This window comes from Aquila chrysaetos, chromosome 6 (assembly GCF_900496995.4).
Source record: "Aquila chrysaetos chrysaetos chromosome 6, bAquChr1.4, whole genome shotgun sequence".
NCBI classification, from domain to species: Eukaryota; Metazoa; Chordata; class Aves; order Accipitriformes; family Accipitridae; genus Aquila; species Aquila chrysaetos.
This window is the reverse complement of record NC_044009.1, coordinates 36,685,391-36,757,479: the sequence shown is the minus strand read 5'-3', so window position 1 is coordinate 36,757,479 and position 72,089 is coordinate 36,685,391.

The window sequence follows — 72,089 nt, the reverse complement described above, 5'->3', positions numbered from 1 at the left end:
TGGTAGTCTCTATCCTGAGATCTCATAAATTAATGCCTTGAGATTTGGAGCACTCACAGTGCTTTCAGTCTGACCATTGCCTAATCACAGCTCCCACTCTCTGTAAGGTCTTTGTCCTATGGACTGATCTAATCCCTCCAGAGAGTCCAACAGAGCAGTGCAAACTGGTAAGGATTAAGCACCTGGGATAACATGCCCTTACTGTGGGGTAAGGCTCTTAAATGGGCTGCTGCTGGGTTACAGATCTTAAAATTCAAGTAATCCTCCTGAGCATGAGCTCTCCATTCTGCTTTGAAATTCTGCTTTAATAGCCAGACTCATCCTATCTAATTTAAGTACTCAAAACGCTGCCTCTCTAGTCTACAAATAGAATCATAGAATCATAGAATCATTTAGGTTGGAAAAGACCTTTCAGATCATCAAGTTCAACCGTAAACCTAACACTGTGATGTCCACCACGAAACCATGTCCCTAAGCACCACATCTACAGGTCTTCTAAATACTTCCAAGGATGGTGACTCAACCACTTCCCTGGACAGCCTGTTCCAATGCTTGATAACCCTTTTGGTAAAGAAATTTTTCCTAATATCAAATCTAAACCTCCCCTGGTGCAACTTTAGACCGTTTCCTCTCATCCTATCGCTTGTTACTTGGGAGAAGAGACTGACACCCACCTCGCTACAACCTCCTTTCAGGTAGTTGTAGAGAGTGATAAGGTCTCCCCTCAGCCTCCTTTTCTCCAGGCTCAACAACCCCAGTTCCCTTAGCCGCTCCTCATAAGACTTGTGCTCTAGACCCATCACCAGCTTCATTGCTCTTCTTTGGACATGCTCCAGCACCTCGATGTCTTTGTTGTAGTGAGGGCCCCAAAACTGAACACAGTATTCAAGGTGCAGCCTCACCAGTCCCGAGTACGGGGAGATGATCATTTCCCTAGTCCTGCTGGCCACACTGTAAAGGCAAGGTCCCTCAGAGAGTGCTTCAGGTCTTAGCTGTGATGAACCTTCCTCAGCTGACTACGGAGGGAGACTCAAAAGGCTTTCTCCCTAATTTTGCACCTTTGTTAGGAGCCTGGAGATAGGTGGGAGGAACAGAAGCATGTGTGCCTCCTCAAGAGTCCACTTTGGGTGTATAGGTGTCAGCTGGCTGAGAGGCAGTGAAGGATAGCTAATGTGTATTTTCTCAGCAGTATAATAAAACCCCCAAACACATGGTAAAAAGCCAGTAACGTATTACATGTATCTTTAAACACTGAACCTGCATCAAACTCATTCACATTGTAGTTGTCAAATTATGGCCATACATGTTTGTTGACAACAAGATAGGATTGCATCTTCCCCCACGGAAAGCAAGACAGTAATGCCATAGCTTTCAGACAGACTCCCCTAACAGCTGTACCATAATCTGCTGAGGCAAAACCTGGGGAAAAATCCGCAGTAGTTATTCAGGCAAATAGTGTGTTTGCACTGTATTGCCTTTTCCCACTCTTAGTACATTGCCAACCATGGAATATGAACTTTTGGCAAAGTGATGAGAGGGTCATATCTTTCAACAATGTGGAGATCACCTAACACATCCTGTGTACTAGCACAGTATAAATAACAAATATTAGCAATAATCTCATTGTTCCAGTACCTGGTGTTCCCAGGGGTGCTGGGCAGCTAACTAGTCCTTGTCTGGCACCATAATACTGCAGGATCTGTGTGAAGTGAACATTGGCCCTGTTTTGGAAGATGCTGTTTGCATGTCTGTACTTTCATTTCATTTGTAGCTGACCTTTTATTTTATGAGCTAAGCACTAGTAAGCAAGAGGTTAAGGTACAGCTGGTGGTGTGAGTAGTTTCAAGCAGATACCTTCTTTGATATAGCAATGAATTTGCTTGAGGTGAGTTGTAGGGGACAGAGCAGGTAACACAGCCAGACTGATGACATGTTCATAATATCTAATGACCACAAAACAGAGATTTCCATGAGATCATAGTTAGTCTCACACATATTCATTACAAGGAAGAATTTGGGCAGGAGATCACTTTTTTTTTTTTCTTTCTCCTCTGGCACTGATCCTGAACCAAGGCAGGGAGAGTACAAAACATTGTGTGTGTCCACTGTGAACTTGACACTGATTTTGAGAGAGTCCAAAATATCATATCCTACCACTGCAAAGGGATTCATGCACATCTATCCAGCAGGAGACACCTTTCACCTCTGGACATTCCTTTTTTGGTCAAATATGCAATGATTTTGGTAGGATCTCAGATCAGTTCCCAGTGAAATAAATAGATGATGATTACCTGTAAAGTGGAACTGCTCCTGAATGCAGCATGGTCAAGACCTTAAAATGCCCAGAGTATTTGGAGTGAATGAATCTTCATGAATCTTGTGGTTCAGTCAAATCTGTTCCCCTTGTGGAACAAATATTAACAAATACTTGCAAACAAACAAACAAAAAACCAAAACCCCACAAATATTTAAAAATACTGAATGTTTCCAGTCCTACAGATGCTATTGTCAGAACACATTCATCTGCCTAACTGGATCCCACTGTTTGTTCTATGTAGGACAGGCAGAAACCAAATTCATCACTGTAAAATAATGTCAAATCCAAGGAAATCATGAAGTTGCTTTTCCAAGTTGATCTGTTACTCTTATTAGCAGGGTATCCTGTTCCAAATCACCAGAAAAGAGGAATGCTTTCTAACAACTGTCAAGATTTCTTCTCACAGTATCATGGCTGAGGTTTCTTTCCCTAGAGGACAAGATTTGCCTTCCTGAGCAAATCAGATCTAGGCTTTTACCTAGCAGGGAAGAGGAGTGTTGTTCCTAACTCCTGTAAGTGATACAGTTATATCCTGACACAGGAGAAAGTAAAGTTCATAACAAGTGTCAAACTGGAGGGAAAGTATTAGGATGTGTTCACAGATCCTCATGGATTATCTCCACCACAGAGAAGAGAAATAACCTGAATATAGGAAATATTATACAATGAAACCCCCTGTTTCTTTAGCCACGAGTGAGGCAGTAAGCCTTTGATGCAGAGCTGTTGAAAAGAGGGTTTTTTTTATGGAGTCAGAGATTACTTTTCTAACTAAACCCAGATTATGACCCTCTGACAATACAACTTCTTTTTTAGGTTTGTTTGCCATGTCACAAAGAACCTGACCTCCCTAAATGAACTTTAGAGCTACTGCATAACTAGTAGTTCTAATTATGCAGACCATAAGAATTTAATTAAAAAATCCAGTTGTATTACTTGCCCCAAAGAGCTTTCTTCAACCCAGAGGATGCAAATTCTCCATCCCATTGTTTTCCCCTCCCTAGCACCCATTAGGCAAGAGAAACACAGTGGGGCTGTCCCCTCAGTGACACCATGTTACCTGGGGTGGTGTTGGCTGAGGTCTCTTTACTTTTTAATAATCTTGTGGAAAATTGACAGAGAATATGCTCTAAGATTAATTCTTCAAGGGTTCCAAGATGAAGTTTGGTTGTCTTAATCTACCCATCTTCTGTAATTAGCTCTCTCACACATTTGACCTAGAAGACGCTTGTTTAAGAGAAGCTAGAGAAGAAAGAACGGAGGAGTGGGGAGCAAAAGGATTTTCACATCAATTTTTGGTATCTATTTATCTGGTTGCTAACTTTGATTCTTTTTACAGCCAATTGGTCCAAACTGAGCTCCCGCAAAGGGCAACTAGGAACAGGGCTGTCACTTAGATGACCATTTCTCTGCATTAAACTCAGAGGTATTTGATTATATTGAGAAGCCAAAGTTGGGTGAGTTACCAACTGTCACAGTGCCATCCCTTTCTTTAACATGGACCTGCATTAGGACAAGTGTGACTTTCTACAAGGGCATCCAACTTAATTCATTAGTGAGGAGACACATATTAATGAGGGCAGAAATGTAAATGATACCCAGCCCAGGGCCTTTCTCACATGATATTTTGTGAAAACCAACATGTTCCCTGCTGACTTTCATTCTGTGGTTAGGAACAAGTGTGTGAGCTGCTCTAAAGAAGATTCTGGGGAAGTAGCCATCATTACTGGATTTAGATGATTGGAAGCTGACTGATGTTGCGGTCACTTTGGTATCACTTGAGGAATTGTTTTATGCAGAGATGAGTCATGTTATTGGTGGAGCAGAACCTGACCCTAGGGCCTGCAAGCAGTGGGAAGAACAACCGTTGCACCACCCTCTAATAACACACAGACCCAGGCAAGAGCGCTGGCCAGCCAAAATAAATTAATTGCATCATCTAGTGGATATTGTGTTATATCAAAGCCTCCTTCTCCCTTTAATAAGGGTAGTAAAAATGTCTCCATTAATTGCTTTCACTTCAACTAGCCAGCTTGCGCCTTCCAAGCCTGCTGAGGACAAGAGCTGGTGTGGGGAGAAAGCTCATTCCAGAAGCACTAGCAGAATGAATTTCTTGCTTTTTGAAGTCACAGGAATTTTGTGTTTACCAGAGATGGCTAAAGCGCACCCAAGATTTTCTAAGCTTTTAATGATTTGCTTTCTTTATCTCTGTCATTCTACCTGCTGCTGTTCAGTAGCAGAAGAACCATGAGGCTATGATGGAGAATTAGACATGATAGAAATCCCTCTCCACTTCCATCACCAGTATGTTCCAGATCTGAGAGTCCACAGCATTGTTTCATCTCTCAAGGAGAGAAAAGAAACATAAAAAAGGAGTCCCTGGAATTTAGGGCATTTGGCCCTCAACCAGACAGATTTGAGCAAATGAATAAAGGGAGAGAGCCTGGCTAGAGTGAACTGAGAAACCAGCACTAAGCCATCCTGGCATTGATAGGAGCATGCATCAAGGCAAGAGGCTAGAAGGCTAGAAGCACAAGTAGGCAAAAGGCTGCAAAATAAGGTGAAGATGGAGGTTCTGGCACAGGGACAAATGTAGAGCTCTCAAAAAGTACAGAGGTAAAGGAGCAGGGAAGACAAACTTCTGTTGGGAAATCTGTCTCTTCCTCCACCACAAAACCTTCAGAATATGGCTGAATCCCATCACAGCTCATGGTATTCACCCTCCAAATTTCTTTTATTCCTCTCATAAATCCTTGTTTGGACTTTGATCCACCCAGCAACTTTTTCCATTTTGACTTCATCACCCCTTTCCTAGCTGCCCTCCACCCCACCCAGTCTACTGGCTTGTCTTCCAGCTTCCACACTCCCCTGTACTTTACTCTCAAGGCTCTGTGTCTGCCTTGAACTAAGATCCCTGATCCTTCCTTTCCAGTCCTGAGACCCAGCCTATTCTACTGATGTCTCTGGTGGCTTCTTTCTTATTTACATGTTCAAAGTCAGAAGTTCCCAAAGTTTTGCTCTTAACAGAAATGAGACCTTAGGGTGTGAGATGAACAAAGCTAAATTCATATTTAAGACAATATTTTTATGTTCAGTAGAGATAACATGATATTGCTAAACATGTATAATGGTATCATAGGCAGAACTAGACAGCACATCTGAAATTCATACTGGACTGGGACTGGCACAGCTGGAGAACTATAGTACCTATGACTTGAAGATCAGCTAATTCTGTCAGTGTTTGTTACAGTTAAAAAAGTCCCTTGCTTTGGGAAACCCAGGCTGAGGGACCAAGATACATGCTTTCTGTTGAATCACTGTTTTGTGTGTAGCTAAACTGTCTTGATGTCTCAGCATATTGGTATCCTCCTCCCAGACTAATTTCTCTTTCTCTGTAAGTCTTGGAATAATGTTCTCCCAATCTATTCTGCCAAATAAGATCCTCCTGCAACTTCCTTCTGCAAGACCTTTCAGCAGTTGGTTATTTTAGATCCCTGTGCAATCTCAGCTGGGATGCCTGTTGAGTACAATAGGATGGACCAGGTGCATACATTCAGTTTCCATTAACATAATGCCAGTAGCAAGTCTCTTCTTGCATGGTTCCAGTGGGAAACAAATGTAAGATGAACTGCAGAAGAATCCTACAGTGATGGAATCAGCTAGGCCAGACACCCAAGACAATACCATCTGCCTCAGTCAGAGATCAACAGTTGTGGGCATCTGCATGTGAATCCCTGGGAGCACAAAAGAGCAGATACTTCAAACCCTTTGAGGTTGACCCATTGCTGAGCAACGTTTCTAGCGTTTGGCTCTGCCTCAAGACAAGCCTTGAGTTTCATGCATTTATAAGGGCAGAAGTCAGCTCTGATAGAATCAGAATGGGTCGCCTGAAATGAAAGCTCAGCATTGGGTGTGTAGCAAAAAACATGCCAGATGTCCAACTGGGCAAAACATGAAAGAGGTTTGAGTGGGTAAGAGGCAGAAAACAAGCCTTTCCTCCTTGCTTGCTACACAGCTGGTTAAAATGTGTCAATACAGGTATTTCAGGGATTTTGCAACTCTCCTCTTATCCTGGTAGGGGCCTTGAGTTTTGGACATACCTGATTCCCATTCAGACATATATGTGTTAACCCACATTGGAGCTGGAACCATATGGTGTGTGATAGAAATTAGATTGTCTCAAAACTTGGAAGAATACTTCTTGCTGCAGAAGCAAAGGGAAGAGGCCCCTGATCATGGCTGTGTGTAGACACAGAGTTCATGGCAGACCCAAAGTTTCCCATTCCCCTCTGTGACCAGGATAAGGGTGAGCAGGCTTTTTGCAAGTAGAACATGAATGATACAGCACACTAGCAGATATAGGCAAGTAAATGAGGCTTTATATAACTGATTCCCATGTCTCATGAAATGATAGTGTCATACCAAAGGGGTGAGAGTCTTCCAAGTGGAAGGTATGCTCACAGAAGCTGGTGAAACCAGAGACCAAACCTGATATACAGACCTGGGCAGGGTATATTCAACAGGAGCTATTTGCCTTGTTTGTCTTCTCAGAGCAGTCAGGTGGGGTTCAGCAGGACAGAGATGTTAAAATTGGACTGGAAGAACAGGCCCAACAATCCTCCTTCCCCCCCCCTCCCCCAAAAGAAGCCTTCCTCTCCATGATGCACTCATACACGTGTACAGAGCCTTTTCCTCAAATGGACAGAGACTCCACGACGCCAGAATAAATGAATTGCATCATTTGACGGATTTTATCTTCAATCAAAGTGCACCTCTCCCTTTAGTAGAAAAGCTGTAAAAATGTCTTGATTAAACATAGAAGCTCCAAGGTGATTCTTCTGAGTAGTGAAATGGCTGGGAAGTGACCTACAGGTTAACTCCTTTTAGGGTCCTGGCCCTGAGCTGATAAAAGAATACCCTGTGAGAGCAGAGCATTGTCTTTTGAAACCCAGTAAAAAGGAAGATAAACACAGATGCTTTCAGTTGTCAGGAGGGAGGTGACAGGTCAGATGGAGAATGCATGCGTGATTTTTGGGGGGGGGGGGGTGGGGGGGGGTTAGTCCTAGGCTCTTGGTTTGGCATTTTCTTATCAGCAAACAAAGGACATGAGAAATACAATCCAAGAGGGTTTTCCCCTAGGTGTTTTAACAGTCAAACCACTGCCTTGGTTTACTCACCACAGCTGGTGCTCTTGATACAGCAGGCCTTGCAACATGTACTGAGCAGACTTTGCCCGGCAGGCTGAGTCAAACCCGAGCACATGAATGAGGCCAGGAGAATAAACTCTGCCTATCTGACACTCATTTTAAGAACATCCAGGTGCTCCTTGTGCCTTGGAGAGGTCCTAGACCTCTGGCACACTTTAATGGGTCAGAGAGAGGAATCACAGTCACTTTACAACCTTGTGGGCTTGTTCTGAGAGTAAGCAGAGAGGCTTATTCTCTAGGGCCGTGAGGTGAACAGTTTTAAAATTCATAAGAATGCACTGTATTTAGCAGAAGAACGCTACAGAAGCTCTTTGCTGAGCTGGACTGGGATCTGTTGGCTTTGACGGCATAGCCAAGCCAGGGAAGTCTTCCCCCAGGGTGGTGGCACTCAGGTACATCAAATGGGCCAACTATGGCTAGCAGAACACATGGTGGCACAAAGTGCCCTGATGTACTGCCCCAGCTCGTCCTTCCTTTCTGCACGGCATTTGCTGGCACCTGAACTGCCTTGTCATCAGCCAGCAGAAGTGTGGCCAGCTGAGGGAGTTACCCAAGCTGGAAAAGTTACCAGTCATCCTCCACACCCAGCTGACCATGTAAATGCTCCTCGTTTGCCCTACTTGTAAAACAGTCACTCCAGTTGCCTTCTTGTGAGAGATGTGAGAAGCGGGCAGCCTCCAGACCAGCCAGCGGCCTGCTGAAATGGCTGGGTAAACCTTTGTGTTTGTCTTTTCTCCTCCTACCCTTTTGTCTGGCTTGTATCTGTAAACCATAACTCCTCAGTGTGGGAAGTCTCTCCTGCTAAACACAGATCCCAACACAACAGAGCAAAGTGCAGCCCACAGGTATGACTCGAATGGTAATGCTAGTGGTAAAAGCCCAATGACCCCTTTTGAAAAAGTCCAAATATTACATCTTTCATCCTAACTGAATTCTAGTCATGCAGTTATTACTTCAAATTACTCTGTAATTTCAGATGATGGCCTTCTACCCTTTTGGCCTTAAACTATGAGAATTATGTTGTCAGTTGGTATTTACAGGGTGACCCCCTCCTGCAGATGGACAGACAAATGACCAAGAGCAGCTCCATGTGGATGAAAGGTTAGGTCCACCGACAGCTGTCCAGGGAGTGATGCAAGGAAGGCTGCGTGCACACCTGTAGTCTTTACACTGCAGGGAGGTCATCTTCTCTGGAGACCAGCTAAGCTGGAGGTCCAGGTACAGATACTAAAAGCTGCTACCTGCCACATGCAGGGGAGGGTCTAACCTTGACAGCCATCTCTTTGGGGTTTTCAACCATAACCCTCCCTCATCAGGCTATTGCTCATCACAACTGGTAGAGCCGAGTTTAAACACAAAGCTTAATCCTGATGAAAAAAACCAACTCCCCCACCTTAAAGAGGGGAAAAAAAAAGCATGGCAAGGGTCTGCCCACATGTATGCACAGTTTCCATAGAGCACACAATGTCTTTCCCATTTCCAGCTGTTGATGGGATGTGGCATTCTTTCTCTGGCATCCCTAGCTGTCAGTATCCAGACAAACAGACCTAGCCCCTTGCTTCACTCCCCCTCTTCCTCAATGAAGAGGCAGCAACACTATCGGACATAAAATCCCGGAAAGACGAAAGAAATAGCTGAATTCTGCCTCTCCCAGGCTGTGGTTGAGGGGGCGAGACAGGTAAAATGCATCAGGCCACAACATCTGTGAGATCAAGTTCTAGCTCTCATCTGTCTTAGAAGGGCTGACCCTGACAATTTATCTCTGTGCCGGGCTGTGTGTGTGTGTATATTTTATTTGACCACACTTTGTTTTATTTTATTTTATTTTACTCTACTCTCCCTCCCTTGTTTGCGAATATTCACAATGAATTTAAGACAGCTCTCCAGCTCAGATTTACAGCTGCATGGAAAGCAAGATTGTTACTATTTATAGTCATCTCAAGTTTCTTTCATCTGCCTACACAATCAATTAACTTCAGCTCCAGCTAATTTTGCAATCAGACCAAGAAAAAAGTCTCTGGAATAATAGCTTGTTTTCTCCTTCTTCTCCCTGGAGCTATAAAAAACTCAGTTCCCCTTCCTTATCCAAGTCCTACACCTGAGTACAGCACTAACCGGACTCATCCCCCATGTCTTTTGCCTCTTAGCAGCTTCTTCCTGGCTGACTTGACAGAAGAGGATTTACTTTGCATGATGGAGACCTTTTTTCCCCTCTCCAATGGAGGTCTGGAAAGAATAGTCCATCTTTTATTTTTCCATCAGCTAATTGCAAATATTGAAAGCGTCTAGACAGGGGGAAAATAGCTTTATAAATCATCAGCAAAAGGAATTTCAATGTTATCTTAAATCCCACACAAATACTTTTTAAAGATGTTCAGTAAATATGTATTTGTATATAGAAAAATTATGCTAACCTGGAAATAAGGTTGAGTGCACATCAGGAATTTAAATGTGCAGAGGAGGGAATCACAGAACAAGGATGTTGTAACCATCCCACAAACAAACAATAAAACACAGTAGATTAAAACTGAAGGTGTAGTGAAAAACAATGCTGAAGATAGTTGTTTGAGGCAACTCTTCAGGTCCTCATTACTGAAGTCTTGGACTTCAGCAAAGCCTTGTTGATCCCATCTGAGCTAGGCCAGGGACCTAAGACTAAAAGGGCAGCGTAAACTCACTCGAGTCCCACTGCATCTATGAACTTACCAACAATCATACAGTAAAGAAAGTAAAGGCAAGGGAAAGGAAGGACAGGGAAGACTCCACACCCTTCCAACTCACCAGTGTTACAAACTGGTAGTTCACAAGTGGTTCAAGTGGTACAACCTGTGGAGAATCATTAGGTGTCTTTGAGCAGCAACTGAAATCTGTGTTGATCCTGGCATCAGAGCTCCTATCAGAGTCACAAAGTGGAGGGATGTCTCCTCAAGCCCCAGTGGTGACAAGATACTGTGAAGGCAAGCTTGCAATGCTACCTACTACTTAATGCTGATATAACAGGTAGGGCTCACAAGGTGTCCTCTAGTCCACCTTCTCCCATATGGTAGGACCAGAAATGCTTAAATCAGTCCTGATAGGTGCTGCAAAAATATGTACGTTAAAACCTCCAGTTGTGAAGGTATTGCTCCCTCTTCTCCTGAGCACTAAAACATACCCTGTTGTTACAGAGCTAAGTTGAGTTGTAAGTCCAGGACTTTGCACACTTGCTTCTGTAAGTTAGCTTCCAGAGGGTCATGGACTGAAAGCATTGCCCTTTGGGAGTCCAGTCAAAGGATATCTCAGCTCAGACATGAGATTCCTGTGGTTTTTCAGTAATTCTACATGCCCATGACAACTTATTTAGAGAAACAAAAATATTGTTTGTCCTTGTGGGATAAACTATTTACTCAGCTCCTTTAAAACTGTCACATCTCTTTCAAAATGCTAGAGGTTTGTTTTGGTTTGGTTATGTTTTTTTTTAGTTTCTTGCTTAGCAGAAGAGAGCGTGTCTTGAGGAGAAAGAAAGGCATGTGTTATACACTCACTGAGGATGGAGGGAGAGGGTTTTTCCCTTAGAGGGGCAACAGCCTCAGGATAACCTCTTTCCCTTTGGGTTACTGTTCAAGTTTGGGCAGAATTGAGGGCAAAATATGTAGATAAGGATGGAGGAGAGGCTCTGAGAGCGTGGAGTATAGGGAACAGAAGAGGGATGTGTGTTAACAGCATACAAGAAAAGGTTTAAAACAATAAAACCTTTCACTGATGGTCTAAAGCAGTCCCCACTAACCCATCCATGATGCACCCCTGCCTGTTTTGGCATCTTATCTCTCCCTTCAGTTCCTGTCATCCTTGAACTGTGGTCCACATGTGGCTGAAGACACACAAGGCCATTGTGAATGATATTTTTCCTTTAATGTTTGATAAGGTACATCACAGCCTGCAAATGTTTTAGGAATTATTTACTTTGTCTAATAACATATTTGGCTTTCCTTTCCCTGGCAACAATGCTCTGATTCTTTATGGAACTGGGGATCTGTTCGGCTTCCCTGGAATCAGAATCACATCCTTACCATATCCTGCAAAGCTCTGCCTTTACTATGTACCAGTGCTAAATAATGCTGTAGGAGCTATGACCTTCTTCTTCTTCTTCTTGGTAATGGTAAGCAGAAGCAACCACATTTTATTCCCCAGTTCTGCAGGCTCCCAGGAGCAGCCATCATTCATCAGACATCCGCAACAGCTGTCCTCCCTGCTGGGCTCTATTCCAAGACGTGACAACTAAGCCCTTAAAACCTTTGAATTTCAGGGGAAGTTGATACTAACCTCTATACCTATAATGAGCCAGATGGGACTTTCTAACCCTTAAGAAAAGCCAGATTATGATGCAGGTTATATCTGAAGACATGGCTGTAGCTCATCTTTTACTCTTGGGATATTTTCTGTCTGTGTGGAGAGAGAGAGAGAGAGATGTTCTGAGATCTGAGGATCTGAGATCACTCCTACACCAACTTGTGCTGCTGCTAGATTTGGAAGTTAAGTCAACACATGAATGGAAGATATCATGTAAGCTGAAGGAAGCAACAGGAGTCAGTAGGGACTTTGTGGCATTCTTGGAGGAGGACAAGAGGTGTTGGCTGCTGCTTCCCTGACAGTGAGCTGGTAATTTGGTTGCTGGCCTCACTTCTGTGACATTGTGTTTACAGAGGTTGCTATAAGAGTACAGCAAGCTCCTTTGAGCTACAATTGCTTCAGATCTGCCACTAACACATTAAAAAGGCTGTGGTAGATAGACTCCCTGGCTGACATCTGTGGAGGATGGAAGAAGTCAGAAACAGCATTTTCTGTTTTGCATCTCAAAGTTGTTTCCAAGCACCATTCCACTAAAGCTGGGAGTTCCCCACCCCCTCACTCTCAGCTGTTCACTCCCCTCATCCTTCTCCACGATAGGAGAGAAATATGCCCTAAACAGCAACACAAAGGGCTCAGAGCATGGACCTCACCACCAGTGGTGATATGACATGGAGTGAGCAATGTGTTGTTGTTCAGAGGCTGGAATGAGCAGCCAAGGCTGCATGGTGCCACAGGAACTCTTACAGCTGGTGTACCCAATACCGTCTGTCTTATCAAACTGCAGACTTAGCTGCTGATAGCCTCTGAACCCTGTTTTTCCTCTACCTCACACTTTATCTTGTCCTTTGCAGTTGGATAAAAAATATTAAAACCAGCTATAAAAGCTGGGGAGAGATGTAGAACTCATATTTCATTATCCCAGAATAACTGACTTGCTCAGAGCCATGAGAGCTTTTCTTATCCATTTATATGGCCATGGGCATTGCTCCATTGGCTTTACCCAAAAGACCAATCTGGTTAAACATCTTCATAATCCACAAGGCCAAATGAAGTTATTCCTGGCCTGGTGGTAGAAGAAGTTGATGAAAGGGCTCTCCATGACTGCGTACATAATCCTTGCTGGTTTGCATTAAAAATCTTTGATGTTGATTTTCCTTGATCTTTCCCCAAGTTCAGTCCAGCTCAGAGAAATTTGCCATCTCTGGACACCTACCTTCTGAGACAACCCCAAATTCTGGTTTTGGTAAGTTAGAAAACCTACAGAGCAGATTTGTGAGGCTGTATTATTTCAAAGTCTGTTGTTTGGCTTTCTACTGTCTAAACCAGTCAGTCACTTTCTTTCAACAGGAGGAGGGAAAGAAGGTCAGATTAAGTGATGTTAACAAGTCACCTGAGACAAAGACTTCTTTGGCTGATGAGCATTAACCGACTTCAGCTTGCATATGTCTAACAACCTTGTAGATTAAGCCAGGATGAGCTTGCTTAACTCTTGAATGAAAGGCTTCTGAGAAGAACTATGCTGAGGTTTCTGAACTATCTTGGTGTTTTGTGCAGCACACCTTGAAATATATTAGGAAACTAATGCACACTTTTCACAAGGGCTGAAGAGGTACTTCAAAGCCCTGGCTAGTTTGCTAATGTGGTAACTTCTATTTCCTTCAATTTCCCATATAGTTTGATTTTGATACAACATTCTGCTTGACTTCCTGCTCTGGAGTATGATGAGCATTTACCTCTGCTGTACAGGAGCTGCTGCTTCCCACTCTAAAGATAGCTGCATGATCCTGACAGATAATATGTTTCAGGATGAAATGCAGCTACCTCCACAGGACTGCATATCTGCCTATCTTCATCCATATCCAGGACACCTGAGACATGGAACAATGTGGCTTAAAAGAGAATAAGAGTGCTTTGGTGGAAATGTTGCAAAGGCTCATGGCTAATTCCTGTTCCACTCCCGCAGGCTGCTGGTTTTGGTTGTGTGGATGCCTTGTAGAAACTCTGCTTTTAGGTGAGATACTGGCCTCTGCTAGCAGGGTTTTGTTCTTGGCATTTCCATATTTCCTCCCATTTCAAATGCCACCATAACCTCCTTGAAACACCCACCTCATGAGAGAAATTTCCACTGGAAGGTGATCCACAAAGGAAGACAGCAGTCAGTCACACCTCTCCCATGGTGCTCACCAAGGCAGGTGGATCAGCACATTCATGTGCCTGAAGAAGACCATGTGACAGAATTTAAATAATAATAATAAAAATTAAAAAATTCACTGGCTACTACAGCCTGTGACAGGGAGGAGAAAAACTTTACACAAAGGCCTCAAGGCCATCAGGGATTTAGTCAGCTCTACTACAACAGGCTGAGCAGGAAGGAGGGATAAAGAGCTCAGTTTTCCCAGGAGGGATTTGTTACATACCTCTATCATTTCTTTCAAAGCTTTCTTTGCTCTACCTGGTGCAGGCACTGGATATGGGCCAGGTGCCCTTTGTGCCCCTGGATGTGAATCAGCCAGAAGCTGGGGGAAGCCGAAACTGCAATACAAGCAGAACTGCCAATGCACTAAGCTGAGCCGCCAGTGTCAGCCCTGAGGACGAAGGTTATTCTTCTAGTGTTTGATGCCAACTGGCACAGCCTCCCTCTTCTTCCTTCACATAAGTGTTGCCTGCTTCCCCCTCCCTCTCCACGGTATTTTGCCTTTGAAGTCACTTCATCAAGAAATTCTTCATCTGTCAGAATTAATCTTCCACCTGTCAGGCCATGAATAGCCACCTTTTTATGTGTCTGCAGCACATTGCCAAAGAAAGGGAGCAGAAAGGAGTGGGTAAGCCTGGCAGAGGTAAATGGTGCAAAGGATCACCAAGAAATCCCACTGATACCTTTAACCCTAAAGCAACACAAGGTACTTGCTCCTCCAAAGCCCAGTCCCACACAGGGTTTTCTCTAACCTGGTTAGATTTCAGAAAGGTCTCTAAGCCATAATCCTATGTGGCCAGATGCCTACAGAGGAATTCTCCCCTGACTAAATCCATGGCGAGAGCAAATATCCAGGTTCCTGACACTTAAAGGAACCTGAATACACATTTCCTAGAAATAGAAACATGCCTGAACCAGGACCTTGGCTGTCCCAGGGGATGTCTTTCTCAGTCCTTCACATGGAAGCTCATCTATGGTTCCTAGACATCTCTGATATTCATTGGGGTTCAGACTAGTGGCTATTGGCTTGGCAAATCTGTTCCCATGAAGCTGAATTCTTTCCTATAAAGCTGAACCATCTGAGTATGAATTTTGAGAAATATCTGGATCATCTGGATATCTGATTGCCCTACAACCATGTAGGAGATATCTCTAAGAAACACTTGGAGTCATAGGGCAGCCCAGCCCTTAGCTGGAGACCTTGACAAATGCAAACCAGACTGAGTTAAAATCTAATGATATGGAGCATCTCCGAGGACATGTGGATCCAAGATGCTTTGTAAGAAGTAGGAGTTGAACTAATACTTTTGATTCTTTCAGTGAGTATCCTAGAGAAAAGACTATTGATTTTTGTGCAAATAAGCTACCATGGCTCCTAGCACAAAGAGTTTTTCATAGCTGCATATCCCAAGTAGGACAAGACATTTTCTTGGTACCTGGTCAGATGTCAAATTTCCTCCAACAGGTCAGATCAAGCAGCTGTATAAAACATTTCAAAGGTGAACTTGTGTAGAGGAAAGCAGGAATAGGATGCTCAGCAATCCTGAATCAGGCTTACTAAGGTGGATACATAAGAAATTTCAAGATCAAGGCACTTTTGCCCTGGATGCACTGGCGTCTTGACTCTTGCTCTCCCTTAGGTGTAGACAGCAGTGAGGTGTCTTCTAAAAGTCAGAAGGAGATTTCTCATCACAAAGCAATACTCTGGTCATTGGAACATGGGGCTGGGATGCAGGGTAACTAGCTCCTATTCCTATTCAAACTGAGAGTTTTGACTCTGAAAATCTGATACTGCTTTCATTTCCCGTTTTCACCCTTTGCCCTCCTCATCCCTTGAGACAGCTGGAAGAAAGACTGTGTCTTCATATACATGTGACCACTGGACTAGGAGAACTGAACAATTTTTACGGGGTTTGTTTGTTGTTGGTTTTTTTCAGAAACCTCTCAAGGTTCTCAAGGTTCTTTTAATTGACTCCTGTCTCTTAGTAACCCTTACCTTTGAGGAGCAAGGGAAGCTCAAAGCACCCCCAAGCAGAGGAGATAATAGAGCATTAGACACCAAAATGTCAGACTGAATCTCTTTCCCCCTTTCTCTCCCACAACTCCTACGTGAAGCCAAACTGCTTCACAGGAAACACTACCCTGGAAATCTGCCTCCTGTTCCATTTTATATTCCTGCAGCTCAAAATACAGCCAAACCAATTTCATTGTATTGTTAAAAAGGATCTAATTCTAATGCTGTTCCTCTGTGGTATAAACATAAAGACTCGTGCCTCCACTTTTTCTATTTCTTTGAGACACAATAAGGACTCTTTCTAATGGTATTCTGCTGGTGCAAAATCAGGGTGGAGTAAAGGTTTGAATCACATCTGTGTGTACTCCCCAGGCTTCAGACTGGAGCAGGGCAGGAGCTGAGGACTCATATGGCAAGTTGAACTGAGAAGCAGGTTTTTATGGCTGAGTAATAAACTCATGAAAATTGGGGGTTTATTAACGAAAATGTTGACAGACCTTTAACTTTAGTGGTGCTACTGGGCACCACTATATGTAAAAAAGAAACCTTTCTGCACTTAAAAAATTTATTAGCTGTAATTTTATTTTACTTTTTTGCTTTCCACATATAGAATTTGTGCTAGGGAAACAAGAGCACTTTATGCCCTGTGAAACCAGAGCTCTTTTTTTTTTTTTTCCTAGAGGATTTAAGTGTATTCTTTTTTAATACATGCTTTGTTTCTCAAGCTCTGGCATGTCTGAAAGTCCAATCCACTCCTGCAAAGTTCAGTGGGATTGTTGGCTAATTTCAGTGCAGCCCTACAGCCAGTGTGGAAAGTCACTTGCTGACGAAAGGCACACACCAGAACAAGTGGCTCAGATGGAAGGGGAGAGCCTTGTTTCGTGCTCTGAAACACAGCGTACTCCATCCCTCCCATCAGCTTGTGTGTTTTCCCAAATTAGATCAAATCTTGCCATCAGAAATGACAGAGGAGATCGACTGACTTTTACCCAATTACGAACCAAGAAGTTTGCCTTGGGGTCTCGGAAACAAGCTGTTCCCCAAGACTGACTCCCTAATCTTTCCTGTTGTTTCTGCAAACCCTCGTCTGCCTCCGTGGCTTTCCCAGTGTCCCATGACACTTGCCAGTGGTTTGGAGCAGAGACCTAGCCGCTTGCTCCTGCCCCAGGAGGTAACACCACCCTCTCCAACAGCTTTGTCCCACAAACACATGTTTACTTTGCTAATCACTCTGGAGTAGGAAGTTCCCCGAGTGAATTACTATCATCTTTTGGATAGAGGCATCATCCTCTCCTCACTGCCCCCTCAACCCTCAGAAGTTGACAGCCCTTGTCAGCTAGCAGTTTTCCCTTGACAATGATGTTCTCTTTGCAGGGAAGGAAGAAAGCACTGGGAGTTGTTTCTGCATGCTAGCTGCTCACCAGTAGCTTCTTGGCCACTGTTGGTTGTAGCCAGCAAATGATAATGCCTGGGAAAACGAATGCCACCTCTCTGAGACCTCTTCTCAGCACAAACCAGGCTGAACTTTTCTCTCCTTCCCTGGCTGTGACCATGAAGGGGCTGAGGGGTGCAGGGCAGCCTGCCCAGGGTTGGGAAAGCCAACTTTGTCTCTCGCCAGTAGTAACAAGCACCACAGGAGAGGGGAATAGCTCCCCATGCTATGAACAGGACCCCATGCACAGCATTTTACCCCGATCACCAAGAAACCTTTTGATTTGCAGGCAGGACCCCACAGCACAGCCAGGAGGTCATCACCAGCTTGGTCAGAGCAACTTCTTTGCTTCAGACTCCAAGAAGAGCCTGAAACACAGTGAGGCACATGCCTCGAGTCTTGCAGGCTCGCTCAGGTCACTGTATGGAACAAATCAGCCTGAAAGTAACACAGACCACATTGAAGATCTGCAAGCGATTACATCTAGTGATTATTCAGAAAAGGAGCTGGCATCAAAACCCTCTTCCCTCTCCTCCAGTCTAAATCACTCCCCCCCCCCCCCCTTTTTCTTTCACTCTCTGGTGCTTTCAAGCAACAAAGAGTATCTGAGGATTGTTTCCCTCCTGTTGTGAGTCACCAGAAATTAGCTCAGGAGCAAGGCATAGTGGAGGCACAAGGAAAGGCTAGCAGGAAGCAGGGAGAAGAGAGAACTGGTCCCATTCAACTGTGCCCATCCTCCTCCTCGTGGAAGCATGCACATGGTTGGGATGGGAAAGCATGGAGGCAAAACACATGGGGAGACAGGGACCATGCAGGCATCTCTGTTCTGCCTTGCTGACACAACCAAGAGGGAGGGTGAGCACTCCCAAGGGTAAAAACACTTCCCTTCACCCAAGAAAGCAATGAATGGTGTAATGTCCAAGGTCTTGCAATTACCTTCTGGTTTGAAAACATCTTAGAACCCTCCCTCTTCTTTCCCCAGGTGGGAAGTATTCACTTGGTCTCACACACCCCCACACATAGCCCTACCCCCTCGCCCCCCAGTCATTCCTTGCATTTGCAATAGCAAATATATTCCTTTTCTTTACCGTTAAAGCAAGAACGTGGATGAATGCAGTTGGAAACCTTTGCTTCTCCTATTGTAGTACCATACACACAAAGATATGCAAGAATAAAAGCAGCACAAAGCCTAGGGGAGCAGAAACTTTGGCTGGGGGTGATGCAGAGTACAGAAAAGCCTGCAGAAATGTTTGACTGTACCTTTGACTGAGAGAATGAAGAACTCTTCTCTGGGGCTTGTTAGAACTGTAACTGTCTAATTTAGAAGAGCAGGATAGGGTGAATATTTTATGAGGGTTTTTCCACAGGGCTGTTAACATTTAGCAAACAAAAGACATCCGTGATTCATTTTCCTTCTCACAGGGGGCAAACGAATTAACAGAAGTAACAAGGGAATTAAAAAGGGATGCTCCAAGCACTGAGAACAGCTGTTGCCTTTAACAGGTACTTGGAAAACTGGGAGCACTGAGGTTCATGCAGCACCTATAGGATGAGGTGGGTCTCGGGTAGAGCTTGCAAACTGATTCAAACTTGTTTTCTGCTCCAGGGTCCCTGGGTAATTGCTGCTGGTCCCAGTCCTAAGGCTGAGGTGTCTAAACACCTTTGACAATCTATGGCTATGCTCCCTTTCTCTAAAAAGGTGAAGGAAATCTGCCATCCATCTCCTGATCTAGTTAGACGGTAACTCCTGGGCTGTGGTCAGCATGGCCCAGCTAGTCATGACCTGACTCCAGGTACTTCCCCAGGTGCTCATCCTACAGAGGAGGCATGAGACTGTGTTCCAGGGAGGGCTCTGACCACACCAGGAGAGCGAGCAGACAGCCCTGTCCACAACAGCTGCAATCTCTGCAGGGTTGTGGGGCAGGGGATTAGCAGCAGTGGGGATGCAAAGAGGTGCTGCCTCTCCTGTCTCCTGCTGCGGTGAATCGGCCCCTCTGCAGCACATCCCATCATCCCTGTGGTAAGTCACTTGGGCAAAGAAATGCTTCCTTCCCACAGGGAGGTGTGTTGCTCCAGAGCAGGTGGCCTTGGGCACCTTGCCCCATCCTGCCGACTCCACCAGCCTATGTAGGTGTCCTGAAATTAGCCCAAATCTTTGAAAAGGTTGGTCCACCCTGGGCCTGGGCCTGCTGCATTGTTCATGAGTGACTGAGCATGGCATGCTCTGTCTCGCTCCTGGCTGCTCAGCTGCCTTGCACAGAGCCTGCAGACAGCCTGCTTAGGCATTTTTTTGTAATGTATGCTCCAGAGGATGCTCTCCACCGGCCTCTGTCATGGATGAGTGTCCAGCTTCAGTTTACAATGTACAGATTACAAAAAATCCGGCTACACATACCCCTAGAGATCGTTTCTTTTACATACGTGCAAGCACCACCACCACCCGCCCTGCACTTATGTAGTCACATAGATGTGCATATAATAGAACACAGTGCCATAAAAATAATACTAACACTCCAGGTGAGGCACATCGCCAGCTCTATCCCTGGACTGGTGATAAGCATTTCAAGCCTTGCCTTTTCTAAGCCATGTCATGCAAGGTCTGTCTCCAGGAGAATGTGCCCATTACTGTAGTGCCCAGATATTTACAAAACTAAATGGGAGCCAGTTGCACTAAAGACCTCTAAGACACTGAATGTTGTTTTTTTCCTAGTCCTTCCTCCACATTTTGCCTCCTTGTTCAGAAGTTCATGTCTAGCAAGAGCTGCAAAACCTGTTCTTGCAGTCTTCTCCAGAGAACCACATCAAAGCAGAACAGCGAGATGATGACCAGATATACTGGTGCAACCCTAATCCTTTCCAATCTCTAGGCTTCCCCTCCCTCCCACTAAATTTGACCACAGCTCTCTGCTGTGGGGCCAATACTGCTTAGCCCTATTTTAATCCTATTTTGAAAATCTTTTACTACTGGTTCTAAAACGTACATTGGGGACTAAACACAGATCACAGGCAGGATGGAGCTTTTTGAATTGGTAGCAGGAAACAGACATGATGCAGAGTCCAAGTCTAAAGCAAGGCAAGTCCCTCTTTTGATTGCACTCTTTGTCCCTGGAGTGCACTTCATATTTCAGCAGGGCTCACACACCTGTCTGTGCTGGCCTCTGCTTTGTTTTTGTCCTGAAGAAAGCGGAATATTCAGGCTCAGTCCATGTTCTGACATGATTCTCTGCAGTGATTTTCTGCAGGCAGCTCTCTTCTGATGCTGGAGGTCCAAGGCTGGGCTCCTTCCATGCCTGAGGACCTAAAATCATGGCAGAAATGTCATTATATCATGTCATAACACCAGTGTCTGCCAACTGCCACCTGCTTTGACCAATCTCCCTGGTGCCTGTGAAAGCCACAATAATGCCAGCTTGCCAGTTAACTGTCCCAAACTTGCTTGGAGCTCTCTTACTTCTTCAGAGAGCAAAATTATACTGGACTTGCCCTCACCTACAGCCACCACCTTGTGGCACTTTCTGTGTCCAGCCTGGACAGAAACAGATTTTAGTTATGTTCTGGAATATGATGGTGAGAGAGCCCAGGCCCACATCATCCCTTACGTTGGTCCCAACCATGGTTCTACCTATGCATGATTTTATCTACCCCCTTGCAACTTTAGGAAACAAAAAACAGGTGGGAAAGTCTTCTTGGCTCCTTTCTAAGGAAATCTGATATCACCTGGAGCGGAGTAGAAGAGGATACGCAGGCAAAGGACTACCAGAAGTCATGCTGACGGTGATCTGTTCACACAAAGCACAGATGAAGAGCATGCCACATGTCAGCCAGCTGCCTGGCACACACTCCCACGGAAAATACAGAGGTAGCCTCCAAGTCTTTGTGCTTGGATTGCACTGGTGGAAGGCATGCAGCCTGCTTCTACATCCTGTGAAAGCAAAATATGGGAAAACACCACGAGTCTCAGGTTCAGACTCTCTCAAATATTTATTAGGCTAGTGATTGAGGGGCAAAGGGGAAGAGGACCCAATGCGCACCATAGAAACCCACAAAGAAAGTATCTGGGCAGTTGATTCATTTTGTGGGTTTGAAACAAATACAAATCTCTTTGTTTCTCAACTGACCCATCTGTGAAGGGGGAATAAAAATGCTAAGACCGATGATTTTATTTAGTGGAAAAAGCAACTACATGTGGCATGGAAAGGCATTGTTTCTACTAATATTTGCAATGATATTCGTACTGATAGTAGAATGTATTATTATGTGCTACTTGTCAGGAAGCTGGATGGCATGTGTTGGAATGAATTAGGAGGCTTAGGAAGGAGTGTTTCAACAAGACCTAACACAAAAGGCTAAATGACAAACAAATAGCAATGTACTGAAGACAAAGGTGAGTGGTTCTGTTTGGGTTGGAATGCATTCAGCCTTTTCCCGGAGCTGCACCAAGAATGAAATTGCTACCATATTTCAGCTTCTGTTCCAGTCCTTTTCATAGGGTGATATCCTTTTATTATTTGGCCTTGGGATGTCATCATTATTGAAAACATTATTGCATGATGCTCGTGAAAATGAGAGAGCATCATGATTTGTAAGGACAGGCCTAACGGAGTGCTGTGCACTTCTTCCTAAAGCCAGTTCTGCTGAAGCAACTCACTTCTGACTCACAAAATGTATCATACACCAGTGATAACTCACCCTCAGCTTCAGGTTTCCCTGTCATGGTTTACCGCTCTCCCTAGTATTCTGTGGTTGAGTTTTCAAGGCCACTGATGCATAAACAGCTTCTTCAGCCCTGAACTTCCCTGGAGTACAGTCTGCTGTTTACTTAGATATACAAAGAGATATAGATATATATGTGTTTATATTCATGTATAAGTGTATGTATAAATATGTATATATGCAGCATGTACTTTTCCAAAGCTCTCACACATTAGTTAATTAACTGTATGGCACAATTAATTAATTCATTGTTTGGAAATTCCAGTAGCATTAGATGAATGATTCCAACAGGAACTTAGCCAGACGGATGATTTCAGAAACTTCTCTCCATGGCTTTGTCATTCTGGGGAATGGGTTTTTTTGCAAAAAACCTTTACAGAACAGATGGCTCGTGAAATACTTGAAATTCCACCAAATCAAGGCTGATAAAAACAGCTTCACTGAACCTGGTGGGTGCTAGGTAACCTTCAGGGGAAATAAATTGTGTGTGAGGCTGACACTGCTAGTGGTTATTGTTTTGGCTTTTTGCTGTGTGCCTTGTTTGAATGTTTTGCTTTTTAATTAAGCTTAGGTATTTGCACTATACTGCACTGTGCTGGATACAAGATAGAGCACACGAGTCTTTCTACTTCACTGCACTAACACAAACCTCACTAACCATCACAAGCTTCCTTATCTGTTCTGTGATCAAACAGCACAAGGTGACACTCACTGCAAGCAGTTTTGTAAAAGGGGATGCCCTACCAGTTTCTGCAACTGAAAAAGGGAGCAGAGCATGACATATTCCTCTGAAACTGGGACTGTGCAGGATTTAGGAAAGAAGAAGGGAGGAATTTTCTTTAAGGAGCTTCTCTCTGTGAAAAAAAAAAAGATGAGTCTGGGTCAAGACTGACATTTTATTGACTTTCTCTTAACTAGCATATTTCTGGGAAATTTTAACAGTCTAGTCTCTATATTTTCAGTCTGAAATAAACTTTTAGAATTTCTGAGGCCAAAATGGAGGGAAAATGTTTCCATTTCTTTCAAAACAACAATTTCAAACTGTCTAAAAAACTACAGTTTATGAAGAGAAAAAAAAAGAGAGAAAGAAAATCAGAACTTTTGTTTCTGTGTTAAACTGGTATGAAGCTGTGAGATTTTCTTTTTGTTTTGAGTTCCAAATTTGAAATGAATTTAGAAGTCATGTTCCTGTCACACTCCTCTTTTTATATTCAGTTCATTCACCCATGCTGGACTGGTATCAACAACGAGAACAGATACATTATAGGTGGAGAATCAATGTGATCAGCTTTTACTTTGGTGTAGAGTTCAAGAAGTAGTTCTGCTTTTAGGGAACATTTGTCATCAAGCAGCCGACAAGCAGCAAACTGTCCTAGACTAGGAAATCAGTGTCAGACCAATGATACTTTTTGCCTGAATTGCACGTGTTAACTTCTGATCTTTGATCTAGTAAACGTAAATCCTATCAGTAGGGGTACCTTAAATACCTGTAGGTACAAACACTTGTAGGGACCTACATATAGACTTTAAGTGTCAATGTCCAAACATGCAAACTGGTCTCTCTGAAGGAGAAAATTCAGAATGACAACCAAAGGTTTGTTGATGGATCTTTCTCTAGGCTATCTTTAATGCTATCAAATGTATCACATATTTCATGTGTGCATTTCCTCTCCCTTAGTACCTCCATCAGTCTACATGGACCTCCCTTCAGAGTTCCTCCATAAAGTCCTGTTTACGCCTATACTGTAGACGGAGTCCTGAAGGACAGGACTCACATCCTCACAAAGGAGGAAGCTGAGCCTGTGACCCAGCTGTCACCAAGTAACTTCTGAATAACCCGGAGGTGAGTTCTCTTGGGAAAAGGATACCCACTTAGATAAATCCCTTCTAGAGGGATTCAGTATGGAAATGCTCTGATCTGCCCGGTTGCTAAGGGAATTAATGAGGAAATGGGCAGAGGCAGGTTCTGCAATTGTGCCATGCTGCAGGAACATAACATTTCCTTCAGCTCTGAAAAATAATATAAATGGGATAGCCAGGGAGCTTTCCTAGCCAGGATTTTACTCAACAAAATGTTTCCAAATGGAAAACAAACACATCCACTGGGTAGCTGTAGGTATCATGAAGGTTTCCACTGCTAGTCCCTTGCCAAAACCACATGAAATGTCCTTTGCCTCAGTAGAGGGTAGCACGTGGACAACTCTTCAGTGACTTTGAATTGCACAAAGTATGCTAGAATTTCCTTTCCCCCTGGCACAGCAGGAAGGAAGGCACTAGATGGGTAAAGGGCTTCACGAATGCTTCTCGAAGACATCTTCAGGACAGCAAGGATATTTTTTTGCCATTTTACCAGGGATGAGGATTAGGAATAACTAGGTCGGGGGATTTTGCTGTTGCCAAAGAGCCTGGCCAGAGGAGCTGGGAAATACACCAATTTAGTGATGGATCTAGGGGCTGTCAGAGGGTAAGTACAGAAAACATTAATACTGTTCAAGGCCTCCTCTTTATAGGAGACTTGAGCTAGCAAAATCAGCTGCCAAGGTCCTGACTGAGCAGATGAGTCTGCTGCTGGGCACATAAGTTGAGTGGAGGTTGCTGGGATACTCTGCACCAAATTCCATGATTTGTGTTTTCATGGTGAGAATTGTCCTTGTATTGTTAAGACGTCTGCCAGTTCCAGAAGGATCTGTAAAAAATTGTAGTTCTCCTCCTTGACTACTCATGGACTATGTCTACAGAGCAGTTCTTCAATGGTTCTGCAGGAGGACACCTTACTTCTTCTGGGTCATATGTATATGATTCGGTCCACTTTCCTTGTACTCCTTTCTTAGGGAGTGACCCTCGATGAATTCCAGATTAATACATTGTTTTGTTTTGTTTTGTTTTGTTTTACCCAAGTGGTCTCCAAAAGCCAAGAAGCTTTGAAGCCAAGCTGGTAGATTTTTCTTTGTATTATCAACCTTTGGAATGTCTCTCTCGTTGTTTCAGCTTTCCTCCTTCATATTCAGCAGTGAAATGTGTAAATTGCAAATTCTTTTAAAACTGTTTTAACCCTTTCACATCATGCAAGACGTCAGAGAAAAAGGAAAGAATGCCCCACTCTCCCCTGCTTTAATTACTTACAAGTTTTAGTATGAATTACTACTGTGTTAGGCTCCATACAGAGAGATAGCAGGATGCAGCCTTTGTCTTTTATAGCCATTTCCAGTTGAAGAGTAGGAAACAGAAATTTAGAGCAGCTACAGGTTGAAAAACCGAGACCTCGAGACCTCGGACATCACCCTCCTGACTGCAGTGCTAAGAAGCCATGTGTTCCGTTCATATCTAAATTGAAGAGCAATTTAGAAAATTAAAGCTCTGAACTCTTCTGTGCCAATATCTGTTTCACAGAGGAAGCTTGCAACTATTACACACCTGATTTAGACATTTCAGTTTGATATGTAATGTTTAATAGCTTGAACCCTGGCCTATGGGTCTGAGAGTTGGGTGCTTTAAGTATCTGCAGGGTTTTTTTACTTCACTTGGGTATGTAGGTGCCTCTCACTTCTCAAAACCAAATTCTTAGTGGTTTCTTCCACTGAGTTTCTGTAAGGAAAAGGAATTTAATTCAGAGCTCATTAGTCCAGCCTGGAGATGTTTGGCCATCTGGGTCATAGGCTTGGGAGTTTCTCCTCTGAACACATGCATCTGTCTACACTCACACTAGGGAGAATAACTGTGCTTCCCAGAACAGGACTTGCCTCTGCTAGTTCCAACCAAAGAGGGGAATGAAAGTGCTGGCTTTTTAAAACATAATTAATACTAATGGAAAATAAATAGATTCGTATGTTCCCTGTGGCCCGTGATGGCCTTTTCTGAGAACGCTTGTTCATACTTAACTGCGACAAGCAGTGGGTGGTTTTCCAATGAGCAATCACCTCAAGCTGGAAGTTGGGAAGGAAAGGAGAGAAGCCAGATGTCCTGAGCAGAGGGCTGAGCACCAGCAAGATCAGAGACCATCCTTGGTAAAGCCTATAATACAAGGGACCTCTCAGCACAGTCCCATACATCCTAGGCCCTGTCCAACCATCTGCATCTTAATTCAAAAGTTTGCATGGAGCAGACTCTACCCCTGCCACCCATCTGAGCTGAACTGGAACTGGGCCACCAGCAGGGTCTGCTTTTGATTAACCTTCTCATTCATGCAGCGTCAACCAGCTTAATTTTTTTATTATTGCTGTGAGAGAGAAAAATTAAAGAAGGAGTTGCCTGGCATGGTGCAGCCTGCAGCTGTTTCATCTGAATTTCAGAGAGCGAGAGTGGAAGTATGGAGAGACTTGGCTAAAATGGAAAATGTTAAGGGGGATCGGGTACATAAAACACAGCTGCTACTGGGCAAGGGTCTGACTCTTGGGCCAGAAATCTGGATTGCAATACCCTCTCAGAAGCTTGGAAATAACATCTGTATTGATTGATGTTTGTCCTTTTTCTTTTAGCCAAACCCTGTTTCCAGCTGCTTGGATGTTTTGACAGAGCCTGAAATTCGGCTTTTCTTCCTATCCTCTCTTCCCCACCCCCATTTTCAGTCTACTTTCTTCTTGACACAAGAAAAACCCACTAACAACACAACACAATCACAGCCTCTTGATCCTCTTGTACTGAGGCCTTGCACATGGGAGCAAAACAACTCTGTTCTGCACAGTATTTCTCCCTGCACTGAAAAGGACCGACTCTCATTTAGATCACCTTGGGCTTGACGTTGCCTTACTGTAAGGAGTTGAATGTTTAAAGTCATTGTAAAATGAGGGTCATTTATGTGTCTTCTGGTTTATGCTGATACCCGTCTAGCTTGTAGCAGCCAGTTGTGCCCACTACACAAAGCACTTTTGCAAGAAAGGCTGATGCAGCTCCTCAGAAGACTCTTCGTGATGTCGACTGAGCTGGCCCCAGAGCCCAGGCTTGGTGAGTGATGTAATCTTTCACCTCCAAGTTCAACCTGGAAAATTGCTTTCAGGGCTATTACTTTGGCATCTTTTATGTGCTTGAAATTCCAGAATGATGAAAAGAAGGAAAAGAAATAAACAGAAATATATGTTAAAAGAAAAAAAAGGTTTTTAAAAAAAAGAGACAGAAAAAGAGAGAGAAAAAATTGGACAAAAAAAGCAACATTAAGATTCTTGCATTGAGACTTGTTTCCTAAGTAATTGCAAGAAATGAAAAAAGGCCAGTTTCCCAGGTGAATGCTGCAGAAGTGTACATGGACTTTATTAGTTTCCCAGAGGTTTAAACAGAGCTTGACATTTCACATTTCACTGAACATTACACTCATACAATGGGTTGGGTAGTATATTTTTGAGCCAAAATTTCTCAAACAAGGGCGTCTAACTCTCTGAAGCCAAATCCCTGTTTGGGCACCTAAAATTTCTGAACACCCACAGCTTTTTCTGATTTTGATTAGATTTGTTTGTGCTCAGCACTTCCGAAAATTCCCTCCCATTTTATTTAGGTGCCTGTTGGCAGGGATGTCTACACTTCAAAGAAAAAAAAAAATGGAGAGAGGAAGAAAATGGAAAATAAGCAGTATTCTTAACTTGAGATGACTTATAACAGAGGTTCAAATTCAACTTTAGGATCCTTTATTGGCCTAACCCAAACCATTCTGTATTGTTTTGGCTCCACTAGTGCTCTAAACGATGTTGTCTAACTTAGGCTAGCTATGCCAAATTAAGAACATTTCTAAAATGTATTTTTTGCATAGATTTACTCTGTTGATTTCTGTATGTTACCTTAAGGACCACAGCTGGAACGTTTTGCCCCAGGACCTTACTCATTGTACTCCAAGCAGAAATATGACCAGGAATGGGAAACATTGTTCTCTCAAATCATTTCTCCTGCCAGTACCCAAGACCAATTTCCAGCACAGTCTGCATACAGGACAGCAGGTAGCAGGCAGAACCAGAAACCCCTTACAGAAGGGCTCATGCCCTGCCTTTTGGTACCTGCATGAAGATCAACAGGCAACAAAATTGATTTAGTGTGGGTCCAAGGATTATATCCAAAAGCAGCTCTATGGAAGAGAGGCCAGATCAAGATAAGAAAAACAGCAGGAAATTATCCAGTGCCCAGCAAGGGGTGTCCCAAAGAGCAAAGCTGCTGGGACAGGTCATCATGGGTCATGAACGAGGTAAGAGATCCTTCCTCCTTCCAATTTCTATGTCTCATTTCCTCATAACTCCTGCCTTTTTCACTCAATCCCTAGTCTTCCTTCGGGCAAATTTCCGTTGGTTTTGCCAGAGGAAGTACAGAGTAACAGCTGAGTCAGGTTCTGAAGACTTGAACGTGTGATCTTATACACGACACACTGCAGAAATATGCTTCACTGAGTGATGGGTTTGGGAGCAAGGGAAAGGAAAACCCCAGCTGCAGGTGCACCCCCTTTACCCCAAAACCAAAGGAATAAAGAACTTTTAAATCTCTCATAATATTTAGTTTAATTCTTTTCAAGGGGGAGGGGGAAACCTGAGCATCAGATTATGTAACTTTAAAAAATGTGTTTCTACTTAAAAGCTAATCAGCATCTCCTACATCAGACAGTAAACGTGGTGGTGTTGAGCAGGATTATTCCTGATCTCTGCTTTGTCTCAGCTGTGGATTAAAAAGTGTAATGTTATCCTGTTTAATATTTTAACCGTATGGGCTGCAATTTCATGGGCAATTATATGACAAGGGAAGTGCTCAGCAAGCCATTCACAAACCAAAAGATCGTTATTTCCCTAAAAGCTACACTGAAATCTTTGCCAACAGTAACAGGGGTCACCTCTGTCTTCCACAAATCTCTTTTTTTTTTTTTCTATTTCTTTACACCTTTAGTAAGTCACTTTTTTCTCCAGTAGTGCAGGGAAGACTAGAACTGGGACTTGTACCCACAGAGTGGGTGCTCAGCACCAGATGCACACAGCTGCACATACAAAGCCATTCTCAGCACATCAAGATAACAACTACATCCCACCCCACAGCCCTAGCCAATGTTCTCTATTTGAATCAGCTGGTGGATTGTGCTTTTTCCTCTTTGGTATGTCTTGCACTCACACAGCAATGAGGATGAACACTGAGGAAAAACTAGGATGAATGTTAAGCTGGGTGTCAAGAAACTGTCTTGTACAGAGTGTGTGGATGGGTTTTCTCAGCCCCTTACATGGAATAGAATAGAATAGAATAGAATAGAATATTATTTCAGTTGGAAGGGACCTACAACGATCATCTAGTCCAACTGCCTGACCAATTCAGGGCAGTGACTGATACCGAGTCAGTGTAGTTCCCAGTCCAGTCCTAGAAGATGCTGCAAAGCTGAAGTCTGTCCTGTGATGAACTTATTTCCAGCCTCAAACTGAACCTTCTATTTCTCTGTCAGTGGCCTGCTCTGAGCAACTTTGGTATATTTTGCAAAGCTGGGCTCATTTAGTGTTGGTGTCAAGATGAAACATTACTAAACCCTGCATTGAAATTTTTTTCTAGCATGGCAACTTGATTCTTTTTACCCAAACTTACACTGAAGGTGTAATGTTGTTTGTTTCCTGTCATATCTCACAGCAAAATGTTGCTGTGCAGTCTTTCAAATGACTTGTAGCTCATCCCAGTCGTCACGGCATTTCACCTATAATGCTATACCTAGTAGCTAGATATAACTAGCTTTTAAAATATTTTGCAATGAATTACACAAAAGTTGGAGTTATACAAGGGCTAGAATCTGACGTCTTCACTGAGACAAAACTCACATGCAAGCCAATAGGAATTTGGCCTAAGAAAGGAATTCAGAATCTGACTCAACAGTAAATGATTTTAATAACACTAATACTACATTAATACAATTCATGCAGAATACAGATTGAATTACCATTTTTTAGAAAGAGTCAGAAGATTTGTATAAGCAAATAGATTAAAAGTCTTCATCCTAAATGGGAAATATATTGGGCTACAGAGCACTCCTGGTTTTTATATATATATATTTGTTAAATTGAAGATAAGAAGCATTTGAACTTTATTCTGGCACCTGAAAACTCATAAAGCAATGCAGATAAAGTAGCATGTATGCTGGCTGAGTGTTCGAGTTCCTGGTGTTTCACTGTGATCAAGGCCAGGAAAAATGAGTTGTGCTGAAAAAAGGGGAAAAATACAATGGTAGTGAGTGAAAAAAATCAATTTCACATGTACAAAAGCAAACAGCTAATCAGGTCCTGAACTTGGTTGTCCAAACTGGCTGTTTCCTAATGTTCTACTGGTTTAGAAATTCAGTTGGATCCCTCTGTAATTTTTTAATGTTACCAAGTAAATGTAAATACAATTGCATAAAGTATAATCCATGGCATGGTATATTTGAGCTCATGAGTTCCACATGGCTATAGGAATCTGTTTTATTCCCTATAAAACACTAACAGTCTACGGATCATCTTTGTTTCCTTGCTGTTTTTCTGGGTGCAATGCATATAATTTCACATTTGGATGGATTTTAAAACAAAAGTGAATACAAACACAACATAAATGTAGTTTATGTGACTTCCCTCCTAATGAATGTGTTCTTAAGCAAATATACATAATCCTCATCTGTAATTTGGAAACAGGTTAAGTACCTGTGAAATGAAAAATATCATCATGTACTTTTATCAGTTTAGTAAGAGAAACTGGTTTTCTTTATATGGACCAGTCAGCGGAAATGTGAGAGTTTCTAAAGACACAGGGAAGATGATGGCACTTTAATTAGGTCATAAGTAAAAATAAAACTGTGCAGAGATTTTATGACTAGACTGTAAGACTGATTTGCCCTTAATGAGGGCCCATGGGAAATGGCTCAGCTCCTAGGGAGGATACACAATGGGATATCGCTCAAGTTTCTGCACAGGATGGGTTCCCACTGAGTGAGGTGTAGGGACTTTCACACCACATTCGCCACATCTCATAGGCACAATTTTGGAGATGGGTGACCTGTTCTCTGGCACGTGGCATGTAAGTAGTCCAATGGTTACTGCCCAGAGCTGGTCCTAAATCCTTGTCTTCTCACCAAAAGTACCTAAGTGCTAGGAGGGAAAGGCTGGCCAGCAAAAACGGAAGCCATCTGCACAAAGGGGATCTATCATGTACAGCTGGGCAGTTATTTTTCTGATGGTCACAGAAAACTGAAGTCAAGGAAGGAGAAGAATTAGATTAGGATTAGGGCTTTCTATCCATGTCTCAGGCTATTGAAGAACATTTCATTAACTTTTAGGGACTTTTAACTACACAGATGCTTTTGCATAGGAAGATTTCCAAGAAAAGGAAGGTTAAATCAAACCAACCAGCTCTATCCAGTATTACTAGGAAAGGGAGATGATATCACAAGTCAGAAACACTGTTAATGTCATTTATACTAGAACACAGGCTTGTGGGCATGTGGCTGTAGGGAGGTGCTGAAGTCTTTGCTGGAATAGCTAAGTACCTTGTGAGCTGGAAATTGTACCAGCATCAAATCTTCACATCTTCAAATTCTTGGCAACATGGGATCCATGACAATTAACTGATAATTATGAGGAACTCACCACAAAGGGCTGTCTTGCAAGAGCAGGCAGAATATGCTGATTTTTTAGTTTGCATAGATTTGCCTAGTGAGTCCCACATAGATAGGTCTACTCTGAACTGATGGCAATGCAGCTTGTATGCCTTTCCAGAACAGAGGGGTGTTATAGGTAAAATTCAGAAATCACTGCGTACTACAAGCCAGTTTAAAGAAGAAAATAAAAAATGAAGGTGGAGAGAGACATGATAAATTGTCTTTCAATATGTGGCAAGTTGTTATAAAGAGGTTGATGGTGACTTTTTTACTATAGCAACTGATGAAAAGATGAGGGGGAAAAATCCCAATTTACAGAAAAACAAATTTGGGTTGGAAAATAAGAAAAATGTAACAGTAACGAGAACAAGAAATTTAGGAGGAAATATACTCTCTTTTTGCTGAAGCTTTTTGAGGCTTGACTGCTGTCTATACAATATGTTCTGCGCATACATCTGCCTCAATGGAGGGTGGTAAAATAGTGTTTCTCTTGAGACCCCTTCGTGTTACACAATACTGCAATCTCTGGTATTTTACAGAAAATAAATAATTATCTGTGACTATGTGGGTATCTAAACTGAGGTCTTGATTTGGCCCCAAAAATGCCAGACAGAAAGCAGTAATTGTAAAGATTAAGTCCAGAACAAAACCTCCCAGGAGTTTAGATTAATTCAGATATGGGACTTTGATTCCGCAGGTATTTTGGCTGGCTAGGAAATTAGGTCATTAACTATCATTATAATTTTAAAAGTTGTTTATGGAAGCTCCCTAGGTGCTTTCCAGGGATTCAGAAACTCCTGCACACTGCTTAGAAGAGCTGACATGCTGGGATGTAGTCTTCCCAAAGTCTGGGGAGGTCTAGCTCTGTGGATTTTACTATAACCACGTTCTGAGTAACAACAGTTCAAAAAATGGGAAATTAAGAATTATTACAGCCTCCTCATCCTAGTAACAGGCTGGGAGAAGGAGCCAGGACTTGACTCCCCATTCTCCACAAGTCCATGTCATTCCAGCTTTTTGGAGGGTTGACTGGGAAGGAGGCAAACCATGCTAAGGCTCACCCACCAGTAGATGCATTTCATTAAAATCGAAAGGGAAAGGAAAAAACTCACATTGGGTATGAAAATTGCAGATGTGAGAGCAAGCCTTGGTGTCAGGTAGAATTTGCCTTACCTTTTACACACTTCCCATAATTGCTCTTACCACATCAGATAATTACCTGGTCCTTCTGTGTTTCAGCTAGTTGTGGGCAGGGCTGCCAAAAGCTTGGAGGTTATCTTTGCTTAAGCATCCAAGTATTAAAAGGCTTAGCCAAAGCTTATCTAAGATTCTGGAGGCTTCTACGCTGGCCTCTCCATCACCTTCCTTTGCAGGATCCAAACCCTTTTCCCTCCTCAGTCAAAGGTGGCCACTGACTTCGAGGAAATCCAGATATATCCTATCCTTATATTACCCAATTATTTTCAAAACACTGTTGATTACAGTAGCAGTACTATTGCTAGAGATGGGCTTTACCTCTTCATCTGAGGCCTGAGTTGAACCTTCCCCAAGACGCAGATCCTGATTTTGGTTTGATTTAAATGGATTACATAGTAGTGCCTCAGCAGCGTTCACATCTATATATGAACTCTGCAAGAGTTCAAAGTTGTTCATTTCTGGCTCGCTCCTGAACACTTGTGTTCCTGCACCAGCCATCGAATCATACAGTCTTTATTTTTTACTGTCTCTATCTTCTTGGTTAACTGATAAAATAGTCAAGATGAACTTTACCAAACTTTCTGGCTTAAAATCATCTTTCAGGTGAGAATGCACTAGGCACTTATCTTAAGCAACGAACAGTTTTGGAATTGTTTAAGAAGAAAAATGCAGCTGCCTGAGGATAGTGGGAGGTGAGCCAAAGTGAGCTGAGTTTAGGTGGGAAAGAGAAATTATCAGCAGGGTACCAGAAGGGAGAGGCACGTCCAAATTTGTTTCTGGGCCTTCAGTCCTGCCATCCTTCCTGCTTGAAATTTGATATTGTAAAGTCCCAAAAAGAGTTACAGAGCTGAAATTCCTCCTATTGCTGCAAATATCTCCTGTTTTCAAACTGTTGCAGGTTCCACTTCTCAGTAATACATTCCTCATGTAGCAGCATGAATCCATAGAAATACACAGTAACCAGGCTGGATTTCTTAAAGTATTCAAATAATATTAGTCTGAAAGTACTAGAGAAGCAGTTAAAATACTTGTGAGGGTGGGTTTGTTTGTTGGGTTTCTTTTTCTTCTTTTGTTTTTTTTCCCTCCCCGGACTTCTTCTGTTTCCTTTTCAATGTTATCTTAAGCTTTCAGGTTCCCTTTCCCAACCGTCTTCTTGGAAAATGGGCTGTCATTTCTAAGCCATCTCCCTAACGATCCGTGGTTTAGAAATGTTTGTTTTTCAAATACCTTAATTGTATGGTCTACCCAGAAGTGATCAGTGCCGAAAATTATATTTCAGAGCTAAACACAACCAGATGGAGAGAGAAAAGCCAGCCATTTGAAAAAGCCTAAAAAACCTTTCTGAGTTCCCCATGTGGTTTGGTTGATCACTGGTTAATTTCATAATGATTTCTCTTGCAGATGGGTGAAAATAATCTGGGTTTATATTTATCTATCAGAAGAAAGAGCCAGGCTTTCAAAGACGACTCAGACATATCAATATCAGGCAGGCTGTGGAGCTGGTACAAATGCAGCTACTCCTGGCTTCAGGGAAACACAAAACCCTTTTCAGAGGCAAAGTTTTTCTTTGTAACACACTAACACTGGACTCTTGGTTTTCATTAGCACTCACACATCCTGTTTGAAGACAGAGATTCCTTGCACCTTGCTTTTGCTTTCAGGTGGGTTGAATTACTTGCTTCTTTAATTTGGAGAGAAATGGAACATCATACAGTATCATAGGAGATAAAAATTATATTGGGGAGAGACATTCCGTGCCATCTACTGTATTCACATAGACTTTATAATGAAACATATACACCCTGTCCAGTGCCAGATTCATCCTCAGGAATCCTTTTGCTGGCCTGGGTGAGGTTGTTCTTTCCTCTTGAATCCCTTCTGCAGGACAGTTTACGCCCCACTTTACTCAAGTAGAGGTTTAATTCATTGTCACAGCTTGCCTGGAAGGTCTTTGGACAATTCAGCAAGGTGGTGAAGGACAGGTGGACAAAGTCGTCCTGCCATCATCCAAAATCATCCATATTCTCTTGTGGTTGAGAGTGGGACATGTCTTCCAGAAGATAGTGCTGATGGCATGAGATAACCTTGATGATCTGATAACAGTTCCTTCTGCTCTGGACAATCAGAGGTATTTGTTCATTCTTGTGTCTTAGCATGGCTGCAGTCTGGGAGAGATATAGGCTTCAGGGCCTGACATCTTACTCAGGAGTCCAAACAAAACTCACACTGTGAAAACACTCAGATGCAGCAAGAGGCAGTAAAGTCAGGAGAGGGGTTGAAGGGCAACACAAGAGTCACTGGGATTACAAATCCTTGCAGATGCTTGGAGAGGAGCTTCATCTGAAGTTGAGACCCTGTTGGCCACCAGAACAGGTTATTTCCATGTCCTGAACTTGGAGGAATCACTCAGAAAATACAGCTCTTGAAAGCTCCCTGGGCTGGACCTCAAAGTGGGCTTGTTGTCAGAAGCCTTCAAAACTATGTGCTTTCCATAACTTGCTGGGACAAGCCAAAATGAATTGGGCTCATTGAATTAACAGGCCACAGAATTAAATGACAACTGCAGAGTGGTTTAAAGACAAATAATTGTATGAATTTCGCTTGCCTGTAGGAAAGAAGCCATGTCCAATAAGCACTAGAGGAGGAATATAGGCTTTACAGATCTGCTTGGGAAGAGGATACAGAGAAATTCTTTAAATACTCCTTTTTCTATTCAGCCTGGTAAGATATCTAGAAATGCACAGGGCTTGGTTCTGAGCATGTTTATATTGGTTTGATACCCCTACAGCTTCACAGCTGTTATCAATGAGTCCTGGTGCAAGCAAGACCTAACTCAGACACTTGATTATACATGTGTTGCATGAGAGAAGACAAGCACCTTGTACTTCAAAAAACCAAAAATAAATAAATCAACTACAAAGAAGTTGCCTCAAGCAGGAGCCCTCTTCAAGGCTCATGTTTAAAGGCACAAGTGAGCAACAGCAGAAATAAAATAGACCCCCAAATACAGAGGCAACACCCCACAGGTTTTCTTACCAGAAAGTGTCCTTCAGGAGTCTCCAACAGCTGTTGGACAAATTCTGATACCCTCACTTCAAAAGGAAGTTCTTGCCTGAACAACAGCAGCCTAGTTACTGAGGGAGGAAAAGTCTGATGCCTCTTCATGGAGATGCTTGACTAAGAAGTGGGTCTGGGGGAGATGAAAACAGGTGAGCAGAGGGATAGGGGAGGAGAGGGCTCAAAAAACCCTACAAACCCTGTGAGACTCATTGATTTAAATGTAAAGAGCAGGCTGTGGAGTGAGTGGATAGGACTGGTTAGAGAAGGAAGTGGAAGGGAACTTGGTGCGGCTGATTGCTACAATCCTGCTTGCAGGCATAGGGAACGATTTTGCTCCTTACTGAAGGGTTAGAGGAACACAAGATGAATTAAGTACAGTTGACAGGAGATATCATCCACAAGATGTGTATCATGGAAAAGAAGGAAAGAAGGGAAAGAATATGTTGACAAATCATAGATCTGTTCAGCTTGAGATCTAAAGAAAGTACTACCATGTTTTCCTAGGTATCAGAGACCACTATATTTCATCTGCAATCTCTTTTATTGGGCCATCAAGGCCCTTGTCTTCACCCTTGACAATTTTTTCATTGCTTTTTATGCCTCTCTGTGATATTAAGGCGTAGAGGAATATACTAGCTACCTCCCCGGCTCCTGCAAATTAATAGACGAGAGAGAAAGTCTACAGTCCAAGGAAAGAGAATAGTCTTAATCAAGACTGCCCTGAGAGAAGTAGTTGAAATGGACTGGTGCACAGCTGCTGTGAATCAAGGCTCTCCCAGGTCTCAAAAGGCTTGACAAATAGGACTAGGGAATAATGAGCTTTTTCTGTTCCATCACCAAACAAAATATTGCTGGAAAAAACATTTTATTTTGGACTGAGATTTTTTAAATTATTTTTTTTGAGAACAAAATCCCAAAATTCATTCTGGACCAAAGAAAAATATTAGGCTTTGTTTTGAAGTGATTCAACACTTTTAAAATCTTCTATGAAACTTTTGTCGTTAAAAAGATCAACTTTAAAATAAAATATAATTTCAAAACAAGAAATAGAATATTTTTATTTGATTATGTCAAACCAAAATTTTTCATTAATTTTAAAAATATTGCCACTTCCTTTGACTGAAACTATTACCTAAATCAAGTTCACAGATAGCTTACATTTCCTCTGCAAATCTTAAGCCTCAGTGAAATGTTTTCTCCATCATAATTTACATCCTTCTGCTGAAGAAAGCAACGGCAGTGGCACCATTTGCATACAGAGATCATCCTTGTATTAAGAGTCATGATTCTACTTCTAATTAGCACTCCTTTCTGTACTATTATAACATCTATTGCATTGTTTCTTTCATTACAATGTTCATAAATTACAGGGCTTTTAAGATCCCTTTACAGCCCGTCTCCCTGCCCTAATACAGGATCGATTCCAGCTGTTTTATCCATACAGATGTTTCTCTAATTTGTTCTTAAAGACCTCCAGTAATCCTCCCAGGGGAACAACACCCCAGGCAATGCACTCAAGTGATTCGGTACCTTCTGATTAGAAAACTTTTTTTCCTCATTCCTACCTGGGATCCTCTCCCGTGGTTTTAGCCATGACTATGGTCTGTCATGAGCATGGAGAAACAGGGCATCAATTTCCTTCCTGCAGCATCCTTTTACATACCAACAGTCTAGGATAAACAAAGTCTCTTTCTCCTGGTCATGCTTTCTAGACCTGCGACCTTAACACTCACCTCTCAACTTTCTCCAGTTGATCTCCATCTTGTTTGGTATCACAGGTCCAAAATTACCCATAGGACTTTAGAAAATCCTCTAGCTAAGGCTGTATCAATGCTGAGCTGCAGGAAAGGATTACTGCACATATTTTGCAGGTGACACTTATCTTTATACAACCCTCACACTGTTTGTCTTTTTTGCAATATTATGACACTATTGACTCATGTTCAGGTTATGCTCCACTGCAGCCCCAGATCCCTGCTTCTACTGAAGACCACCTTATTTTTTTTCAGATCATTTCTCCAATTTGTCATAATCATATTAAACTGTCCTCCTGCCTTCCAGCATTTACAGTTACGCCCAGCTTGGTGTCATCTGCAAACTTAATAACAAATCTCTGTATTCCATCATTCAGTCATTAATGAAAATATTGAATAGCACAGGAAGCAGGAACAAATCCCTGTAGAACTTTACTGCTATATCCTTCCATTTTGTCAGTGAACCATTGATAACTACTCTCTGAGTACAATTTTCCCACATGTTCAACTACTTACCCACTATGACCCTTTCAGAGCCACTGCTTTTCAGAAAACAGTCCTCTTTTTTGAGGGTATCATCTCGAAAATTATTTGTTTGTTCCCATGTATGCACTTCACTTGAACAGGCTCAGTTTATCAAGCATCTTGATCACTACATCTCTACCTTTTTAATCAAAGTCTCACTTAATTTTCAAGAGAAAAAAATATCCTCAGAACATTTCATGAGGGGCTGAAATACTGATTTTGTTCTCAAACAAGTTAAAATTAGGCTAAGGTTCAGATTTTTACCTATTTTTCATCTTTTTCATTGCTTCCTTGCATGGCAGGAATGTTTGTGTGTGGGAGGATTGTTCTGTGCTTTTTAAAAAATAAAAATAAAAAATCAGTGAACACTCCTGCTAGTTCTTTGCAGTTTTATCTGATCAAGCTATTGGATAACACCAGGAAAAGATTTGATTCCCACATCTCCTCTTCTAACTTCTCCAGTAAACCTTCATTTGTAAAAGTGCCCTAATTCCTAAGTTTTTTGTTGTACAGCTGTTTAATCAGCTCCCATTTACTGCAGAATTTGTTGGAATGAGACAGAGCAACTTGTTTTTGAAATGAGCATGTTGGGCAAGATAAAGTCCTTACAATAGTCCATTATCTTTCCACAGTGACATTTGCTAACCAAACTTGTGATCTCATCAGAGAATGAAATTGTATTGGTTTTACATGGCCCATTTCTATTAAACCATGTTGACTGACATTAAGTGGATTTGTTCTCTAATTTTTAATTATTTGACTCCTGGTTTTGTGGGTTTTTATTTTGCCTAAGGCTGGTGTCAAGCTAACTGACTTACTATTAGTTGGGTCATCTTACTTGGCCTTTTTGAATGTTGGCACAAAATTAGCTGCTGTGATCTACTGGAATTTACTGGGTAGGCCAAGAGTTATTCAAAACTAGAATGAGTTGGCTAGAGATGTCTTCAAACAACCTTTTTAGGACTCTTGGGTGCAAGTTATCCAGGCCTACTGATTTCAAAATGTTTATCCCTCACTGAAGTTGTTTAAAACCATGCTTAGTTACTAATGGGCTGGGATCTGAGTTCACTATTCTCATGTGTCCTGGGTTCAGTTGGGATAGAGTTAATTTTCACAGGAAGCTGGGAGGGGGCACAGCCAGGACAGCTGACCTGAACTAGCCAAGAGGCTATTCCATACCATATGACATCATGCTTAGTATATAACTGGGGAGCAAGCTGGGGGGGGTCTCTCTGCGGGGGAAGCGGCAGAGCGTAGGGTTCTGGCTGGTGAGCAGTTGCACTGTGCATCACTCGTTTTTGTATATTCTTTTATGAGTATATCGTTGTTGTTGTAAATTCTCTCCTTGTGTTGACCCAGTAATCTGTCCTTATCTCAACCCACGACATTCTATTATTTTTTTTTTCTCACTCCTTTCTGCTTCTCCTCCTCATCCCACCGGAGGGGGCAGGGAGGAGTGAGCAAGCGGCCTCCTGGTGCTTTGCTGTCGGCTGGACTTAAACCGTGACATCATGTCATAGGAGTGCAACATCCCACTTCTTTCGAAATGTAGAAACATTTATAAAAAATGTTTGATTTTTCTACATTGTTGCTAGCAAAAATTTTACTACTCTGATCTAGCCATGGACCTCTATCACTGTGATGAATCAGATGTGATGTTATAAAAATCCTGCAGTTCTCAATGCAGAGGAAAAGAAAAAAAACCAGTTTGTTGTTTTGTCCAATAAGTGTAATTTATGTCTGCTGGATCCCGTTTCCTTATCTTTTTTCCATTGCCACTTGTCCTTTCATTGTCCATCTAAATGGAGAGAGGTGCTGGATCCACACAATGTAAATGCATCACGTGCCTAGAAGTGACTTTTCTGACTCAGAGCCAGGATGCAATAACAGGGAGCAGTGCTGTGCTACTGTTGCCTGCAAGTGCCTTTCATAAATAGATACACATGAACAGTAACACCCAAGATCCAGATAATTTGTGGATATAGCCGTCACTGTAGGGACCAAATTTCTCCTCTCTTCTGCCAACCTGACCTCATAAAGACACACAACTCCCTTGTGTCTTTCAACAACTGAACTGTTGGGACAAATGTTTTTGTGGACAGATGTCTCTCTCCATGTTGCAAGATACAGATCAAAGCAGATCTTCTCAGGGAGACTGTTCTGTGTTGATTTGAGTCTTCCTACTCTGACCATTATAATCCAAACTTAAAGCCTTAGGAAAAAAGGACAATATGCTGAGGAGAACCAGAAAACAGAGACAATAAATTGTCCTCTACATATTAAGGACCTTGCAAGAACCTGATGGGTGTCACAATTCAGTGCTGGAGACTAAGTAAAAAAAAAAGTCTTTTAGCCTAGTCTGAAACTAGGCTAAAAAAGATCTGCTGATGAATTTGCACAATCAGACTAGGTCATGTAAGATCAGTAGCATCTGTCTATGGCCTATGCATCGCCATGGCAAACATGAGAGAGGTGTGTGTAGCCCTTTGGTTAGTCCAGAAAGGGAAAAGTGCATGTCTGGATAGCATTCACTGGTTTTACACATTCCTTAGTCTTAGATGCTTCATCTCCAGTTACTGTCACCCAGAATGCAAGCCATTCCTTAACCTTTCCAAAGTTACACTAGCTCATGAGACTTTCTAGGGGCATGATGTTACTGAAAGCGGATCAGAATAAAGTGTCTTGTATTCCTTCTGTGCCTTGCATTCCTTCTGTGCCTTGCATATCCCTATTACTCTTTTACGCTCTGGATATTCCTCTATCTCAGGAGCAACTCCAGGTGCTTTCTTAGGGCAAACTGCCAGGCGTTTTGTGCTGTCTGGGCACTATAGGCAGGGCTGGAGATTTAGTCCAGGAGCTGTTATTCTCCATGGGGAAAGGAGGAGGTCTCTCTGGGTTTGGACTTCACATTAAAGCCAATGCTGAAGGCTCACCTGGCTTTGTTCAGCAAGCCATGCTGTTTTTGCAGGTGCAGAGTACTGAGCCCTGAAGGGTGGAAGGATAAACAGTCATAGCTTTGAGCAGAGAAGCCACTGCCTCATAGGGATGGAAGGGTTAAACCAAGCAAATTCCCACGGGGAGGAGGGAAAGAAAAAGGAAGCTGCATGCAGCAAAAGTTTCTCTTGGTGTTTTATACATGAATAATAGGTCCCCCTGGGGTTAGCTCCTGGGTTCAGAGAAGGATGTTATCTCGTCTAGACATATGATCTGAACATCCCCAAAGAGCTGGCGCCTGAATCTCACAGGAGACGACATTTCCCCCACTGACTCCCATGGGATGCATCCAAAAGATTTCTATTTCAGAAGCACCTGCAGGTAGATGAGAGGAGAAAGGGGAGGTGGGAACAAGAATTCAGACTATCTTCTATGGGTGTTGCTTTTTAACGTAAGTAATATCTGAACTCCTGGATCTCTGCATGCATGGACTGCGAAGATTTAGTAGCCTCCCAGATGCCTAATATAAGGAAACGTGACCAGGATGCCCTCTACGGAGCCTGGTGCCAGCTTCATATGAGATCAGTTCATGTTTTGGGTGAACTCGGGACAAACTTTAAGTGACTTTCAGCTAGTTTATGATGTCAGGAAGACAGAATCCAACCCTCCATGGATCAAGTATGTCCTAGTGTTTCTCAGGATCACCTTTACTCAGCAGATAGCAAAGCCAGGGACTAGGAACACCTGAGTGTGATTCCAGACCTCAACTGTCACCTAGGGAATATCACTCCATGCAGCACTCTGTGCTTCTAATTACTAATTTTTAAATATAAAAAGAACCTATAAATCAATTTATTTGAGCACTACTCCCAACTGGAATTGTTTTACTCTCTTTCTGTTCAGTCCACTTCAAAAAAATGCACAGGAACAATTTTTCTTTCAACTTCACAGATGCATTTGAGAGGATGACATTTAAGCAACATACCAGCATGAATGGAAAAGACAATGCAATATTCCCCTAGATTTCTTAGTAGTTTTCTTCCACCAGCTTGGCTCAATGGAAAGACTCCTTGGTGCTGTGAGGCTCACAGGGTTCAAGGACTTTCCTTGTTCAACCAGCCTTTAACACTGCCCTTGATCTTGTTTACCACTAGCATCCTGTATCTGTCCAGCTATACTCAGAAGAGAATTACTCTGATTTTGGTGGATATTGTGTCCTCCTTTGTCACGCCACCATCAAAGCTTGTTCACAGATACTTGGTTGCTCCATATACAAAAGGCTGATTTGGTATTTGAAGCAGAATTCTCATGAAATCAGCTAGGAGCATGCAAGGCATCTGCATATGTACATCTTTCTACACCATGTTTTGCCTCAAACATTGCACATCATAGGTGAAATTATTTCATGCTATGTGAAAAAAATCAGCAGAAGACAAAGGGGTAAAACAAGGTACAAAGTCTTCAACTACCACATCAAACATTGCCTTAGCATAGGTGAGTACCAGAAACATGTCATTCATGATTTGCTGAATAGAAGGAAATCTTTGTAGTTAGGTTTAGGGTATCCTGTGACTTTACAGATTGGAGCTTGGTGTCCTGTTGTGTTTGGGTGACTCATGTAGACAGTTGCTCTCTCATTCTTTCCCTTTCTTTGCCTCAGTTTCCTAAAATAGGTATAATAACACTTCCCTGCCTGTTTCCTGCTTTGTTGCCAGAGACAGAGACCCTCAAAAAACGCCAACAGAAAGACTGATAGCTTTTAAAAGAAAAATAAGTCAGGCGGGTTGTCTGTATTCAGGTCATGTAACCACATCAGAAAGGTCAGAAAAAGGACTTTTTGATACTGGGCTGAGAAAAAAGTTCTAGTGGACATGAAAGGATGTTGCCACAGGGATACAAAAATCAATAAACTCAAGTGAAAGACATGGTACAACAGTTAGAATACAACGAGTAAGTCTTAGGAGTAAGGATCCAGGAAGGATGCTGTAGAGATGTTAGCTGAGTAAGAGCATGAAGAATGAGAATGTTCTCAGTTATTATGGAAAAATGGCAAAGTGCTTAGAGATTTCAGGGTGTCTCACTCCATCTGAAATTAATACAACTTGGCTAGCTGAATACCTCAAAAAATCTGGATCATCATGTCTATGATTCTGCATCCCCCTGCTGACTGAACCAGGCAGTTTATCAACCATGTACTATTGCTGTGACAACTGCTTTTAGCAAAAAAAAAAAAAAAAAAAAAAAAAAAAAAAAAGAAAAAAAAAAAAAAAAGAAAGACAGCTTTGTGTGAGATATCATATCTGAACATCATCCCCAAAGTCTTTTCTCAGCAATGAACCCAGTGTCTGCATGCACATGGCCTGGGCTTTGTTACACATAGCTACCCACCAGTGATGCTGTGAAATGAATTACTGTGCTCAGCACAGTTCCCACTGAACAGGTGTCCACAACAGAAGACAGACCATTAGGACAGAATGACCTTAAGGGCAGCTAGAAAGTGACCTGGCAAATGAATTTTCTCCATTTACTTTTCCTTTTTTTCTTTCTTTTTTTTTTTTTTTTTTCTTTTTGCTTCCTTTTTGATAGTGAAAACAGGCTTAAATTTTTCACCTAAGCTCACAGCAAGAACAAGTCTGACCTTCCTTGATTTTTCCCACATTTTAGGTAACTTTAAGTTGTTCAGCCTCCATCAGAAATGCAGAGACATTAGTTCTTTAGCAGTGTTTTCTCCATTCAGTTGAAAACAACAGTATTTAAACATTCCTGCCAAGTCCACTCTCAGTCTTCTTCTTGGTGATCAAAGCAATTCTTTGGGGGGAAGGGTATTCACAGAGTTGATTGCTGGGAAGCATTCTGCATACTCTCCTGAAACAGTGTAAGGGTTAGGTTTTGCTTTACAGTAAAGCTGTTTTCTTCTGTCTATAATATGTATAATTCTCTATATAACCCTGCATACACATTTGTGGGTCTTTGCCATTCATTCCCAGTTCTGTTGACTTTTCTTTTTTTTTCTTACAGTTGTAGGCTTTCCTTACAGATATCGTTTTCAATAACGGGTACAACAATTTTCCCCAGTCATACATCTTTTACCTTCATAAGCCATATTCATGAAGAGCAGATCTTTATGTGTTTGAAAGATATGGACAAAAAACCAAGGAGCATGTCTGCAACTTGTGCATGAATTATCATTCTGGCTCTATATGCCATTCACCTGACTATCATGATCAATCCCAGGGGAGATAAGTAGCCACAAGTTCTTTCTTCTTCTTTCCTCTACCTCCTCTAGGTTTCTAACCAATCACTGAAGTATCTTTGTCTGTATCCAGTATATTTGTATTTTCTAACAACGTGGCTGGGGAGTGAACTCTGATAGCAAAGAAGAATATGCAAACAATCCATGATTCCCAGAGGCATAGAAACACTTAGGAGGGCTCTTGGGGAAAAAGAAAAATAAAAAAACAACAAACCCAACCCAATCATTGCTATTTATTTGTTTTGCAGGACATCTCTTTCTGTTCTGCTTTTTTCTTTTTCTCCTCCCTTCTTTGCTTGATCAAGCAAAACTTTGTATTGCAAGAAGATTCCTTCCTACCATGACTCTTGGAGATTTTACAGCACAAATGCAGATAGGATTTAAGTAAGGGGAAAATTCACTGTGATGAGGTTATTTTGCAAGAGTGGGTTTTCTTAATCTGTTTATGGTTTACAAATGCAATCCCTGTAGGATCCGTTCACTAAATCCATGGCCCCAGTCTAACTTTGGACTCTGCAAAGATATTGAATTTCCTGTCTTTGTTCCAAGAGGGATTATTACTGAATGGCTATTTTACTTCTGCATTGCAGGATTAGTTTCTAAATTTGCCAATTAGTGCTTGCCAATTAGTGCTGTCATATAGTCCACAAAAACCTGAAAGCTTAGTTGCTCAGTCGGAAAATGAATGTCGTCTTTGTATTTTGCAAAGACGTCTTCCTGCATCTTTCATCCCTTCTAGGTTCTCTGGGTGGTGGTTTACATTTTAACTCTGTAAAAGGTCAAAATCTGGGCTGGATTGATTTATTTACTGAAAAAAATAAAAACAGCAACAGCAAATTATTCTCCCTGGTGAGAGTAGAAACTAATGCCCTGGAGGTCAAGTTCAAAACAGATTCACTAGAAGACAATGTAAGTAGCCATCTTGTTGGGCCAGCCCAGCCTATGCATCGTCACACACACATCAACCCCTGTGTGGATCTGTCTTCGATCCAAGCCCATGTGACTGTGTGAACTCATCTCATCACAGCTTAGAAGCACCGTGGGGAATATTTTCCACTGGAGTTCATGAAAGGAGGTCATCTCCCCAGTTGACCCCATTCCCAGGGAGGATTGCAGCTGTGTGCAGCTCATTCTGGGAAGGAGAGGCTGGGCAGGTATCAAATTAAACTAATAGAACGCAAGTTCAAAACAAAAAAAGGTGGCTCCTCTCCTAACAGGTAACTCAGTTGTGGAACTCCTTGCCTCAGGACACCAAATTCAACAAGTGATTGGATCAGTTCATGAGAGAGAAATCCATGGAAAACCATTGCATACAAAGTCATCCATGTGACTGGAAACTGCAAGAACAGCAAGAGGAAAGACTGCTATAGCATTGCCTTCTACCCATGCTCTTCTCCAGGCACCTACTGGTGTCTAGTGTCAGGGGAGAGCTTCTGTGCATGGGGATGGTTGGTTGGCCTGAGTAGCAATAGCTGTTCTTATGTTCACAGCTTATTCCCTTGAGCTGTAGATCAAAACATCAACAGCAGCAATCCCAATCCTCCAAGGCACAAATCCTCCAATCGGTTTATACCTAGTAGGTAAAGACCAAGGTGGAAATGGTTGTAGCAATAACATCCTTGTAGCAGTCCAGCTGCATTTTAATGGCCCAGGAGGAAAGCTCCTTGTCTGGCATAGACCTTTGTCCTCCGGAGGGTGGACTCCTCATCTGGACAGGCTGGATCAATGGGCCGAGACCAATTGTATGAGGTTCAACAAGGCCAAGTGCTGGGTCCTGCACTTTGGTCACAACAACCCCATGCAGTGCTACAGGCTTGGGAAAGAGTGGCTGGAAAGCTGCCTGGCAGAAAAAGAACTGGGGGTGCTGGTTGACAGCCAGCTGAATATGAGCCAGCAGTGTGCCCAGGTGGCCAAGAAGGCCAGCAGCATCCTGGCCTGTATCAGAAATAGTGTGGCCGGCAGGAGCAGGGAGGTGGTTGTACTTGGCACTGGTGAGGCTGCACCTCGAGTACTGTGTTCAGTTTTGGGCCCCTCACTACAGGAAAGACATCAAGGTGCTGGAGCATGTCCAGAGAAGGGCAACCAAGTTGGTGAGGGGCCTGGAGCATAAGTCTTATGAGGAGCGGCTGAGGGAACTGGGGTTATTTAGTCTGGAGAAAAGAAGGCTGAGGGGAGACCTTATCACTCTCTACAACTACCTGAAAGGGGGTTGTAGTGAGGTGGGTGCTGGTCTCTTCTGTCAGGTGGCTGGAGATAGGACGAGAGGAAATGGCCTCAAGTTGTGGCAGGGAAAGTTTAGGTTGGATATTAGGAAAAATTTCTTTACTGAAAGGCTTGTCAGACATTAGAACAAGCTGCCCAGGGGGGTGGTTGAGTCACCATCCCTGGAGGTATTCAAAAAGCATGCAGACAAGGCACCTCAGAACATGGTTTAGTGGGCATGGTTGATGGTTGGACTTGATGATCTTGAAGGTCTTTTCCAACTGAAGTGATTCTATGATTCTATAACTCCTGTTCAGAAGGATAATTAAATGCTTCAAAGCCTTACAAGTGTGCATGTCTCACAGATGGTTTTCAGCGCACCCTATCTACCACCAACTTCTTTTCTTCACATGGCTCTTCATGAAACAATCACTGCAAAGGCATAAAACAAGGGGCATCCTAGGTTGGAAGCATAAAAAAAAAAAAAATTAATCTTCAACAAATAAGGCAAGGCAGAGCAGTTCTTTTTTATCATGTTTTGCCAGAGCTGTACTAGTGTTCAAGCCTTCCCCCCTGCCTACCCAGTCTTCTAAATCCTCTTCCCTAAACACTGCAAAGGACACTGTCACAAAGCACAGAACCAGCCACAACATTAACCAGCCACCACTTTCACTACTGGTTTATTCAAGCAGGATATGGAGTTATTCCTAGAAAAGTATTCAAACTCATGGAGCTTGAAATAAGACTTTTCTCCAAAGCTGAAATATCCCCAGTGGGCCAGGAAGTTTCAGTTTAGCAATCTGGTTCATCCCCCTTATTAAAACAAGCCTGAACCTGGGAAATTCTAATCTTGATTGAAATCTAAAGGTGACCTTTATTTTTACTTTTTTTTTCAATGGAAGCTGAATTTGGGTACCCTGGCTTTGAATCACCCTGCAGCTTCCCTTGCCTTGACAGGCAGTTTGTCCTTTCCAGGGGAGACTGGACATTTGGTCTCAAAGGGAGGGATCTGGAGAGCTGGGTCACTGTGTTTATTGCATGGCAGAGCCATGTTGATCATTGTGCTGGGGATGGATGGAAAGTCTCAGCGAGAAGGAAATCAAGGCACCAGATCCGATATAAAAGTGGGGAGGGGCTTTTCCACTTGGGGGGGGGGGGGGGGGGAACAACAAAGGAAAAAAATTAAAATAAAAAGGAGAGATCATTAATATTTAAAAAATGTACTTGGCAAGTATTTCTCTGCATCCCCTCCACTGTTATTGCTGATCTGCATGTGTGAATAAATTGCTTTTTTCTCCCTTGGGCCTGGTGTGCCTTTTTGCTGAATTCTGTACTGAAGTTTGAATTCAAGACGGGCCCAAGCCCAGCCCCACCACCACCGAGCTCTGGATACAGATTCTGCTCTCGTGGCTCAGGCCCCATCTCTCGCTATAATCCTGGGCTAATGATTTCACCATCTACTGTCATCACGCCCGTGCCTGGAGCTCCCTCCCTTGCTCAGTGTGCCAGACACACATACTCCTCCTTTTCACAGCCTTCTGGCCATAAAGCCCACACAGGCAAAGGAGTGACAGTAAAATCATTGTCACCTACACCCTGACCGTGTGCTCAGGCTGGAAGCGGTGGGGGGCTGTGTTGTGCTGGACCAACAAATTGAACCAGCATCTCTGGAGGTAGGAAGATCACATCGCTTCTCTGTGGTACAGGGTTGCCCCTTGCCGACCTCCCCGCCTGCCTGCAGCTACAGTAAGGAGCAGGATTAGGACACGGAGGGTGTGATCAGGGCTTCGATGTGCCCCAGGATCTCAGATTACTTTAGCGTCGCCTGGTGGATAATGTTAGCCAGTATAATTTGAAGTTAAATTCAGGCAGGAAAAAAAAACCAAACCAGGGATAGGACTAAAGGTTATGGTGCTGTCTCTTGGAACATATAACATGTTTTCCAAGTATGGCTGAAGATGGGATTTAAATACAAAATCTGTGCTCTCCTTCTGTTCCAGAATCATGCTTTTTATGATATGTCCCTGTATGTGATCATCTAAGCAAGGTAAGAAAACATATGCCACATCACAGCTGCTCTTTGGAGCTTAGAAAATAGACCCCAGGTGAAAGTGAGAATTTTTATAACAATAGAGGCAGTCACATCACAGAAAATTATCATGACAGTACTGTTTTATTACATTCGGTCTCTAGCCCACTACTGGTGGGAGAACTAAAATGTCTTGACTGGTGTTTTATAGATGAGGAAATCGAGGCAGAGCAAAGGACTGACTCTCCAGCTCCTCACAGCTTGTACAGGCATGTGTGGAAGCTGAACAGCAGGTGATGACAGCCATTCAGGGTATTTCTCCTCACTCCAAAGCAGCCAGAGGATGATGGGCTCATTTTGATATTGGCAAGGCATCACAGGGCTGTGGAAGTCCATGGAGACAACAGCTGGCTGACCGTCCTATGAAGAACATCTCAGCCTGCCATCGGGGCCAAGAGTGGCCTTACAAAGGTGAGTCCCACGTACGTCTCTTCCCAGAGGATGGACTTGAGCTGTGAGGGACAAGGGGCTTTCATCCTTCTAACTGTTGCCATTTTATTCCTTGCTGATCTAACTCTGCCCATTACTGTCGTCCCCTAGGAAAAGTCTGTTCCCTGCTCAGTCTTGAATCTGGTGTCTTGTGTGTCTTTTTGACAAGGACCTCCACACAAGATGTCCGAAGAGAATGAAAGGGGCTCTGCCATTTTATGTCACTGCCTGATCTGACTTTTCTCTGCAATTTGTGCAACCTGTCTCCACAGGAGTCCCCGGTCCCGTCAGGACTACATCTCCAACACTCAGTGCACCAAATCCTGGCAGAGGGGTGTTTCCTGCCAGCAAAGGATGAGCTGGGTAACATCCTGGGGAACTGGGCCTCACCAAGTTGTATTTACAGAAGTGGGCACGGAGTTTGAGTGCAACGTCACGGTGCCTTATTGTATTACGGTAAACTAGTGATGTGGTGATAACAGTCAAGCAAGACATGCCCACAGAAATGTCCCCTCTTTGCTTGGGGTAAACACCATCCAACAGGGCTGCTTATGAAACATCACTTCCCCTTCAGTATAAGAAGTCAGCAGGGTCTCCAGAGGGGCCCCTCTACAATGTTGCATTTACAGTCCTTCATGCAGAGACAGCTCTGCTGCTTGGATCCTCTGAAAAGCATTGTTCGCTGCGAGGCCACCAGTTCAACTCCTCTCTGGACCAGAGTGAGTCAAATTTCTCATAACCGAAACACAAATGAACTGGAATCACAGCCTGGTTTTGAGAGTAGAAATATTCATCATCTCAGCTGGCCCCCGGGCTGTCAGGCCGAGGAAGATGATTTCCCTAGCTTTCAGCCTGACACATGGAGAAAGTTCCCATTGTTTTGTTCTGCAGATAAAACCGGCCAAATCTGCAGGCTTTGGGGGTAAGATCCACCAGAGACCAGATGTGCCGTGCCTGACAACAAAATGCTTAAAGCTCTGCACTGCCATTTTGTGCATGTGTGAGGTGGTAGACGTTCTGCCTCCACGGGCAATCCCTCCACAGACCTCCCTCAGGTAAAAAGTGAGCTGCTTCCAGATGCTAGAACAACTATGGGGTTAGGCGGGGCTGTTGTAAATTTCTTGCTAACATTTGGAATCCTGAGAATATGAAAACCCTCCAGGTATCTCACCCATCTCACGAGTCCTGCACCAGGCTTAACTGAAGTCCTACAATATCCTCATCTAAGTCTGGACTGACATCCTATGAAAATTCAGGGAGAGGACATGCTGAGAACCATAGAACTGTTCTAAAAAAACTCTGTAAATAGCATTAAGAATATTAATCAGGAAATAAATTTTTAAAAGGGATATACAGAGACTGCTTATCCTAATTCCAGCTTTGCAATTCTGCTCTAGGGAAAATATATACGCACTTTTATACAAAGATATTTACTTGTGCATGATACTTATTTGCTTATTTATATAGCTGGATGGACAATTGTCCTGCTGTGCCTGTTGGTAGCAATTCAACAGGCTACCAGCATCAAATGTCTTTCTAAATCTGCTCTTCCAATTGAAGAGGTTTCAGAGAATGCCTTGCCTGATGCATGCATGTTTGCATCTGTTTCTCATGCCTTTCCAAAATGGAATTCCATTCATTTCTGTCTTTGTTAAGGAGGGGGTACAAAGAGAGAAAAAGGACTAAAATAAAAATAAGTGTAGAAACCTGTTCAAAAATAGCACTTCAGCCTTTGACTTGTTCTTAAAGCTGCATGTGTATTTTAGAAAGGGAAAGAAATAATTGTTGAGGCTTTGGAAAAGGTCAATAATAAAAAATAAATCCTGCAGATCCCATCAGCTGCCAATTTCTGCCTCCTTCATGAAAAGGAAAAGGGGAAGGAGGAGGGATTGCAAATCAGCTTTCAAACTTTGGGAGGAATAACAACAATGATCATAACATTGAACAGCTCTTATACAACGCGTTGTGTCAGCAGATCTCACAACAGACCTGCAAAGGAGATTCCAAAATAATTGCATTTATTTTCCAGAGGAGGAAACATCTTGGCACAATATCACCAGCCTGGTGGCAGAGATAGGAATAAAATGACGATCTTTGAAGGCTAAAAGCACGTCCGAGCCAGGAGGGCACAGTGTCATATTTGCCATTTCTAACCCTGATTGATTATAGGAAAATTACTGAAAAGGAGGCAAGATTAGTGGGGAAAAGGATCCTTTGTCGTTATAAGCATTTTAACAGTTTGTGGGGAAAGGCTGAGAAGTTGATAAGAAACATAATGGCAAGGGTCATTACTATTGCAGAAAAGCAATGTGACTGCCCCTTCTTTCTTTTATCACTTCTCCAAAAATACATGATGCCAGGTCTTTCTGTGACAGCTGTAATGTTATCCTGCAAAACATCTTTTCCTCATATTTTAAAATCAAGTACCTGTTGGGCTAGGCTCTGTGCAAACCAACACCAAATGGGGCAGTCCCTGATCCAGAATTTCAATGTCTGCAGAAAGTATGTCACTATGAGGAGGCAACACAATGAAGGGTAACCAGAACAATTTGTACTTAATTGGAGACCCAGTCCTAGAGAGGAATATTTTGCAGCCATACAGTGATGTAGATTTTAAGAAGAAACTTTAAAGGAGCTGGTGATTTCCTGAATGTGGCTGTGTGTTTAAAACAGGCATCAGAAAAGGGAAGAGGCTAAAGAGAAAAGGAGGCAGAAAAGAACTGAAGCCACCATGAAATGGCAGAATGAAGGCTCCCATCCATGTATTGGTAAGTGCAAAGACCTGCTAAACTTTCTAAATCTTGAGGTGTCCAGGGAATGCACTGCTGCTAGGAAGAAGACTGGAAACTAAATTCTCCTGGCAATTTCAATTCTTTGCCTTTTTTCTTTTTTTTTCTTTTTCAATTCTTTTCCCAGGTTGCCAGGGCAGTGCTGCTCCCAGCTGGATGTGAAGTTGGCCTTCGTTGGGTTATAAACCTTCTACATTATGCTACAGCATGCCTGGCAAATAAGTGCCTCGTTCAAATTAAAGCAGAGGTGAAAAATGACCTTAGCCATACATGTAAAATGCAGTTGTAGATTGCTATATCAATGAATTATTAACCACTAATCTGTTTGGGTGACAACAATCCTGGCTGTTGTTAAAATGGCTCTCCATTACCAGGTGAGCTGTTTCTCTGCTGTTAAGTTACTAATGAAACTGAATGATCAGGGATTTCAATTCCATAAATACAGTTTTGATGAATGCAAAGTAACACATATGGGTGTGGGGGGAGAATCACTATCCAGATGAGCTATAATTTAGCTATTTCTATTCACAAAGAGATTTTGGAGCCATGACAGTTGCTCGTCTAAAAATGTCAGCTCAGTGCCCACTGACAGTCACAGAGGCCCACAGAACATCAGGAATGCAACTAAGACCAAACCAGAGAATATAGTTTCACCATGGTTTAAACTGAGGGTGTTCGAGTGGAGTTCTGGTCCCACCCCAATAAAAAAAAGATACTATAAAGCTGGAAAAGGCATGGTACTACAGCTTTGCCAGGAGACATTGAACAGGCTAGAGAGCTTCTACTTAGAAAAAAGCTGACAGAGGGGAGTATGATAGAACCCTATAGAATTATGAATGATGCAAAGCAAGTGAATAGGGAACAATTAGTAATTACTCCTCTATTACAATAAAGTTAGCAGAACACCAGTGAAGTTAACAGGCAGTGGATTACCATTGAACTCATATCAGTGCCTTTTTACACAATGTGTATTTAAATCAAAGACTGCATTCCCACAGGCTATTATGGAACTTAACTTACACAAGGGCTCAAAATGTGATTAGTCCATCAGTGATATGTTTTAGTGGGCACTAATCTCAGCAACCTGAGAAATAACCTTTAGTCCAGGATGACTTTAAATCACACAGAGGCCATGGGAGGACTGCTAAGAGGAGGATCATGCTGTATCTGCCTTGTGTCCTATACTTCTTCCCCAGATATCCCCTATGCCCCTTTGCCAGAGGTAAGGTACTGGGCAGCATAGGGTCTTGTGATTTAATTTTATATGACTGTTGCTCTGTGTTGTGTTAAATGTATGCTGTCGGTTCCAGGTGGCACCTTGGCAAGAACCCAAGGCCTGTGCCAAAGTTATGTCAGTGCAAAAATATTAATGCACATGACCCACGTTATTTGCTGTCTCTCCAGGAAGAGAAGCCAGTGGGGTTTTTTTGAGTTCATCAGCAAAGGGTCCTTACAATTAGTTAACTTTATCTTTTTGTCAGAAAGCACAATTGTTGATGGCATTTCAGAGACCTTTTGGCAGCAGTTATACTTGGTAACCAAGTGGAAGATTGCTTTAGAAGAAGGGATCATATAATTAACATGGCAGCCACTCAGCAGTGCCCATGGTATGGAAATGCTTTCAATTACAACTCCCTTTTGCTTACAGCTTACTGTAACATCAACTTCCGGCTTGATGTTTCCTACCCATCATCTACTCTGGAAAGTAGCAACTAGTGGAAAATGTTCCATTTTGTCAGGTTCAAATCTGGCAATGAAATGAAAGTAAATTTATCCTAATTTTAAATGCTTCACTTATTGTTTCTCTTTCTAACCTGTGCAATTGTAAGTGTTCTCTAATCATAGAGCTAGAGTGAATTTAGGGTAGCTGCGTCTTTGTTATTTGTGCTTAAAGTTAGGTGTGAAATGACCACTCAAAATCAGGTTCCAATGCTTGCTCTGACCAGTTTTTAAAACTGTCTTTGAACTAATGTGGCTGTGACTACTTAAAGAATGAATAACGAACTGGTGCAGTAGAATGTGTTTTCGCAGTCACATTATAAAAAGGCTTTGGGTACACGTGTGTCTATTTAAGATTGCACTTTCTGGAGAGGCAAAAGCTCTGAGGATCTTTTGGGTCCCTGCTTTTGCAGACAAAGGTGATCAGCACTGTACTATTGGAACTGTAAAGCAGCACTTGTTTATGATCTAACTCATAGCATCTGGAAATCCATGCAAAGTTTCTCCTTGCCTGCATGAGGTTTTGAATTAAGCCCTTTTTCTCACTTGTATTAGTTCAACGAACTCAGTCTCTAGAGATACCACCTAGACAGAGGTGAAGAAAGGAACTTGTTAGCCTCAGGTAAACAGAGCAAGATGAATAGTTGTTCCAAGGCAAAGATCCAGCAAAGAATCTTTGTTTCTTCTTATCTGCTTAAATACCTACAAAATTAAAACCAAATGATTAGAATTCCAGCAATCAAGAATGCGATCTCCTTTATTGCTGGAGGTGCTTCCCTGTCGTTGATGTAATTATCAAGGTCGATGTGAGCTTTTGGCTTTGGAAGTCTCACATATTCGTAATAGTGACAACTAAGAGGACAGCTGTGCCATGAGTTTTCCCTGACTGAACATGCTTCGTTTTTCTCATGTGTTTTTCTTGAACCCAGTGCTTTTTGTTGCAAATGCAAACAGCAAAGCAAGTGGGAGATGCAATGCACAATGGTTCACATTACCAGAGGAACCCTTGATTTGGGAGTTGGACTTTGGAGCCAATGACCTCGTAAAGCTGACATTGCATTAAATATGGTTCAAACTCATATTGAGAGCTAAAAAGAGAAATGCACGTCTCAGACTTTCCAGTCTCAAGTTTTGGATCCTCTCCCCTTCTTCTCCATTCCTGGACGTTCCCCTAATGGAGCAGCTGAACTAGTAATCTGAGAATGACAAGACCAATTCTACTAAATCTGAATGTGAACCAGGAAGCTTCTGTCCAGCAAGAAAAGATCAGCCAAGAATAATCAATCTTTTGCTCTCTCTGGCCAAGGGAAGCCTCTGTGATAGATGATGAGGAAATAGCACATGCTATTTATGACTGTACTGGTTATAGGGCAGAAGCCATCTGGGCAAGTTCTCTTAAACCCACATGGTCTTTACACCTAATGGCTCCATGCCATTACTTTAATGCCAGGCAGTCACGTCTGGGTTCCAGGCTGCCCTCTGAGCAATGTGTCTCATGGCTCTGTACGAGATATGTCATTCTTTGGTGTGCTTGCTGGTAGTTTAGCAGCTGTTACTCTTATCACTTATGTTTGGATGCTACACATCAGCTAGTATATTGTCTCCAAACTCAATCCTTCCCTCTCCATGCTGTTTCTCCTGCACCTTTTGGAATAGTTCACCTCATGAAAGCAAGGGTTGCATGTCTTGGTGTGTGGATTATGCAGTGGGATGCATTCCCTCCTAGATGAATCATTCAGATTCAGCCTAGCTTATTAATAAATGCAATCAGATAAGGCTTTTGCAGTGGCTTCCCAAGTGGTGCCTCCTTTGCTGGCACTATCAGTAAGATCAAAGACTGAACAATGCCATTCAGAATGAACTCCCTGGTAGACCCTCCAGGCTGGGGTAGAATTACGTTTGTAAGTGACTGTGCATGTGTTTCACTAAGTGCTGTTGCTCTTCTAGCTATGAGGACAAACAGAGGCTTCTAGGCCCCATATCGGCATGAATGCAGATATTAAGACAGATAAAAAGCTACCAATCTTTCCATCTCCGTAGAGGGACAACTTCTTGCTGAAGGTTCTGACAGAAATTACTGACTATAACCTGTCTAATTTAGCATTGGGAAAGGATTGTTAAAGGAAAGTGGCTTACTAGACCAAGTTCATTTGAAGTGTAACTATTGACAGCACATCAGGGAAGGAGTTTGGCCCATTTTTCCTTTTGTAGCTTCAGCAGGTAAGAAGGGAGGACTCATGCTGGGGGCACTGTGAATATGATCACCAATGTCCTCCTAGAGGACAAGCCAGTGACAAGTAAGCTGACTAATTAAGGGAAACCAGAAAAGACAGCAATGGAAAAGAAACATTTAGGCAGAGTTTGAATCACATCTTCAGAACATCCCCTGTCCTTGCAGGAAATCCCTCCAGCACCAGTTTCTGTTATCATTTGTCTCTCATGGGATCAAAGTTTGCATGGGACTGGGATTCTGTCTGCCCCAGCAGAGGTTGGCCTTTCTAAAAAGGAGTTTGTGTTGGTCAGTTCTTGCTGAAAAGGCTTCACCCTAGAAGAATGTTTCTGTCTCACAAGGCAAATGCTATTCTGTTTGTGGATCACTAGTGAACAGCACTTCCAGCTACACAGAAAACAGGCAATAGTACAATCCCTGAAGCCAGACCCTTAAAGAACCTCCCCTAACTTTCTTCATGGTATTTCACCAGCAACAAGTCTCATCGCTAACAGATTAACTTTGGCACCCTTAAAGGTCTGCTCCAAAGCTCTTTGGTTGCTCTTTCAGAGCTTTGGAGTATGGCACAACACCTGCTTGATTTTGCACTCCTCCTGATGCAGTGATGGAGACCCCCAACAGACTTCCTCTGGGCCAAACCATCTCCTGGCTCCCTTCCATTAAAGGCAGGATTGTTCCCAGTAACAGCTGTTGCAGTAATGTCTGGGTAAGACAAACCCTAGTTTAGTGCAAGAAGTGTCTCAAGGCCCTTTACAATAGCCACATACTCACCCGTATCTCTAGCATGGTGGTCTGTGATCTAGTATACACATACACATATATACAAAATATTATTTAATCCAACCATTATTCCAAACTGTCACTGACCCCATGAAGGCTTTTGGTCCCCAAGAAGACTTCCTTATGCCCTGGGAGTGGCTGCTGCAAAGGAAATTAGTTCTGTTTGACCAAGCCAGTCTGATGCAGCACATCTCACTTGCTGATCTAGATGCAGCTTCTCAGGGTTCACAGACTACTCCAGCCCTTCTCCCTCAGCCAGTCCCATGCTTTTGGGTACTGGCTTATTTGAGCCTATTCTCATGGCACCTCTCCCAGCTGTGCCCTCCAGGTCAGATAACCACCCTGACGCCAACCAAATGGCCTGAAATCCCTCCAGTCTGGATTCCTGTCTGGAGCTACACTCTTCTACTACATCAATCTTTAAGGACATTCACCATGCCCGGCCCAGCTGCCTCCGCATTTCCCAGCTGCTCTTTTGGCAACCAATGTTGGACAAATAAGCCCACCCCAGAATCCACTTTAGAAGAGGCTTGAGATCATGTGCCCCAGAGGCAGATGGGATTTGCGGGCTGTGTGAGCTCAGACTACACTTCTACAGTCATAGGCTATTTATCAGTGAGAGGATGGATATCTAGACATGGATCAGAGAGCACCAGAACTCAACCCACTCCTTGGCTTAGCCTCCCCGAAGAAAGTGTTGATGCAACTTCACTTCTTCCAGTGGCATCTTGTGATCCTCCTCCATTTTGCATCTGCTCTTTGCCAGCTGGGAAGGCACCATGCTGACACTCAAACAATCCACTATGACTCTGCCAGTGTGGCGCAAGAGGGACTGGGTAAAACCGACCTTCCTGTTCCATTCTGGACAGTTGTATGACAGGAGGTATATATGCCAAAACTGAAGAAAAAAATGTGTATATTTCTCTGTAACGTTTACATTTGGACAGCTGAAGTTTCAATGGAATATGAACTTCAAATCCCCTCTTTTCCCTCTCTCCCTCTGCAAATTTTATTTCTTCTACTTTTCCTCCTATATTTTTTCTGTTTTTCCTCTATGTCTTCTTTAACATCCTAAAGCAAGTGGGTTTGAATTTAACGTGAGGGTGTGGACGTAGCTGGTACCTTTGATCCCCTACCCACCCTTTCCTTTCCCCTCTCCAGAAATCAAAGCTGGAGACTATCAAATGAGAAATTGCACAGTACAGGCCCTGATCTGTCAGCATTTGGGTTTGGATCAAACTTGTCCAAAGCCATAGATGCAGCTGGAGATTGCTGGTGGTTTCAGCCACTTTTTCTCTTCCTTTCTGAGATCACTAGGTCAAAGCTGTTTAGAGGATAGTTCAGCTCTGAAACATCCCTGCCTAGCAATCATTTTTAAAAATATTAATTCGAGTAGTTTTTTTAAAATGGAGAAAAAACAACAAAGGGGAGTGTAAAACCTCTTGCTGAACTGTACTTTACCCTCTGTCTATTTTACTTTTGCTAAGATAGGTATTTTGTGCTCAGTTCACCAAAACAGTAGACCATAAGAGTCTGCTGTTTCAACTGAGTTAACATTTGTTAGTACAGTGAAAGGCAACATGAAACCAGAAATCTTTGGAGAACAGTTTTCATGCCAGTGGAAGATAAAACTTAAAGGGCATCCATGTCAATGCTTAAACAGACATGAGAAACAAGAGACAGGAGCAAGGCTGTTCATGCCAGAGTCTATCCCACAAGAAAATTAGGTCAGTCCCTTGGTCATCACAAATTTTCTATAATCGTCTGCGTTATTAAAGGTCTTCAGGTTAGAGGACCATTCCTGAAGTCTTCTGGCATCACCCTGTTCAAGACTTCACAGACAGAGTTCCCAAAGGGTGCACATTTCTTGCATGCCCATGTAAATGTACAGCTGCACACACAGGCTCCTCATCTACAGAGCACTAAACTGAGGTCTTTTTTCTTGGCAGAGGGTGAAGGAAAGTAATCCCTCAAGGGGATCTCAGACCCTTGAGACCTGAGAAGATTTGTAACCTGGGCTCCCAGGTGGAGTTGAATTTGGAAAAGGCCCCTGCACTGGAGCAAGCGAGCCAGCCTCCACACTAGAGCTCCCCTCTGAGGATGTGTTCAAAGCCCTGCACTAGCCCAGCAGCCTCACTCCTCTCACTCCTGCTCTATTTTCATTCATTATTTCAGGTGTGCAAATTAAACCATAAGAGGAGGGAGAGAGGTCCCTGCCAGTAGGGAAATTAATTAGGATTTGGGAGATAATGCTTCAAATCACAGCTTTCTTCGGTGATCTTCCTCGCAACCTCAGGCAAAACACTTTGGACTCCATCCAGGCTCTACACCACAGTGATTATGGCAGGCTTAGGTAGCTGCAAATGGTGCATGCATTGAACAGAGCAGTGGACGGGGGAGACCAAGACTGCCAGACAAGGTCACTGGACACAGACAGGTGTGGACCTTCAGGTAAATAGCTATTTGAGGTCACCTGGACCCAGTGCCCTCCTCTCCATTATTGCTTATTGAACAGTCAGCAACCAAGACACACCACACTTGGAAGATCACGCTTGCATCCCAGATGCAGGTGTGAATCTGAAATGTGGCAAGTCTCAGTTGCTTTGCCTGCCCCAGGCCATGCAGTCTGCACTTAATAAACAAACAAAAACATGTGGGGGTGTGATTAAAGGAACTGCTGGCATGAATTTGGGAAGTGTGACTGCACAGCAACAAATACAGGGGAGGCTTGAAGATCATATGAAGAGAGTCCTGGATAAAGTTCACTCTCCCCCTATAGCTCTCAGGTGCCCCATACTAGCCCCACTTGCTGCAAGAGTAAAGATAAATGTACACACAATATACATGACCATAGATAGCTATAAGCAAGTCTTTCTGGGAAAGCTTGTTTCAGAAATAGGTACGCTGAATTTCTACCACTGTGGCAGTTACTATGACATTCTCATTTGCTGGAATGAAATGTTGAACTGTTGGAAAGGAAATTATGAGAAATTATTTTGAAAGGAAATTATGAGAAACTATTTGATTTTGTTCTGTCCTGGATCTTATGCATTTTCACTGCCATTGTTTCTGAGCCCCTGACAGTAGGGCAGAAAATAACATAGCTGCCATCTGTCTGGTGGTGTTTCTGCTTTATCCTTTTCCCTAGGGGAGATGCACATAGAGAGGAAGGCTTTGTCTGGGTGGGTTTGTTTTGCTCTGGTTTTTTTTGTTGGGGGGCAAGGAGTGCATTGGTTGTTTGGACAGCAAATGTCACAAGTGGCCATCATGATGGAAGGGTGGATAGGCAGACCTCAGATAATTTAAACAAAGAGAGTTGCTAATGCAGTCTATCCTTTGGTGGGGCTATATTGTCTCATGTGATGTCCTGGCTGTAAGTGGTACCCTAAGCTATGCACAAACCAAGTAACGCCTACTTGTGTTGCAGAAAACTGAAGCAGGGGAAGGAAAACCAGCCCTAGTTTGGTGTGGCCTTTGACACTCCACATTAACAGCACTTGCTAGTACTGCAATATCACTGAGAAATGACTGAGTGGATGATACATTTTTGGCTTTTCAGTAATTATTTCCTGAGATTCTACTCCAAAAATCATTGCGGCTGGTTTAGCTATAAACATTGTTTCATGGAGACAGATGTGCCTACTTGGATTCTGCAAGAGTCTCATTTAACATCTTTGCTAATCTCTGGAAATGGAAATAATCAGGCGCTTGATGAAATTTACAAACAGCAATAATTTGGGAGGAGTCACAAAAACAACCAGGCAAAAAAGTAGAAGAAAAGTAATACGGGGAGTATATTTGGGAGAAAATGGCATAAAGGAAGGATGTAGTCTAATTCTATTCATTGGTGCCCATAAGAAAAGAAAACACCACAAAGAACTAATGGGAAAGTAAGATTTAGAAGAAAAGAAAAAAGAGCCAAAGGTTTATGGTAAATGTTGGTTTATGGCATAAACTAGCAACAGGACAGGTCAGTGGGAATTGTGCAAAGGGATCAAGTCACTGAGCCACAAAATGTAGAAAGATCAAAACCCAGAACAGTGAATTTGATTCTTGAAAAGAAGACAATGACAAGATCATGAAATTCAAAGAAAACATCTTTAAATGATGAAAGAACTGGAACGTATGTTATATGCGGAAAGGATAAAGATCTGAAGATGAAAAAAAAACATGGAAAAAAACCAGAAAAACAGGCATTGAGTAAGCAGGGAGGGGAGATAAAACATCCAGACTGCAGAAAATAGGAGGAGATAAACAAAGGAGGAATTTGGAGCCAGTTTTTTCCTGACAGTGAGATCAGTGGCACTATCATAAAGTCTTCTAGGAGGGCAGTGGAAAACTCAGCATTTAGGGCTGTCAGATCCCATCCTGAGACAAAGCATGGGTAATATCTATGTGCCAAACAGTCCTCTGAAGGCAGGGAAGCTGCCAGACACCCAATGCTGGTTTTCTAACTTGTGTGACTTCATATTTGCATGGAGCAGCCCCCACCTGTGTCTTTGAACAACTTGCAGGAGGTATTTCCTCTTCAATGTATTCTAGAGTAAAGAAGGGTCATATCTTGGTAGGGACAACCTCGTATTCATAAACAGTCACCTAACTAACCAGTGATGGATCTAGTCCTATTGGCTTTACCTAAAAATGGCTTGTCCACACCTCTAATCTTTTTGCCCATACCTTTGTCATAGCTCTCTACACCTTCTAGTATGGCTAACCATACATTAGACTAAAAGTTTTCATTAAAGTTTCAATTCACACATTTTTATGATTTATGGCTAGAGGAGACCATGATAATTATCTGTCTGTTGTGCTGCACAACAGTGCCCAATTCATTTCTTCCATTAACTGAAGCCTGTATTCCCAGTTTCAGCCAACTCATATTTGTATGTATTAAATAACGACACTGTAGATGCAACTTTGCTAAGTGCTTGAAAAAGATATTAGGTAGAGAGTGTTCAGAATTGCCAGAATCAAGGCATTTATATTTTGCTGAACTCTTCTGTATAAACACTGGGCTTTGTGCTGTCTTTCTGTCAAGGACATACAATAAACTCAAATTTGGCTTGAGAGCTGTTAGATAAATAGCAAGTCATTTCCTCCTGAATGTCTCTATTTCTTGATTATGTGTGTGTCATTGTGAGTATGTGAGCATGCATTTTATTTTGTTGGGGCTTTTTATGCTTTAAACTTCCAGAGCTCTTCCCCCCTCCCCTTTTTCCTTTTGGATGAAGGCTCAACATTTCAGTTGCTTATTTTATAAGGCAATGCATCATCTCTTCTCATTGCCATTAATTAGCCAGTGTAATATTTTCCACGTGAAGTCACAGGACTTGAAATGAACATATTTCGGCATCAATTAGTTCTCTGCTCATGTGAGGGCCCAGCTGCACTTTAAATACTATTTATATAATGGTAATGAGCCAGTCATCACCACTGCTGGCTTCCAGGAGGTTTTGTACAGTGCCTACTTGAATATGATTAGAAGTGTGCGGATCCTCCCCCCCCGCTTTTTTTTTCCTTCCCAGAAACTATGCTCAATAAAACTGACTGGTTTTTAAAGTCATAAAATGGGCTGGCAGCAGTAAATTGGATGATATTCTTGGTGTCTGTTATATTTTCTTCTATTATCCTTGGAAAATGTACCCATCAAAGGCAGGAGTTTCTCCTTTTAATATTCCTCAGTCTTCCCCCCTTCTCCCCTCACCTTTTCTGGGGGGTTGGGATGGTTTGTATTTGGCATCTTTCCTCTCATACACACATTATTTTCAGGGAAAAAAAACCTTAAGACATCTAAACAACCACGACTGGTAGATGATGTTATCAGAGGGATCCAAAGGAAAAAAATGAGGTTAGCGAAGCTCTGGCAGTACTCAATGAGGATTAGGTAAAATCCACAGGGATAAAACAAGACCTGACCCAGATCCCAAGATCTATACTCAGCCACAGTCAGACTGGGAGTTCAGAAGAATTTCTTTTGAAAGAAAACTCTGTGTTGTGGTGTACAGAGAAACCCTGCCTGGTGCAGTTGGAGGTAAGTGTGATCATTGCTAGGTAATGCAATCAGACTGAACCATGTGGTCTGTGTGTGTGTCCTGCAGATTAAAAAAAAAAAAAAATCCTCTGCAGATATACTATGACAGTCCTATCTCTTCTCTCCTTTGCTCTCTAACAACTAGATTCCCCCTCAGCATGTTATTCTCATCCCTCCCAAGCATTCCCGAGGAGGAGCAGTGTTAGCAGCCACTCCATCTGTCATTTTATGACACAGGAGAAATATCTGGTCCACTCATCTGTGTCGTTGTGTGTATGAGCAACTGATTAGGGGAAAGGCAAGTCACAAACTGTACTTTTCTTTCTTGGCATAGCAAGGTTCCCAGTCTTAGTTGTCTAACAAGGAGCTCCAGAAACTCAGTTCAGTTTCCAGGAAAGCTTTGCCTCCGGGGGCCCTTTCCTGTGAAGTGACAATGTCATGATCTTGGTGAACTGCAGCATGGAGGTGGGATGAACAGTCAGGCTGCAACAGCTCAAGTGCCCTGGGCAACTGTAAACACTGGGCAAAATAGAAATGGGCTCATGGTCTCAGTCATTCCCTCTGCTGACTGGGTCCTGGGAGTCCTACCATCCTGGCAATCTCTTGTATGTCACTTGCTCTCAGTTAAACCACAAGAACTACTTGCTCCTGTGGCAGACAGTATCAGATTCTTTCTTTTATGTAAAGGACAACAGGGCCTTCATAAGAAGGAGCCTCATCAACTTTTCTGAGTAATGTCATCAGAAGTAGATGGTCTAGCCAGATGCTGCACAAAAAACAGGTCCTGTCATCCCCTGGTGGGGGTGATGGAAAAGTGGTTGGTGTGCTATGAGGTTTCCCCTGGGAATATTAGCAGGATCCTAGAAAGTCTCCCCTCAAAGGCAAATTCTTGCAGGCTAGCAAATAGAGGCTGGACACTGTGTCACCACTAAAGATAGTCAGGGCATGGTTTTTAGAAGCAGAGCAAATCTGTAGCCCAGGTCAGGTCTGGAAGTCACTACCAGACTGGTTGGGCTCTGAAGCAGTTGTCAGGACAGGAACAATGTGGGTTTATTCTCCTCTGATTGGAGTCTTTCCCCAGGAAATCTGCTATCCAGTCTTCCGGTCAGCATCTCCACTTGTGGAGACACAGGCAGGCACTGAGGCCAAGAGGAAATAATGTCTAAACGTTGCCTCCCAACGTCTTGTTGTTTGTTCCCTCCAAGTGTTTCATCTGCCTGTAGTGAAAACAAATAAACAAACAAAAATTCCTTCCTAAATCCCAGCCGTTGGCCATCAAAATCCAACTGGAAGGGTAGGGTTTAGAGAAGCTAAGGACACTTGTTTCGTCTTTTTTTCTTTTTTTTTTTTCCCCCTAATGTCACACATTTTTATTTTCATTTCCATGCAGCTTCCCTAATTTCAGTAAAGACTGCTTTTTAGCAAGGGAGAGGTTTAAGGCCTGAGATGTGCAAGGAACATGAACATTGCAGCACAACAAAGGCAGCTGAAAACATGAGGGCTGGGGGGGGGAAACCTCGGCTCATTGTGTATCAGAAATAGCTGCTGGCTGTGATTCCCACAGGGCGGAGTGAAGTGTGTGCTGTTTTATCAGGTTACATTTCCCAAACTGCAATTTCAGCTTAATCTGTTCTCAAGGCTTTAATCACTAAATTCACAACAGTAAGAGTATCAAACTCCCCTTCCTCATCCTCCTTGTCTCTCAGCCCAATTCCCAGGATAAAAAAACACAAAGGCCAATGTGACATACGGAAAAAGAACATCTTTGAGATGGAACAGACCCAGTGCAAATTCTTAGAAAGCATAAGAGAGCTTTAAAAAAAACAAGAGTTGTTTTATCCAGCTCTAACTGAACAGTTTTCTGGGCAGATGTTTGAGCTGGTGAACCCAATGCACATCACTGACTAAGAACAACACTGGTGACCATCTCCATACCCCCCAGAAGAAGAAAAACAGAGGGCAGCAACAGGAAAGAGGCCAATCTGGTAACCATTTTGTGCCTTTGCTCAGAGGTAAGAACTTGAAAGAAAAGCCAACACTTTGGGATGGGTTTGACCAATGTCCAAAATATCATTACATGGACCAAGCTCTATCAACAGCTCATGTGAACAAAACCACTTTTTTTCTGTCAGAGCTCTCCAATCCTCTCAGCATCTCTCTCAGAGAAACACCACAACTGGGAAGGGCAGGCAGTTTGATTGTCTATTACCAACTACTGGAAGGAAGATATTTACATTAGTTTGGCTGTGATTCTATTGCCCTTTCCTTTTCCCCCTTTCCACAGTCTTTCTATCTGTAAACAATATTTTAAACCTCTGTAAATTACAAAGATTTGTGTGCAATACTCTAGAAGATCTTCAGTGCATCAAAAAAGGTCCCAAGCAGAAAGCAAAAAAATGTTTTTAAAGATCCCTGTGAAAGCTAGGGGAACTCTGTCCTATGGTGGTGCAGGTCAATAGGATATTAGACCTAGCAGGAGGAACAAAACACAGTGCCTCAGCTTCTCAGCTGGAGTAAAAAAAAAAAAAAAAAAAAAATCAGCTAGATTGAAACCAGCTGTTTCATACATCCCACCTCCTTTGGACATCTTTCACACTGTGGTATAATCGATGTTGGTCTTACAAGGAAGATGGTCATATTTCTGAGAGCACAGTGTAATGTGGAATTTGAGGTGGGGAACAGGGAAAGATGACACAGTTCCATTTTGCACCCAAAAGGTCATGAAATGAGCAATAATCAATATTAATGAAGAGTACTGAAGTCCCCAAAGCTGATCACTTCATAGGTAAGACAGCTAAAAGGAGACATTATGTGAGTATAAGAAAAGCATGGAAGGAAACTGAGTGCCTTTTTCATTCCGCCAATTGTGTTCTTTCACTAGAGAGAACAAAGGAGTCTGTCCGAGTAGCTGTATTGCTTAAAAGCTTGGGAAGGAAACACCCTTCTAAAATACCCCCCAACATGGCCTTTAAGCAACAAAACCAAAAGAAAAGGTTCCACATAAAACCCATATATTGTATGAAAATATAATTTACAGTTCTCAGTTTTCCTACTATAGCACTGCTCTATCTATAGTTTACCATAGAGGATAATCAGACAGTTATATGATTTCACTTTATTCTATGCACAATCAAAGCTGTATTTAACTAGGGCAGAACATTTAAGGATGACTTGGTCAGACATTTTGGTTACCATGGAAATTACAAAGTTCATAGTTCTTAAACGAGGGTGGAACCATTATAAGCTCCAAGGATTCTTAACTTGTGACTCTAGGAAGATTTCTTGGTTATCTTGCTTTTCCATAAAGCTAAGTGGGAAAGAGATCCTGGGTAGAGTGAGAATTCCCAATAACAGGCTGAGTGTGACTGGGTTATGCTGACCTGTAGAGGTCTACAATAAGATTGTGCATGTCTGTGCACATGTGCGTGTGTGCATGCACACATGCATGTGTGCTTATGTGTTCATACATATAGAGGCAGTGTATGTGTGAGTATATAAACAGATATTTTATATATTCAGTGCTTCAAATGGGCCAGTTCCACCAAGCCAAAACTAACTATTAGTCAACTCAGTAGAGACGGAGAATTTAAAGCAGCGGCAAAATATGGATGGTAATCAGGAACTTTTTAAAGACGTCTTATTAGATTCCCCCAAACTGAAATGATGTAACTCTAGAAAGAGGACATGCTGTTTATAAAACCATGCTGGCTTAGCAGGCACTCTGACAGTCTCATACAGTCACTTACAGACATATATACACACATGTACACACCAGCATGTCTATATTAAATAAAGCAAATAAAAGAATGTAGAAGCTAACAGCAATTGACATGAATCAGAAGCTATGAGGAAGGGCAGTAGAAAGTTGCAAGGAGAAACACGCAGCAATGAGCACTATGAGCAACATAGGTAACTTGTTTTAAAATAAGCAGCACCAAAGGAAAACTAACAAAGGATCTGGTACCAGATAGGATGTGACAATTCAGGGTAGGAAAAAGTGTTCAGGAAATAGCTCTCTCCTGTACTTGACAAAAAACTGTATTTTATGAGGTCTGTACACTACATTCTAGCAAGAATGAGAAGGATACTGAATAGCAAGGGTAAAAGGTAGGTATTATGATTAGACAACATACACCCATAAGATTTGAAGGAGCTAGCCAGGGCATGCACTCTTTTGGTGGGCTTATTCTCACCTCATTTCAGATATCCAAAAGTTAGGATTCTTGTTTAAACCAGCCTTTGAGACTCTCTGTGGCAATGAATGGTACAGCTAAGGTGATTTACCCCATCTGAAGGTGGGTGTAATAAGCCTCCCTCAAAGGTGTTTGCCAATCTTCATTTACAGTAGGGAGTAGAGGAGATGTAGCCTGGGATGCATTCCCAGTTGTTAAAGTACTGAGGTATGTGATAAAAATCAACAACAACTTTACTGTTGCAGTTTTCAGTGAGCTTTCAGGGGCTGGAGCACATAATGTACAGTGGGAAGCAGAGCAAGATGGATTTGTTCATCCTGGAGAGCAGAAGACAAAGCAGGGAACATATTTCTGTCTTCAGCTGTCTAATGGAGTCTTACAGAGAAAATGGATCTAGAAAAATCTCAGAGATGCACAGCAAAAGGATGAGAAGGAATGGGCCCAGTTCGCCTCTTGGGAAATTTGGATTGCAAATCAAGAACAAAATCTGTACAATGTCTGTGTTAAAGCCCTGGGAGCGGTTCCCGGCGAGACTGTGGAATCTCTGTCCTCATAGAGACTCAAACTTGGACTGGACAAGGCCCTGAGCAGACTTTGAAGCTGGCCCTCCTTTGAGTTGTGGGTATTGGAGAAGGTGACGTCCAGAGATCCCTTCCAAACAAAATTTCATGATTCTGTGATTTCCCATTATAGCTGTAAGTCTGACAGCTTGACATACATCCCGAGAGAAATCATGACATGACATGGGCTCAGCTAATAAACAATTACGTTAGGAAATATAAATTAGGCCAATCAACAGGGTTTTATGGGAAACAGATCCTGTCAAACTGACTTGATATCTTCATTTGATAAAATTACCAGTCTGGTGGCTAAAGATAATCTTGTTGATGTAACAGACTTCTGTAAGGCATCTGACTTTGCCCTGCAGGATGTTTTAATTAAGAAACTAGAAAGACACAAAATCCATTTGGCCTTCATTCAACAGCTCAGAAATGGCTGACTTGTAGGACTCAAATGCAACTGTAAAAGAGAGAACTCTTATGAAGCAAAAGCATTTGCGGAAAGGGCCAGCTGACGTCCATTCCTGGTCCCGCTGCTCTTCAAGGATCTCAGCAACCTGGGAGGAACTGTAATACCAAATACCAATACCTACAAAGTTTTCATAGTGTACAAAGTTTTAATAAGAAGAGAAATGATCTGGGGAAACAGAAGGTGGTAAATAGTGAAGGTTGGTCATTGGTACAGATTGCCTTGGGTCAGCCAGCAAGCTCAATGCAAGAAAACACAATGCGATGCAGGTTAGATGCACCCAGCTGTAAAGCCATCCATCTAGGCACAAAAAGTGTAATGGAGTTTATGTATAGGATAAAGGACTCCACACATAGCAGATGCAGTTTTGGTAATTATTTGAGGGCCTCGGTGGACACAGTGTCAAGAAGGGGAAATGTGATTTCAGGAAGTATAAAAAAGATACACTGGAAAGAAATAGAAGAGGTAATAGACAACTGTATTTGTCACTGGTGCGACCACTGCTGAAGTGCAGCATTCATATCTAGCATTAACAGTTCAGGCAGTATATAGATAATTTGCAGAGGGTTAATGGTAGAGCTGCTTGATTAGTTACATTATTGGAAAACATTCCTCAGAAGGAAATAATTAAGATTATCAAGAGACTTCCAGAATCCCACCGCAGAGGTGGCATGATTCTTCAGAGACATCCTCATCTGTTCCCTGCCCACTGTGGGATCAACAACAGCCATGTCACTTCTGACAGATGCTGTATGATCTGCTCTTAAAAACCTGGCATCTATCATATTGCAATATTAATACATAAAAGGCAACGGCAGTGAAGAAGGAAATCATCTGTGCTATTTATTTGCTGATGCAAAACAAGAAATCATGGTTTAAAGACAGTTATGCAGCCTCTCCTCAGACTTCTATTCTCCAGACTGAAACCTCTGATTCTCTCACTCTTTTGCCCATAACTCTTGTTTTTGAAGACTCTAACAGCCCTCAGCACTCATCCCTGGACTCTCTAAACGTTATTCACTTCTTAGAAGCATGATGCCTCAGAGGGGACAAAGACCTCTGTGTGGTTTTACCACTTAAGCAGAACAGAATTTTTATTCCACACATTTTGAAGGTAATAATCCTCTCTATACAGCCTAGTATAGTGCTTGTACTTTTCTTAGTGACCTGCCATTGACTTGTGATGACTAAAGACTGTGGTGTCATCTCCATCAGTGGAAAAAGCTCATCAAGAATTAACTCCTTTTGGTTTTTTTCTTTCTTTTTTTTTCCTCAGTGATGTTATTTAGTACAAATGAGAACTAACTTAGAGAACTCAATGAGATATATTAAATAACATGTGGATAATAACATGAGAGGATAACAGTGACCAGTCATGGCCACAAAAATAAGAAGTCTCTTTACACCCATTAACTGATTGCACATTACTCCAAGAGCTTGGGCACACAAGATAACACCCATTTGCTTAACCAGTGACAACACTGAAAACCTCAGGTCTAGTGTATCTCTAATCCATGAACAGGAGGAGCAGTTCATAAGGACCGTGACCTAGTTCACATCGCTCCTGAGCAGCCAGATAAAGAAGCAAAGGCCACACAGTCAGCACTTCACTGAGCTGTTCTTCTTTAATGCACTTTTCACTAGGAAATCCTTTTCTCTGTGCTTCCTGTGGTCTTTTGGCCCTAGGTGTGTTACAAAGCAGAATGGAAAATTCAGATGATGAGGAGAAGATATACAGGCTTTTCTGCTTCCAGCAGTCCACCCAAAATTACAACTCAGGGACAGGAAAGGGATGATATCATGAAAATGAAAGACTGATACTTCTAAAGGCATGGAAAAAAAGGAAAGAGTTATTATTTTATCTGATCCAAATGCATGGTGGAGGCTCAAAAGCCAGAAAGCAAATAAAAAGAGAAAAAAAGGATTGCATTTCTAGCTCATAACTATATATAGTTCTTTTTCTTTTTTTTCCCCCCTTTCTCTTAATCCTGTCAAGAAATTGGGACAAGCTGGAGCCATTCTCTCCTCTCCTGATTCTACAACACTTTTATCTGCCTGATATAATCTATGTCAGAGCTGCCTAGCCTATGAGGTTTCTTCCTAAGAGGCACAGTCACCCCTGTTTCTTCAAGTGCAGCAGAGGGGGCTTTCTCCTCATTTGATGTGCAAATGTGTCCCCCCACACAGAGGCACAGAGATACCTGCTTCCTTCAGCAGCTTCTGCCTCCTCCTTGCACGTCTCTAATGTGGGAGAGCGAACACGACGGCTTTGACACACGCCTCGGTTCTTCCCCCGCTGCAGCCCCAGCAGCACTGGCGTGGAAATCACGCAGGCAGGAGGGAGCAAGGATTATTTTGGGTGTGAATTCAGTGTGGAGGAAATGTGGTCAAGGTGATCCAGGGAGGAGTAAATCATGACAGAGCGTCTGCCTCTCTGTCTCTGTGTGACTGATCCTGAAGAGACCTGCGGACATCAAGAAGGTTGTTCAGCACTTCCCACTGTGGAAATCTGCTTGCAACTTTGCCAAGTTTTCATCATTGGTGTTGTAATTGCCAATGGATGTCTTTCCTCAGGCTTGTTACCTATATATATGTGTATACGTGTATGTATGTAAATGCTTATTTATGCATATATATGTGCATGTGTTGGCCAAAATATCTTTCTTATTTGTGAGACAGGGACTTGGTGGACTAAATGCTTAGACTCACAGCATTGATTCACAGCATGTCATTTCTTTTAAGTTACATGACTTAGACTAAGCTATTCTAAGAATCTTCCTTAAAATGATTAAAGGCTCTACTGGCAATAACTAATGACAGAAAGGTACTGATATGTAACACGCTAGCATTGACAACTTTAGTGTCAAAGACAAAATGGCAATTGTTCTTTTGAAAGGCCTCACTTTCTGTGCTACCCATCAGGCATTTGATGTGTAGAAGCAGAGATGACTGTTGTGTCAACCAACAGCTTTGTCAATTTTTATACCTGTGAACATCCACTCAAATTTGCCACATTATTTTAACAGAAAACCTGGACTTTATCAATGTTCTGTCAAGATTTCTTAGATTTTATCACCTAAAATCTCCACAAAGTCATTCCTCCCCGAGCTCAGGTCTGTCACAGCTCCTAGGATGACTGTGCTTTCCACATGCCATCCCCACCGATCAGTGGTATGTTTCACCTCCCTCCCACACACTCTTCATCCATAGCTGAACTGCACATGTGCTGTCTTCATGGGGAGCACAGACTCATTAAGACATTCCTGGAAGACCACCACTCAAATGCAGCTGTTACAGGGAAAAAAACATGAAGCAAGTAAGAGAGGGTTTGGATGGCATGCAGTCAATAATGACCAATAAAGTAAAAAAGGATAAGGATAAACCTGATATTGAGCTGTTCTCTGTATACAAGCATGGTGCACCAGAAGGCAAGGATCATACTATAAAACACCGTGCTGTAAGGCAAGTCCATAGAAGGAGGCCTGAAGATGGCTGTCCACTCCTCAAATGTTGCGGTGAACCTTAAGGACGGCTCACTATAGCTGGTATACTCATATAGAACAAGGAGTGTTGTTTGTCTAAATGCAAAGCCTAAAAGTCAGTTCCCCCTGGCTCTAGTTCCTGCTTGCCTCAAGTAGTAAAATCTTAGATCTTCTAGGCTTACTGGAAATAAAAAATGTAGTCCTAGTGGAGGAATTAAGCAGTTATTAAACAGCTTGGGTAACTCTTTCAGAGCACTGATTTATATTTATAAAATCCAGACTCCCTACTGGAATCCTGCATTGGATTATTTCCCTTGGCCTAAAACCTCTCTCAGTGATGCATGTTTTGAGCCCTCTGCATTTCTAGTGGTGAGATAGGAACCTTGCAACCCACCATCTGCAGGCATTTAGAAAAGGTGTAATAGTCCAGAAGGGTACAGAGAAGGTGCACTCTTGACTTACTTACCTCCCCTCCAGAAGTCACAAGTGAAAGTATCACCTACATTAGGATTTAAGGCTTGGGTCTCATCTTGCTTGGGTTTGGAGACTGTTCAGATCTGAGTAGCTGCAGAGTGGAGAGTGCGGAATGCTGCCCACCAAAACCAGCATGAAGGAGAGGGGACTTATTCAA